Source organism: Dipteris shenzhenensis, chromosome 5, assembly GCF_047967505.1.
Source record: "Dipteris shenzhenensis isolate YYH24624 ecotype China chromosome 5, Dip_SZ_1.0, whole genome shotgun sequence".
Taxonomy (NCBI): Eukaryota; Viridiplantae; Streptophyta; class Polypodiopsida; order Gleicheniales; family Dipteridaceae; genus Dipteris; species Dipteris shenzhenensis.
This window is the reverse complement of record NC_141600.1, coordinates 40,178,281-40,250,369: the sequence shown is the minus strand read 5'-3', so window position 1 is coordinate 40,250,369 and position 72,089 is coordinate 40,178,281. Positions and strand designations below refer to the sequence as shown.

Below are 72,089 nucleotides of genomic sequence, written 5' to 3'. Positions count from 1 at the left end.
AGGAGTTGTATGAAACGGACAATACAGTCTGTATCATTACTCTTCAGCATCAACTTTATAATCTTGATATGAACGAGGGTGATACTTTGCATGACCATCTGACAAAGGTGAAAGTCGTGCGGGACCAGCTCGCAGCAGTTGGTGCAGCAGTTGGTCAGAAGGTGGACTCGAGTTAATTGGCTTTGCTCACACTCCACAAATTGCCACGGAGTTTCAAAAGTTTTGTGACTACGGTCACTGCGGGTCAACGGACTAAGCCACTCACCTTTGAGGAGCTTGGCCCACTACTGCTTCAGGAGGAGGCTCGAGAGAAACTCTTTACGCAAACCAACGAAAAGGCATTAGTGGCCAAAGACAAGCCTGGAAAAGGCAAGTCGAAGGAATTCAAGAAGTCAGAGGACGTAGACCGAAAGAAGAAAATGAAGTGCTTTTATTGTGAAAAGCTTGGCCACTCCACCAAAGAATGCCGAAAGAAGAAGGCGGATCAGAAGCGGAAGAGAGAAACCAGGATCAAAGAAGAGCCTAGGAATGATTCTGCCAATGCGACGACATGATATTTGTTTTTAATCAGTGAACATTGTTTAGCGTATGCAGTCAGTGAAGGAAAAGAGGGTTGGTATGTTGACAGCGGAGCCTCAAAGCATATGTCCAACAGAAAGACTTGGTTCAAAACCATGGAAAGTACACACCCGGATTCCAAAGTTTCTGTCGAGGATAGCCGGACATGTCTTGTGAAGGGCATTGGTAGCATTTCTTTCATTACGACCGCGGGAGAGGAGAAGGATATCGTCAGTTTTCTTTGAGGACGGCAAGGTCACCGTGACATCCAAAGCAAATGGACAGATGGTGGCCCAAGGAGTCGAAGAAAACGGACTGTATCGCCTTAGTGCAATGTTGGTTCATGGAGACAACCTAAAGTCCAAACTTTGGCATGAGCGCTTCGGTCACATCAGCTATGGAACCTTGGCTGAAATGTCAAAGTCGAAGATGGTGGATGGACTTCCACCCATTACAGGCAATGATGGTGTTTGTAGAGCTTGTCTAGAAGGCAAGCAGCACAGGGACAAGTTCCCACAAGAGGCCTCGTTTCGGGCCAGCAAACCACTTAAGTTGGTTCATGCCGACATTTGTGGTGCAATGTCTACATTTGTGGCCCAATGTCTACAGCATCGTGGGCAAGATCCAGGTACTCACTTCTCTTTGTGGATGATTTCAGTAGAATGACCTGGGTGTATTGCTTGGCTAAAAAGTCACAGGCTTTCGAGAAATTCAAGGACCGGAAGGCCAAAGTTGAAAAGGAAACAGGGGAGAATGTCAAGATGTTCCGTACAGACAAGGGGGGAGAATTCACCTCAAATGAGTTCAACACATTTTGTCGCAAGCATGGGATCAAGCGACAACTCACCACTGCACGTACATCTCAGCAGAACGAGGTAGCTGAGAGGAAGCACAGAACCACTACGGAGACAGGACTTGCTATGTTACGAGGAAGGACCCTTTCTAAAGCCTATTGGAGTGAAGCTATCAATACAGCAGTACACATCCTCAACCGGACCAAGACGAAGGCCGTCAAGGACAAGACTCCATATGAGGCATTTTATGGTAAGAAGCCCTCTATCACTCATCTTCGCATTTTTGGTTCTAACGCATGGGTGCATGTGCACAAGGAAGAGAGGACCAAGCTTGATTCCCGGAGCAGAACATGTATCTTTGTTGGGTATAGCGAAGAATCCAAGGCCTATCGACTCTTCGACCCAATAAAGAAGCAGATTCTTATCAGTCGGGATGTCATGTTCGAGGAAAAGGAATCTGAACCCTAGGAGGAGCCTCAGATTGAGGAGGAGATTGTTCAGTCCCTGAACCCACCTCGCCCCAGGTTGACCATCCAAGAGGTGAATAAATCAGAAGCTGATGTTCCACAAGGTACTGAGGAAGAGCATGATGTTCTAGAAGCAGTTCGAGTTCCTCCTCCCACTGAGAAGCAGAAGAAATTGCCCCAATGGTACCTAAAAACATTGAAAGACTCTCGGGTCATCGATATACATGAGAGTAGCAGTTTCGGATCGCATCGGTACCAACGTCTTAAGCAGACCCCATCCGTGAATTTTGCATTGGTGACTCAGCTTGAAGAGCCAAGGTCCTTCGAGGAGGCGAAGGACAATCCAGAATGGCAGGTTGCCATGCAGGCAGAGATGGATGCTATTGTACAATTCCTGGGACTTAGCGGCCAGGCCCTCGCGACGGGAAGTCATTGGCACTAAGTGGGTATACAAACTTAAATTCAAACCGGACGGCAGCTTGGATAAGTACAAAGCAAGATTAGTGGTCAAAGGTTTTGCTCAGACTGAAGGCATGGATTTTGATGAAACTTTTGCTCCCACAGCTCACATGGTTACTATCCGGACAGTGATTACCCTTGCTGCCCAATTCCATTGGCCTATTTTTCAAATGAACGTGAAGTCCGCATTTCTTAATGGAACCCTGGAGGAGGAGGTGTACGTGGAGCAGCCACAGGGCTTTCAAGATCCAGGGTCCCCATTAAAAGTTTGCAGGTTGAAGAAGGCGTTATATGGGCTGAAACAAGCTCCCAGAGCTTGGTACCAAAAGATAGATGTATTCTTTTAGAAGATAGGGCTAAGTCGGAGCCCTTCTGAGGCAAACCTCTACTTGTTCATTGAGAAGGGGTTGCGATTGGTACTCATCGTCTATGTTGATGATCTTATCTTGACAGGTGACCATGTCAAGAAGATTTCCCAGGTCAAGGAGCTACTCATGACTGAGTTTGAGATGACTGACCTTGGGTTATTACACTACTTCCTTGGGATAGAAGTAAAGCAGGCCAAAGATAGGATCTTCGTTTCACAGGAGAAATACTGCAGAGAACATCTGGAATCTCTGGGATAGAAGTAAAGCAGGCCAAAGATAGGATCTTCGTTTCACAGGAGAAATACTGCAGAGAACTTCTGAAGAGATTCCAGATGGAGGATTGCAGAACAACAGTAACTCCCATGGAGGTTGGACTCAAGCTAAGTGTTCACGACACATCTCAGCTGGTCGATACTCCTTTGTACCGTCGATTGGTAGGAAGCTTGCTTTACCTTACCAATACTCGACTTGATATTTGTTATACAGTTGGGCTATTAGGCGAGTTCTCTGCTTCTCCCAGGGAGAGTCATTGGGATGCAGGTTTACGGGTGCTGAGGTATCTAAAGGGTACTTGCACCTACGGGATCACCTACACCAAAGGCATCGAACTAGGTGTCTGTGATAGTGATTGGGCGGGTGATGCTGACACCAGAAGATCAAGAACATGGTATTGCTTCTTACTTGCATCTGGTGCCATCTCTTGGCTGAGTAAGAAGCAACCCACAGTGGCCCTTTCATCTACCGAGGCAGAGTACAGAGCCGCATGTACAGTTGCTTGTGAGACACTGTGGTTGAGGTGGATTGTGGAGGACATGGACGTAAGTCAGGAGGACGCAACAATGCTGATGTGCGACAATCAGAGTTGCATAGCCATTGCCAAGAATCCAGTGTTCCATGCGCGGACCAAGCACATGGAAGTTCATTACCACTTTGTTCGAGAGCTCATCATCGACGATGTGATCGAGCTCATGTACTGCCCGACCGCCGACAACTTGTCCGACCTCTTCACAAAGGCACTCCCTCGAGAACAGATGGAGCACCTCATCAGACGTATGGGGATTGGCCCACAGTTGTGACATTGAGGGGGGGTGTCAGAATCTCACTGTGCCCACCTGTGAGCCCCCGATTTGAGGGGACAAGGAGCAGTGAGAGGTAGGAGGGTTGGGGAGAGACTCAGGCCAGCATCAGAGGGAGGAGCGCATGGCTAAGATAGGCGACCAGCACACGGGCTGGTCGCAGCCTGCAACAGCAGGTATGAGGGGGCTCTAGGCCTCACATGGAGGCACCTGCAGCAGCGCAGACTGGCCGCCCAGGGCACCCTTATATAGGGGCCTGTGGCTGGCCAAGTCGGCCCAACCAGGGCCAACCCTGGTCGGTTTATAGGGCCCTATGGTCAGCCACCAGGCAGGGTAACCGACCCTGCTGGTTGGTCATCTGAAGGGGCCTGGGCAGAGCCTATAAAAGGTCCACTCCTACATTCAGCCCAGCATCCAGTGCAGTACAGAAAGCCCTTCTCCAAGGCTGTGTTTAGCACTCAGATCTGGGATAGTTTTTGAGAGAGAGTTCATCAGTTTTCTCCAGCACCCTGCTGAGATTTGTATTGCTCCCTTGGAGCCATTTACTGCCCACCATCCGGTGGATGAATATACTTTCTCTCTCCATCTATATTTGCTGTTATATCTGAGTGTGTTTTTACTTGCATCTGTGATCATCTATCTAAGTTGAGTATGTAAGAGTTGGAGAGATCTTGTGTGGAGGATTGAGTGATTCATTCCCTCCTCATTTCTAATGTGCTCATCCCTTCTTCAGGGGTCAGTGAATTGACAGTTAATTTCAGGTTCCTGATAGTGTGTCCCTGCAACAGTAGTGGCAAACAGTATAGGCTGACATGCATGCAGCCAGGCAACAGCCCGTGGTCTGCCAGCAGTGCCCCCCATGCCTCGGGGACCAACAGCAGGCAGCAGATTGGTAATAGCATGCTGCCACATTCAGCTGAGACTAATGAAGCTGGGCAGCCAGTACAGGCAGTTGGGGGTCGTGCGACGTGGAGGCAGCCTGACATGCCATGTCAGCACACGACCATGTAGCTGATGATTTGGTGCCAGGAAGGACCTCAGTCTGCCCCAAAAGTTGCCTGGGACAAACCGGCAGTCTGTCCCAAAGTCGACAAATGTGTTCAAAGAGTCCAAGCTTGACAAATGTGTTCAAGGACTCAAGTTCAAGCTCAAGCTCAAGCATACATTTAAGTGGTACATGCAGAGTTTCATTGTTCCATGCAGAACTTAGAGGAAGCATTTGAGCTCGGCCAAAAAGTGAGTTGATGCACAAGTGGTGCGGATGTAATGTAGTCAAGAGGTGTCATGAAGTGCCCAACTTTGCATCTAGACAGGCAGCAACGAGAAGTCAAAGAAAACATATCTAGAGATTAGAGGATGATGACATGGTGGCCCATAGAGAAAATAGAGGCTTGGCAAGGAGCATCTTTGTGACCATGGCGTATGGCAACTCTTGGAGGGGTACATGACCACTTGAGGAAGGTCAAGGTGGTGAGGGATCAACTAGCATCGGTTGGTTAGAATGTGGAGTCGTGCCAATTGGCCTTGATGGTATTGAGGAGGCTACCTCGGAGTTTCAAAAGCTTCGCTACGACTGTGACAGTGGGACAGAGGACCAAACCTCTGACTTTTGAGGAGTTGGGTGCATTACTGCTCCAAGAAGAAGGTAGGGAGAAGCTCTATAACGACGACGACGAAGACAAGGTGTTGCTGGCAAAGCCCATGAAGGATGACTTTGGAGATGACGCGGACACTTCCAAGAAGAGGAAGCAAAAGAAGTGTTTCTATTGTGACATGCCAGGCCATTTTGCGAAGGATTGTAGAAAGAAGGAGGATCAAAAGAACAAAAAGGAGTCCGACTCAGATTCAGATGGTGATACAAAAGCCAAAGCTAATGTGGTAATTGAAGAACTGTTCTTGGTGACATGTCCATGTTATTGAGGTAAGATATGCCGACCTAGAAACCACAATGATGATGTCTGACATTGAGAGGTGGGCCGACGGGAAGTCAGAGACCTTTGTGAAGGTGAAGAACAGCATGGAGTGCTTGGAATCTTCCAGGTGCGTGGCTGTTGGTATTGACACGAGGGTGGATTTGATGGAATGCCCTAGGTTTTCATGTTTAGATGGTTGCTATAATTCAAAAGGGGACAGTATAGGATTGCACAGGTTATTGGTATGTGCCTCAATGAGGTGCATGGTTTGCTTTCAGAGCAAGCACACACTTAATATGACGATCTGGTATGTACTTGATGTTCTTAATTTAAGCCTTTATAGTATGTTGTGGAGAGAATTTGCTCTTCATTGGTCTCAGGTAATACGAGATTGAAAGGAATGGGCCTTCTTTGAAGGCAGAAGGGGAAGTGTGGGTGCTTCTTCAAATCTCGGACGCAGATTGTTGGAAGTTGATGGACAAGGTGTACTGAAGCCAGAACAGTACTTGCTTGAGAGCTCAGTGAGAGTTTGTGGTCTAGGTTATGTGGAAATATTCTTGGGATTTCATTTATAGAGATGGTTCTTTTGTTGCAGACCTTGCCAAAGGAAGGACGGGTTGAAACAGACCTTGAAAGCATGTGCCTAGAAGACTTTAGGTTGTTAACTCATTATGAGGGGGACAATTGGAAGATTGTGGAGTTTGGATTGCTCGAGTTTGAAGGTGGGGTCTTGACTGAAGGTGGTGGTCCCAACAGGTGCTACCGTGGATGGACCTTTGTACCAGGATGGTTTGCTTGTGCAGGTTCGGACCTGGAGGAGCACGAGCCATTGGTTGAAAGGCCAAGAAGTGGAATCGAAACTGGATTGTGCCAGAGGGTTTCATCATGGGAGCTGTTGGGGCAACGCCATCGACGTGTTGGCATCGGGCCGAGATGTGTCGGTGAGAGGGGGTGTTGGAAAGGTCTCCTCCCCATCTGTAAGCCCCCAAATGAGGAGAGCGTGGGGGAGAGAGACCTAGGGCAAAACATGCCCAAAGAAGAGAGAGGGTGGTGCCACATGGGCAGCACCTCACAAAAGGAAAAGACTGCAATAGATGGTGCCATGTACAAAGCCCAGACGAGGTTTGGTGGCTACACTCTTACACACTAGCACCTAGTGCATATGGGATAAGTCCCATGATGACACGTGGCACTCACACATGACACACATAGACTAGTACTAGATCACCTAGTACTACACCTTCACTTCACACCAACACATTCTTTGACTGATATTTCCAACACCCCAGACCGATCCTCCCTCCACTGCAATATTGCAAAGAGCAAGTCCAACTATCCAACACCTCCCGTGTGATAGTGACTTCTCAGTCAACTTATGACTGGCAAGGGCAAACCATCACTTGCCATCCCTCCTTACTTTGAACTGGGTGGTCAATACGATCAACCAAAGTAAAAGACAATACATTCATTTTTGGGGGACAACCAGGGCAAAGTACCTCTTATTGACTCCAAATACATTCAGTTTAGAGGGACAACTCAAGGCTGAGAACCTTTATTTGACTCAACACAAACACACAGTATCATTGTTGATCATCTACCACCTTAGAGAGAGATAGATCATGTAATATAGTAGATAAAGCTTGCTCCTCAGGTCCAGTACATGTGGCGTATATATTCTCGAGCTTGTCCAGTGTCTCCTTGGCTGAAGTAGTGAGATCAAGATGATGAAGTAGTTTGTTAACCAGCCTCAAACCAATAAGCGCTAGTGCCTTGTCACTCTTCCTCATCCCAAGCTGAGACTTGCGCGGATTGATCTTCACCACGAGAGCGAGGCGCCATGTAAACGGAGGTAACAAATTCGCAGCACCAGATGAAGAACGAGCAAGTATGGTGGCTGGTCTAGAACTCCCAAAATGCAATAGTAGACTCCACGTGTGCAAGTGGGCAGATATAGGTGGCTGTAGGTGCTCCAAATACAGACCCTAATCAAAACACAGCAAAAATATGCTCCGAAATGTAGAACTGAACCAGAAATGAAGCTCTTGTGGTCGTAGTAACTGCTTGAAGTGTTGCAGCAGGTCCAAAATATGCAAGGTGGCTCAGCAGGACAGCTCCGAAGTGTTGTAACAGGTCACCAAGGTGAAAAATGGCTGCTGTGGGTGTGCTGGAGTGCTGGAAATAGCTTGAAAGTAGCTTTGTTGAAGGTGGCCATACAGCAGGAGCTCAGAAACCCTAGATTCGGTGATGAAGTGCTTTGAAAGAGACTTGAAGGTCCGCACGTGCAGGTGCAATGATCCGACCAGCAAGGAAGGAGACTGTGAAGGGCGCCTAGAGCTCCAAAAGGTCTTGAATCAAGGTGGCAATGGAATCGGGCTGTGTCAAACGGCTGAGGGAAGGAGGCAGCTAGAGGCAGAAATGAGCAGGCTGCATAGGAGAGGCGGCTCAGCAGAGTTAGGGTTTAGGGTTTGTTGGAGAAGCTGATGACGTGGCAGGGTGGGCTAGGCAGGACTGACCTGCTCTGATACCATGTTAGAAACATGGTGAAGGAAGAGAAAGAAAGAAAGAAAGATATATTAACATCCACAGGAGACCTCGCGGGTCTATGGGACAAAAAACACACACCAAAATCATCAACATCAGTTAGAGATTGAGAGTCTTTGGGGGAGTATATCAACTCAGCCCGAGTTTATTTAGATGCATAACTATTTTATCTTAGAAAAAAACGGCTTGTGCAACATCAGTTTAAGACTGAGAGTCTTTGGGTTTAGATTTGAAATCACGGATCAAGGCTTGTCCATCCCTATATATTGCCCATTTTCCATCTTTGCGTGCATCCTTTACTTTAGTAAGTTCAACATTCCTTTGTTTGAGCTGATTCGGGGTAAGCTCCTCAGATCTCCATACCCGTGTGCCTTTCAATTTGTTTGTCTGTCGGAGAATCTTGACTCTACCTGCCCTCTCTGTGAACTCAACTTGTACTTGTGTTCCCTTCTGAGAGATCCAACTGGTATCTCCTTCTTGAGACTTGTGATCTTCTCTTCTACTGTGTATCCCTCCGTAAAATTATCTGCAGGACATCCCATACAACCCTTTGGCAGCCCCCCTATGCGTAATCTCTTCTTGTTTTTTGCTATGGCTTCCTGCTCTTTTACCTCCGTATATAAATCTGCTTTGTTGATTTTGTTGTTGGCTAGAATAGCCATCTCTTTCTTGGCTGAGCTGAGCTGAGTGGTGATCATCTTTTCAACCGTGGAGACAAGTGTTTGTGCTGGTGGAGATGAGCTGCATTTTTGTAAAACTTCAGCAATGATTTCCTGCTTACCTTCATTGTTTTCCAGTTCCTTCACTTTCTTCCCGAGAGCTGCTACTATATGCCTGAGCTCTCTTACTTCCTGTGTTAGGTAGTAGATCTGCTCCTGCGGGTCTGGTCCAGGCCTTCACTTGAAATGCAATGCATAAGGGCTGGGTGTCGCTGCTACATCGGAATAGGAAGGCTTGCTGAGGGGCGTTGTTGCAAATGTCTTGGTCTTCGGAAATTCCATGGTGCTTGCTTTAAATGTAGGAGCTCTTTAGCTTGAATTAACCCCGAGAGCCAAGGCCTCAGCTTGGTTTGGGGGTGGTTCTCCCACGAACTGCTGCTGCTGTTGAGGGTTGGAACGAGTTGGAGCGGAGGTGGAGCAGGTTGGGGCGGAGGTAGAGTGGAGGACTAGCAGGGGTGGAGCGGAGGACTAGTGGGGGAGCGGAGGACTAGTGGGGGTAAAGCAGGGCTGGAGCGGAGGGCGAGTGGTGGACTAGCGGGGCTGAAGCGGAGGCGCACGTGCGAGAGAGAGAGAGAGAGAGAGAGAGAGAGAGAGAGAGGGTGTGAGGAAATGATGCTCAAATGAAGACATGAAGAAGGCTTTCATTCATTCATAAGTTTGACAAGACAAGTGAAGTACAAGCCTTTATATAGGCTAGACACACACACTAGCACCTAGTGCATATGGGATAAGTACCATGATGACAAGTGGCACTCACACATGACTCACACACATAGACTAGTACTAGATCACCTAGTACTACACACCATCACTTCACCAACACACTCTTTGACTATGATATCTCCAACAAGATGCCCAAAGAAGAGAGAGAGAGGGGGCTGCCACATGGGCAGCACCTCACAAAAGGAAAAGACGGCAACAGATGGCGCCATGTACAAAGCCCAGAAGAGGTTTGGAAGGAGGCAGATCTGGAGCAGCAGGAAGGGGACAGGAGCACCTGGGATGTGCCGGCCTATGGGTAGGAAAAAAGTATACAGGAGGGCCTGGCAGCAGCAAAGGGAGGGGCTGCAAAAGGGCAGCACCCTGCCCTTGTAAAAGGCCGTGGAGCTGGCTGGTCAGCCAGATCTGGTCTGCCATATGGCCCAGCCCACAGCCCTATATATAGGGGGGAGTGGAGGGGGCCAGCCACTCAGCTGGCACAGAAAACAAGGGGACTGGGCCCCACTTTAATGCAGAGGGCACACAGCCCAATAAATAGGGCTTGGTGGGGGTGGTTTTGGGACAGACTGAGTCGGCCAGCAGACCTGCTCCAGTCGGTCATTTCAGAAGGCGTTTGGGCCTATAAAAGGGATGCCTAGTGCCTCATTTATTGCATCCAGCAGCCAGCAGGTTTTGGGAGCAGAAGGAGCAGCATCACCCTCACCTTTGGACCTACAACCAAGAGGCAAAGCAAGGGAAGAGTTGCTGCAGACTGAGCTCTTCTAGGGCTGGAGCCTTGGCTGTCTTCTAGGGCAGCAAGGTGCTGAGGTCAAAGGACGGAGAGTCTACATACGCCCGAGGTGGAGCACGTGGGCTCAAGTTCTAGAGATATTCAGTAGATAGTAGAAGTATGTGGTGGTAAGTTCAAAGGATCACGCTCTGGTGGGACTTTGGATCTCTCTCTTTGTATTGTGTCCATAGTTTTGGATGGAAATATATCTTTTGGTAGCTTCTAATTAGACCAACAGAGGGTACGCTTTGGATGGAAATATATCTTTTGGTAGCTTCTAATTAGACCAACAGAGGGTACGCACAGCGGAATACTGATAGAATAACCCAGGAGATCACATAGTGTGTGTGAGGAGTGGAATCACAAACTTCTTTAACTTATGTGCATCACATAGATGTGCAGACTCATCAATAGACAATAATTCAGCCAGATATCGAAGCTACCAAAACAATATATTTCCATCCAAAACTAAGGACACAACAAAAGAGAGAGAGATCCAGAGTCCCACCAGAGCGCGGTCCTTTGATCTTACCACAAGTTACTTCTACTATCTGCCGGATATCTCTAGACTCGAGCCCGCGTGCTCCACCTCGAGCTTATGTGGACTCTGTCCTGAATGATCCTCTTCACCTTACTGCCTGCGAATCAGCCTAGGTGGGCAGCATCTTGCTGAGCTAGGTCTGTAGCTCTTCAGCCTCTATGTCCTCATAGGTTGCTGCTCTGCTGCTCCTTCTGCTCCCTGAAGTGCTGCTCCTGAGAATAATATGTGAGGGCTGAATGGCCCCTTTATATGGGCCCAAAGGCCCCATTGACATAGCCGACTGGCAGCCCCTTAGTGGCCGACCAGTCTGCTCCAAAAACCGACCCCACAAGCCCTTTAACTTGGCTGTAGACAGTTTCTCTTGGGCTGTGTGCCCCCTGCCTTTAAGTGGCCCAGCCCCCCCTTTCTTTGTGTGCCAGCCCCCTCCCACTCCCCTCTATGCATGGGGCTGTGGGCTGGCCTATGTGGGCGACCAGCTTCCTGGCCCTATATAAGGGCAGGGTGCTGCTCACTGCAGCCCCTCCCTTCCCTGCAACTCCTGTGCTGCTGCCAGGCCGTTTTCAGGACCTTCTTGCAGGTCGTATCCCTGCCCATGGATCCTGCCATGCTGCCGTACTGCTTGTGTCCCTGGCTGTAGACACCCACCATGTGTTGCGCCTCTGCCAGACTCTTGTGCTGCCCCGCCACCTGCTGTAGGGCACACATCTGCCCACAGTCCCTGCCTCCTGGGTTCCGTGGCTTTGTGCTGCCCACTTGACAGCCATCATGCTGTCCGTGTGGCAGCCCCTTCTTTTCACTCTTTTCTCTGGGCAAATGCCCTAGGTCTCCCTCCCCCATGCTCTCCTCATATGGGGGCTTACAGATGGGGAGGTGACCTTTCCAACACCCCCTCTCACCAACACATCTAGGCCCAATACCAACACGTTGATGATGATGCTCCAGTAAGTCCCTGGTTGTAGTCCTTTGAATATTACGATGTCAAAATCTTTTCTTGGTTTTTCATCCAGTGGCTTCTGCTCCACCAAGTCCGGTTCCGCTTTCAGGCCTGCCCTCTTCTAGCCCACCCAGCCCACATGGCTTGGCCCTTCATGCAGCCCTACCCAGCCCATATAACTGGGCATATCGTGCTGCTGAAGTGCAGATACTAGATCTTTATTTTCTTCTTAGATCTACTCATGCTTAGATTTGCTCATGTGGCACCTATGTATTGTGCCCACAGGACACGTCTCTCAAGCCCAAGCCTATGGTAGGTGTTGTGCCTCTTTCTCCTCCTCACTTGGGGGCTCACAACTGGGATAGTGACCAATCTAACCCCAACAATCTAGTAGTCCAGGTGTCTGCATCGGATCAAATATGCTTGATCTTGGAAGATCCTCCTCCATGGCAAGGAATAGTCCAAGAATCAAAATGCATGCATTTGTCTAACCTATAATGGGTAAAGTGTTGGACATTGTTTATTGAATGTGTAGGATCTAGAAGAGTGCAAAAAGGCTCAAATTTTAAGGGGCAAGTGCCCAAAAAGCAAGTTCCACAAGAGCAAAAGCACCACGAAAGTGGCGCCCCCAATTTAAAAAGGGCCCACCAGAGTCCCTCTGATATCTGCATTGGTGACGTGGTAGTGAAAACGTCCCTCCCCCACATTGAGACAGAGAATAGTTTCCATTATTGACAATAGCACTAAACATAATACCAAACCCTAGATGATCCAACATGTTTTTGATGAACTCCCAAGAAACACAATCATACGCCTTGTAAAGGTGAAAGCCAGAGACATTTTCCCTTAGAAGCCATGGCATGTTCCACAATTGTAGAAACATTGAGGATGTTCTAAAAAACGTCCCATGGACCCATTCTGCTCCGTAAACACCATCTTACTACATATTTCTCTAATTCCAAGAGTTAATGCTTTAGCCATTATCTTGTATGAAATGTTAAGCATGGTGATAGGCTACCAATTTCCTACCACAAGCCTATTTTGTTGCTTGGGAAAGAGCTTAACCGAATTGGCATTCACATCTTTAGAAAGGGCACCTATAGAGCATGCATGATTCAGCATATTCACCAAATCATCCTTGGGCATATGCCAAAAGTGTGTATAGAATTCAACAGGCAAACCATCAAGTCTTCGAGACTTTCGGCTTCATGTTCATTAGAGCCTCTCATAATTCCTCATGTAAAAGGTCTGTTATGGTTGTGTAAAAGGTATGTTATGGTTGCCCTTTGAGCAAAGGGATACCTTGGCATTCACTGACTGTAGCCTCTCATCACATTGCCTTCCCCAAGCCGCATCACAACAAGGATTTGAATCCGTAATGACACTTAACTTGGACTGAAAAACATTAGCAACGTGCTAGATCTTAGTATCTAGATTGACATGCATGTCTTGAATCCTGCTTTCTCTGAATAGCTTCAAAGAAAATGCGAGAAGGATGACCAACCAAAACTATTTGCTTTGCTAGAAAACGGAGGTGGAGGCTTATTGCTAAGCCAAAACTCCCTACAGCGGAAGATTCCATCAAATCTCACTTCTTTCCTTAATGTGTACACAAGTGCATAGAGAGATGGATACAGACGTGGATCTTTGAACAATGCAACAGTAGAGTAGGACAGCAGATCATGGATTATAGGTTGCTCCAAACAAATGGACAAAACCTGATCCAAAAGAACGTGTTCAGTGTACCACCATCTAGCAGACAGGGTTCTGCCAAGATGTGGACATTTGACCACCCAAAACTGTCATCTACCTCCTGCTGGCACTTTCAATCTTCGCAGCCTACGTGCTCTTCTAGAGCTTCAGTGGACTGCGTAGTGATGCCCTGCAAATAGTCCTCCTTGCTGCTCCGGTGAATAGCCAGATGTGAGGCACTGTTTACTCCAGTTTCTTGATTCCCTTGACCCTGCAGTGTACTGCTCTTCACCATGTAGAATGATCTACAGGCTGAACTGCCCATTGCATGGTCTCCTTTGCTGCTCCAGATTGATGTGTGATCTGAGGCTTACTAACAGTGGTTGCTAGCCTTCTGCTGCTCCAAGGCAGCGTGCCGTGAGGCTCAGTCAGTGAATGAGAATAGGGCCCTTTTTATAGGGCTGGAGGCCCCCAAATATGGTCAACCCAGTTAGCAGACTGGCTTGACCAGTCTGCCGACCTGTTTCTATCGCAGATGTGCTGCTTGATTGCCACGTGGTAGTCGCACTTTGGCCCAGCCTTTCCTGGCCCTGCTGACTGTCTGGACCGGTCCTGTCTGCCCCGAACTGCTCCTACAGTATCCCAACTGCTTCTGTCTCCTGTGCAGGTATCTGCTTTCTGCAGATCTGCTCCGGGTGCTGTCATGCACCCATACAGCCTCCGAACAGCCCTGCTGCACTCTGCAGGACCTACATCTGCCGTCCTGCTCTGACTGTGCTGTACTGCATCTATACAGCCTTCTTTTTCTTGCTATACATGCTGCCCATGTGGCATCCCTGCTCACCAGCTCCGATCTACCCCTATGGCAGTCTCTATCTTTGCCTACATGGCATCTATTCTATGCTGCTGGTCTACCTCCTCCATGTCCTCATTTGGGGGCTCATAGGTTGGGAGGTGACCTTGACAATCCACCCTTGCCTCTTCTATTCTCTCCAATTTCCAGAACTTCAAACCTTCCTCGATCTTCACTAAACCTTTAGCAAGGGTGAGATCACTCTGGTAATGCCACATTGCCTTGTACAACCTTCCATTAGCACACCCTCCCTCTTCCTCCTTGTTATGGCCTCTACCTTGCCTTGTTTAGCATGCTGATAAATAGCACGGGTTCCATATCCCACCTTTTAATAGCAGGATTAGCAAATGGAACCCATTCTCCTTCCGGGAGCCTCTACTATGAGCAACATCTTTGAGTCTCTTGCCAACGCTCCCGTGGAAGCTATCGAGAGCACATTTACACTCGCAACTTTATTTCTCTTTCAACAATCGCTTTGCATGGTTGGCATTCAATTGATTTTCGTATTTTGGACCATTTCCCCTTGGCTGCTCCTTCCTCTCTTCAATATATTCTTTATCGGCATGGTTCTTACCCTTGGGATGCTTTTCTAGTCTCCATCCGGTTCTTTTTTTGCCGAAAAAACAGTGCTGATTATATTACTTCGAAAACAAGATACATGAGGTCAGCTTTGCAACTGACGGGGCTGCGTTCACAAATCGGACGCAGCCCAAAAAGGAAACAAAAAGTAAAGCTCTCTCTCACGGAGGGATTAGGCGAGTGTGAATGAACAGCCAGAGAGGTGGTGAGTAGCGCCACTGAAGGCCCTGCGAAGTATGCTCGAAGAAGAGGCCCTGTGTGTCCCAATCACGGAGGAAACGTCTCCGCTTCTTTCGGCCAGCCCGGAGTCTCCATGTATCTGGTCCCACTGGCCTCTGAGGGTGTGTATAATCTCACTCCAGATGTTAGTCATGACTTGGGCAGTCGAAAGGGAGGTGCCACCGAGGATCTGCGCGCAGCGCGAGGTCCAAATGTGCCATCCTGCGATGCTGCTAATAATCTCCCAGACTGGCTGCCTCTCCTGAGATCCTGTGCCAGCCTCTGCCAGGTGCGACGGAATGCTCTCGAGCGGCCCCCACGTCCCCTGTGTGATAAGGAACGTGGGGTCCTGCGGACATGCCTCGAACAAGTGATGAAAACCAGGTGCGGTGCTGCACCAGCAGAACGTGTCCCAAGTGATCAAACCTAACTCCGGTGTTGCGCGAGTAAGGATCCCGAAGGTCCACCTCCACACTTCCTGGGCGCGAGTGCAGCTCCACAGGTAGTGACAGCTTCTCGAGACTCAGTGGTCCGAGGGTGACGTGCACCTGCGGTGGCGTTGCGCCGCCAAACGTTTCAGATTGATTGTGATCCTCAATCCCCCTCTGTCTTGGCCCCTCTCCCACGATGTCAGAGCCTGGACCCCTCAGAAACTCCGAGCCTTCTACGGGATGACTACTTCAGAGATCTCGAGTTGGCTCGAGAAAGCGTTTGTTCATGGCACTAAAGGCCTTACGCCTTTGCTAAAGGTGTTGAAGAACGGGCAGGACGACCCCGCCTCCCCCTCCAAACCCTCTCATAAGCGTCAGCGCCTCCATTCCGAAATGTCAGCTTCTTCATCGTCATCTGCCGCGAGCAGACAGTTGTTCGCAGCCTACCAGTCCTCACCATGAGCTTACACCTTGTCTCCTGGAATGTGAACGAGTTTCATTCTTCTGGCACCCGTGGTCCTAGGAAGCTCATCTTGAGACAGGAACTTCAGCCAGCAGTGATTGGTCGCTTGGATATACTTCTGCTCCAGGAGCACAAGCTTTCTGTGGCTCATTCCCGTAGCTGCGGGAAGATTCTCCCTGGATGCTCACACTTATTGGGAGCCCTCGATCGGCGCACAGGGGAGGAGTGGCGGTGTCTGTACTTCCGTGTGCGAGCAGTTAGCCCAGGGAGTTTTTGGTCATGGTACGTTGATCCCAGGCCGTGCCCTTTGGGTAGGCCTAGAGTTGGAGGGTTCCAAAATAGGAATCCTCAATATCTATGCTCCCACAGACCTCCGATGCAGAGCCACCTTCTGGAGGACACTCACTGGGATTCTCCCAGACATGGATTCCTGGATTGTTGGAGGTGACTTCAACAATCTTGAGACCCTGGAGGACCAGCAAGGGCAGAGGATCAGAGTTTACAGGTATGGCTCAAGCAGAGCAGTCCGCTTGGGACTCCTTTATCTTCGCGACAGGAGGTAGGGACAGCGGGAGAGACCCGTCCTTCCGCCGTTGGCACGGGAGCTTGGACTTCTCGTGGGGCTTCCGCAGGGAAGGAGGCAGACTCCTGGAGAGACTGGATAGATTTTATGTCAGTGATTGGGCCATCAGCAGAGGCGGTCAGGCATGTATAGTGCCAGGGACGACACTTTTCGACCACGCGCCTGTGCTTTTATCATTAGACTCGACAGCTCAGTCCCTTCCTCCCTGTTCGTGCCGGATTCTCGACTCCATCTTCTTGAGGGAGGGCGTGCGCAGTAGTATCGGTAGCCTTTGGGACAGAGATTGGGGCGAGTGCGTGGATCTGGTTGATTCGGTGGCACAGGCTTTGCAGGAGTCCAGCCAGATTTGTCAGCTCGTAGCCCTTCAGGTTCGACAGGAGTGGTGGGGCAGAGAGAGCTCTTCGTAGGGACCTCGCTTCCATTCAGCGACTCCAGCAGGCAGCCCCGGGCTCGAAGGAGCTTCGGATCCAGGCCCTTCGAGCCAGAGTTCTTCTTGAGGAGACTCTCCAGCGCCGTTCAGAGTTTTCCTATCACGCCTCCCTCTCATTCTGGGCTCGGAAGGGCGACTGGATGTGCAGGGAGTTCTTCAGGACGCATGGCCAGAGAGCAGCAGGTGATCAGCTACGGAGTCTTAGGACAGCGGAGGGGCACATTGTTACTGATTCGGGTGAGGTCTTGGGGTTGGCTACCGACTTCTACAAGACTCTTTTCCAACAGGAGCAGCTTGTCCCTCGCACTCGACGTTCCCGCGAGGAGGTGTGGAGACATATTCCAGCCCTGGTTCAGCCCAGCATGCAGGCGACGGCACCGTTCACTACTGACGAGATGTTGGAGGCCTTGATGGCCATCGATGGGCAGAAATGCCCTGGCGAGGATGGGCTATCTCGCGCTTTCTTCACCTCCTTCTGGGATCAGATCCATCAGCCCCTCCTAGCAGCCCTCCAAAGGATTTTCAGCAGCGGATATATGCCAGAGAGCCTCTCCTCGGGATTGATTTGCCTCATCTGGAAGGGAGGAGATCGACAGGAGATGCGTCAGTGGCGCTCGATCACTCTCCTCACCACTGCCTACGAAATCCTTGCCAAGATGATCAGCGTTAGAGTTCGGCCTCTACTTCCTGACCTCATTCATGACACTCAGACAGGCTTTGTCCAGGATCGCAGTATCCTGGATAATGTCTTCACCTTCTCAGAGGCGGCGGAGTGGGCTCAGCACAGTGGGTCACATTTAGCCATCCTACTTCTCGACTTTGAGAAGGCCTACGATCGAGTGGACTGGTCCTTCCTGGAGGGTACTCTGGAGCGACTAGGGTTCCCAGCAGGATGGATTTAGGGTATTTCAGCATTATACAGGACAGCTTCCAGCAGGGTCATCATCGGCGGCAGGATGGGAGAGCGATTTCGTTTGGAGAGATCAGTGCGTCAGGGTTGCCCCCTTGCTCCTTACCTGTTTCTCTTCTTCGTCGAGGCCATGACATACTACCTTCGGGCGAGGTCGACCGGGATCCGAGGTGTTCGCCTTCCCATCAGGTGGGACACAGCTCCTGGATTCGGGGTATGCAGATGACACAGCACTTTATGTCCAAGATGATGAGATGATGCTAGAGAGGGTGAGGATGGCCCTAGAGGTCTTCTGTTCGGCAACCGGTGCGAAAATCAACTGGAACAAATCAGTTGGTTTTCTCACAAACCCCGGGGCGTGCTCACAGTGGGGGAGGTTTTTGGGTTTCAGGTGGATCCCACGGGAACAGACAGCTAGATATCTCGGCTTTCAGGTTGGCCTGGATATCACGCCAGCTCAGCAATTTCTCCCGGTGCTAGATTCCATTCGACGGAAGCTGGCTTTCTGGAGCACTGCTAAGCTCTCTCTTGCAGGTCGTGCTCTGGTAGTCAACCAGGTTCTCCTAGCCACGGCATGGTATATGGCTTGGGGGTCATCGATCCAGAGCTTCAGAGTAAGGCCCTACTGGGCAAGTTAGTTATCTGCGGTTTGACCTCGGGGGGGCAAACGTGGAAGATGTTACTTCAGCAGGGGGTCAATTCTTGTGTCCTGTGCCGAGGAGTGGCTACCGTCCCTCAGGTGGATCTTCACTTCTGTCCTGCTCCCTACTCGTTCGTAGCCTTCTCATGGTTTGGAGGCAGCTCCGCCTCAGTCTCATACAGTCCCCGATCGCCAGCCGCTCATCTAGAACGGTCAGGTCAGAGATGTCGAGGGCCTTCAGCTAGGGGAGAGATCACACATCAGGTGGGATGGCTGGATGCGAGGGCCAGCCCGGTCCCTTCGAGTTTGGAGGGACACATACAGACACTTGGAGACCGCTGCTCTAGCAGTCGCAGCTAGAGGTACGCGTGGAGCTCAGGCGAGACGCACGGAGATAGACGGAACGATTCCAGCTGGTTGGTTGGTTCCACCCGAGGTTGGTTCCACCCGAGATTCAGATCCTCATGCCTGGTGATGACCGTTGGCTGGGACAGTTCACCCCCCGTGGCATACCACTGGTGGTTGCAGGTCGGATGGACGACACCTTTGTTTCCTTTTTCGCGGTTATGGGGGACGGTCGACTCAGGAGAGAGGATGTGCTCATCGACCCCCTACTCCCATGGCAGAGGGTTCAGGTCGTAGGCCTCGTGGGGAAGGTTTGGCAGACCGATCCCAGTATAGAGCAGGATCAGCTGCAGTTATGGCGACTCTGGCTCTGGGAGGGGCGGGCCTTGTCAGAGCTTGATTGGGACCTAGGAGAGTGGAGATGGCTAGAGATTGTGACAGATCAGGGGTCGACCTCTTTCTTCGCCTACAGCACGACATTGGGCAGGAGAGTTCTCAGGAGGATGCAGAGCCACCCTCCCACCCAACGGCCCAGTTGGTATGCTCAGGGTATCTCCAGGCTATTTTTGCAGGCCTTCTGGAAGGCCTTGTGGGAGAGCTGGCGGCCGCGGAAGATCTCCTACTTCCTTTGGCTTCTCGCCCACAAAGGTCTTCCAGTGGGGAGCTGGTTGCGGCAGGTTGGTCAGGATGGACGTTGTCAGATCTGTCATGAGGATGAGGAGTCACCATCTTTGTTGACTTGGCATCCACATCGTTTATGGAAACCCCCCTGTTTCCGATAGTTTGCCATCCTCCATTATCATGTCTCTTGCAAGCTTAGTATCTTGCTACAAATCTTAGAGTTTTAACACACCTGATCAACATCAATATCAACACCCTTTTGGGAAGAATTGCGTGATTTGCATCAACCACTGATACTTCTGACTTTCTATAGAGCTTTTTTAGCCTCCTTATCAACAATGTATCAACATCTCTATCCCTCCTTAACGGCTGCGGTTCATTCTCTAAAATTGTTATTCCCTTGTAAATGTAGCATGTATAGAAAATGGGTCAAAGACTAGCTCTTGAACATCACCAAATAGCTATTGTGAAGCTCTTGGTCTTGATCCAAACTACCCAAGCTTGTTTGACCCCATGAGGAGTCCTTGGAGACGGAGGAATACAACAATTTATTGACAAACTTACTAGATCAAGTGTGAAAATACCACTTAGATAGGGCACACGTGGTGAAGAAACTCATTAATGCTCAAGAGTGGATTCATCGAAAAGACCACATTAGCCCTAGAAGAGATAAAGAACAACCAACAGTTAACACTAGCTTGTAACAATGTAAAATATTATTCATGAGAGAACTTTGAGAACCTTGAGGAAAAGAGAGCAAAACTTGTTTGCATATGATTTTTGCCTAATGTTAATAATCCTTGCTCCAAAGATATGATAGTAGTTGGTGGAGCACCTTTTTTGTCATCCTCCTTTTATTTAAACGTCAAAGTCTTGTGACTGTATTGAAATCAAACCTCTTCTAATTGGTTGATAGGATGGATTGTGTAAGAAAATATGAAAGTGTCTTTGTAGTATGTCTGACTTTGATGATGCTTGTAGCATGCCACTTTTTTGAGGCATCTAGGATTGCCAAAATGTCATATAGATGGTAAGTGTGCATCGAACTTTTTATTTTCAAAGAGCTCACTTCTTGCCATTTGGATTTGCATTATCGGGATTTTCATTCGGAAATTCAAGGCCACAAAATTATAGCATTGACACTTGCAGAAACCGATCTTGGAATAAGCTATCCCTTGTCCTTAGAGAAAAATGTAACTTGCAAAAAAAGAGTGGGGAACTATTGAGTAACTAACTAATGTTTAGTAATGAGATGAGCAAGGACCCTATAATGGAGATGGGTATGGCAACAACCTCGAAATAATGCCATTCTTCGATGGTGTGGACTCTTGGTGGAACAAACCAGCCATGTGGAAAATTCATTTAAGGAGACTCAAGGAGTGCTCCCTCCTTGCTCTCGCTAACTTCTATCTCCATCCTCAACATCTCTTCATCCTTTGAGCCTAAAACCTCAAGCATGTTATAGTGGATGGAGATGGCATCCTTCAGTACTCTCATCTCAACATATACTTCCTTGATGCCAATGTTCTTTACAAATATGTTGCATCTTTTGCAATACATGAGAAATATCTACTATATCTGCTACAACTACTACTCTACCTCGTGTTGGTGGGTATCCCCGTATCACGAATTCTGGTTATGTTATGCTAGGCATCTATTAGTAGATGTAAACCCCCTTGCCCAAATGCATTTCTACAAGTACTTTGTTTTTCGTCTTGTAATTTGTTGGCTCTATTAAGCATATTCTACCATCGCCTTCTCGAACTAGAACACCACATTATTTAGCATTTTAGTTCTCAAAGTGGATTGACAATGCCGTATATGTTTGTATGAATGCATGCGTTTGTTAGTCTAGTTCTCACCATGGGATCCATTGTTCGAAAAGGCCTAATCTAGATTTGGGTCCCAGACCCACATGCTCCAAATTCTAAGATCCTTTGATTCATTCATTCTAAGCTTCTAGTTCTAGACCTACTTGTGTTGGGGTAGGATAGATTTTCTCCAAGATTTGGGATTACTTACTCCGGAGTGTGGTTTCATACGGATTCACTTTCTCTAGGTTTCGGATTTTGAGGTCACTAATTTTGGATGCACTCAATCTAGATTTTGGGTTTTGTATCTTGAAAAGGAGTACCTTTGTAAATGTTTAATTTGGAATTTCTCTTTACATCATAGATGCTATTGAGAATAATTTCTTTCTTGCAAGTTCAAGAATTCTATCACTCTCATGGTTTCATTTGGATTTGTTAATGGGACATGTGGTTAATCACTTGGCATTGTTAGGAGGTCTCTGTGTATACCACAGACATCCACCCACCCACCCACTGAGCCACCTATCCATGGGGACAAGTGGTTAATCACTTGACCTTATGAGGAGGTCTCTATGTATACTTGCCCCCCCAAAACCATATAATGCAAGCCGTGCACGGACTCTTCCTTAAGTTTTGGTACAACTTCACGTAGTATTTTTCACAACTGCTCACTCTAGCCTTTGCACTTCATCTAGGTGGACAAGTGTATGATGTATTGCTGTTCATCTTAAACCTGTTCGTGCTCTCGATAGGGAGCTCTGGGTATGGAGTGGAGACACTTTGGCTTGGGGTTATGATTGGTTGCAGTTGTTTTCGTGTGTTGATATGACGGAACTAATGATCTAATGTTTCATACTATGTGTGTTGATAACTACCTCGAGCAGTAGTACATGGTGAAAGTTCAAATCTAAGATGAATAAATAACAGTAGACTGCCATTATGGCCATTAGAAGTTGTCTCTGTTGGGTTGCAAACTATTACTGGGCTTTACATTGATCATAGCGTTGCCTAAGCTAATGATTTTGCTGTGCCTCCACGATAGTCCTTCTCCATCCAAGGAATGATAGTCCTTCTCCCTTCAATGGCCTTATTAATAATCTATATTGTCAACTTAAGAGCATGGTCACCCCCCCTTGGATATTTTGCTCGAAGAGCGTGAATTTTTCTTGACAATCGTTTATTTATTTGTTATGGTGGGTGCAGACTACCCCATACTGTGTTTCTCATACATTGGTTGTGTACTAATCTAGTCAAATTGGTTTTACTACACAAAAATTAAATTGTGGTGTACATAAGAACTACACTTGTGACCTAACTTTTTTTGAAGTATCTAAGACAAAGGTCCTATTAATCAAGTCAAGCTTTGGGAACCCAAAAAATTCTTAAATATCTATAGACCTTTCTAAAATGCCAATGCAAAAGATTTGATTCCAATTCAACTTGTTCTGCCTCTATTATTTGGCTTGCTTTTCCTTCTCCTCTGGACCTGCCCTGGTATATGCTTTCATTGGGTGGGTGGCCTCTTGTCCCATGAAAATCAGAACTACACTTATAGTGTATTTTTTCTTCCATGATTTTATGTTAGAGGCTGCTCGTAATCTAACTCTTTATATCCCTAATTCCCCATTGCTTCCTCGACTCCATAACACTCTTGCTGCTAATACTATTGAAGCAATCCTCTTGCCATCAAAAAACAAGGATCTGAAGAGACTTTCAAGTACTCCTACCATGAAGAGCTTCACCAGGAAGATTCCTTTGTTTTGTGGTTTGGAGGACTTTGGCGAGACTTCAAAAACACTTGAATTCAATAATGATGATGAACATGTAAGATTCATCACCAAAAAAGCTAATGATTTATCTTTGCTTATTAATAGACAAAAAATAAATGCTAAAAGATTCATTCATTTCTTTTTATCAATAAACTTTTTGATTTTATATCACTTGAAAAGGTCTTTGTGGAAGTCTTTGAAAGGTTTGATATTTAAAAAACATATTCTACTTTCAATATTGGGTTTAAATGGAAATTTCTTAGAAACTTGGCTGCCACTTTCTATAAATCATTAGACACAATTTGTGATTTCTCCACTGACTCCCTCTCATGCATATGTGCCACTCAGAAAGATGTAGGGCTTTTACATAAGACTTTAACAACTTTGGTACCCATGTCCTATCTACGGTCCTATTGATTTACAGACACTCTTCCTGCAAGATTTCATGAGAAAAGGTCTTAACCATATCCCTCTTATCCCGGTGAACCCTTACCCAGTCATTAAAAAGTTAAATCTACGATGGGCCAAACTTTGTAGTCAAATGCACATCAATGTTACATCATATCATGAGAATTTTATTAAGTTGATTGTTGTCAGGTAATTTAATCCTCTTGTTCCAAACCATAGGTTCAATTAGAAACCTTGGTTACATGATAAAAATGTAGTGGATGAAGTGGATTACCTTACCATCTTTATATTTCTGGTCTAGATAAATCCTCTCAAACCTCGACATTCATTTGCAAAAAGCTAATGAGATCAGTAGCCAAGCAAATAATTTATTTCCCTGAATTCTCACGCTCTAGTCACAGAAAAAGAGATGGCAAAATATGTTTAACTATGTTCGTTTGCCTATGACATTACGTAGCCATATAATCTCACGTTCTCTTATCTTATGGGTATGTATAAAGTGCATAAAAATGCATTTAGATGGCTTACTAATGCGCATTAATTGTATATTTACTAATTTTATTGACCTTATTACCAAACTGCTCATAGCCCTTAACAGTGGCATCCAAGAACATAGTGAAAGCATCCATAAAATATTTGGGTTTTACCCGTATCCGCACTAATTCATATTGGATTATCCATAGCCAATATGATTTTTTGAGTGATCCACCATAAAAATGTTTTCAATTTATACCTTTCACATTATGTCATGCTATGAAGCCATACCTCACCAAGGTAGTAATAGACTTATACATTCTCTGCTCAATTCTCTCTCTCTCTCTCACACACACACACACACACACACACACACACACACACACACACACACACACACACACACACACACACACATACACACATGGTTGGCAATTCTTGTCAAGAATTGATGTACAATATGAAGGATAGTTATCCTTTTTCTATTTTTTGGCTTAATAGTTTTTTGTTGTATTTTGGAAACTAAGCCAAGGTGAGTTTTTTAAACATCCAAGCATAGGGTAGAGCAATGCAAAGAGTTATATCGTTATTATGGAGGCCCGTTTGATCACATGAAAAAGGATATTAATAGAGTATTTTATTTACAATGGTATTCCCATGTAATAAATTTTTTTGAGAAAAATATCATAGGGAAATTGGGTTCTCTTTGGAAGTCCAATACCCAACTTGATGAAGCCTTGTGGTTTCGTGGGAATAAGAGGAGACGTATTGCCTAAGGACAAATCACCAGATCATATCTCACTATCTATAGCAACACCATTGCATGAGTTTTGTCAGTTTTGGAACGTCGAGAATGACTATGAGCTATTCACCATTTTTAGAATCTATCCCCTCTCCTTAGTTGCAACATTGAAGGTCCGTACACTCTCCTTATGTAGCATCACATTCTCGCTATCTATAGGCCTTACCATCTGCATTGAAGGTCCATGATCAAAAGGTTTCTCAAGGTAGGTTTCCGAACTATGTTGTACACTGCACTCAGCTTCTCTATGTACTCATGGCCGTAAGGATTAATTAAATTAATAGTCTTTTATTTACAATGGTATTCCCATGTAATAAAGTTTTTTGAGAAAAATATAATAGGGAAATTGGGTCTCTTTGGAAGTTCAATACCCAACTTGATGAAACGTTGTGGTTTCGTGGGAATATGAGGAGACGTATTGCCTAAGGACAAATCACCACATCATACCTCGCTATCTATAGCAAGGCCATTGCACGCATTTTCTTAGTGTTGGAACGTCGAGAATGGCTGTGTACTATTCACCAATCTCAGAGTCCATCCACTCTCCTTACTTGTTGCAACATTGAAGGTCCATACACTCTCCTCATGCAGCATTGCATTCTCGCTATCTACAGGCCTTACAATCTACATTGAAGGTTCGTGATCAAAAGGTTTCTCAAGGTAGGTTTCCGAAGTGGGTTTTACACTACACTCAGCTTCTCTATGTACTCATGGCCATTATACATCACTTGGGTTCGCTCCTGTTTAGACTCTTAAGATCCGCATGCAGGACGTGATCTTGAAGTGCCCTAGAGGCCATTAATGGTATTCAGATACAAAGACCTTGTGTTATCCTTGGAAGGATAGGATTACCTATGGCATCGTCAATTTCTTGTGCAACATTGCCTAGTACTCATGTTGCATACGTAGCCTAAAGACGCCCTTTTTAGATGCAGACGGATCATTTGCTCATTGCGGAGGCATGTACGACACTTAGTGTACTTCATTCCTACATTGTCTCCTACGTGGCTAAGTGGTCATATATACAAAGGCTGGTAGGGATAGTTCCAGAGGCTTAAATCTTTTAAGCTAACTAAGGTGCATCCTCGACTAAATAAATTAAATTAAGGAAGGCTCTAGTAATACATGGTAGGGAAATACTCCCTCCCCTTCAAGTGACATTCTTGAGGTGGCTTACCTTCGAGATTTGAAGTTACACCAATACACTTTCTATACTTGGCATTCCATATGATCTAGAAGAACGTTTGGTGATTGTTTGGTACCTCTCGACATACATAAATATGAAACAATACTATTCTCTTGTCGGCCATTCTCTTATTTATTTTCATGGGCGTTGATAATATGAAAAATAGTATTCTAAGAAAAATGTGTGGGTAGGGATTACAAAATCTTTCCAATCCATGTGTTTTTTCGTGGATTAATCTTTTAACTTACTTTAAACATTGATAACAAGTCCAACAATGCTATGACACCTGCCTGTCCTTATTTCTTTAAGCTATGATCTGATCTTAACTTAAACTTTTTGGATGGTGGTAGGTATCAGTGTTGTTGGTTGAGGTTTTGTACACACACACACACACACACACACACACACACACACACACATTTTTCCCGACTTATAGTCCTTCACATACACACATAGATGCACACACAATTGGTTTTCTATAAATCTTCATTGGTAAGACCTGGGAGATCTCTCCAAACACATAATCTAACTCTTGATGTTGATACTCATATAATGGAATTACCCACATCTACTATTACTAGTTATTATGATGGCCCTTGATGATTCCTTCCACACACTCTTTTATCCAACTTGCACTCCCTCACATACACACATAGGCACACAAGAAAGGTTTTTTTCAGGACAACTTCATTGGCGAGACTTGGGAATTCATTGCAAACTCATTATGTACCTCTTGATATTATCCATCTCTAATATTCATTTTGAAAGTACACATGTGTGCCAATCCGACTGGTTATGATGTCCTTTGATAATTACGAATCTTTATATATTTCTTTTGAATGTCTTTTTGGAATTGGGAGTTAAATCTAATACACGTGTAAATTTTTCCCTACACAAAACCCCACCCCCCCTTATCGCCCCTCCCTTGCCCCCTGCTTATTTTTATCTAATTACAGTTCTACAATACATCATGCAACCCCATGGATTTATTAATGGAACCTATATGGTTCTACCGTGGCTAATTGTCTCGTTGGTTTGAGAGTCAGTGGACAAGGTGCAGGACTTGTACGAGCTTCGTCTATCATGAACTTACAATGAGTCATAGTAAATTGGGTGGTAGTAAGACACACGAGATATGACAACAGGAGGGAGAGAAGGTGGAAAAATGGGGATTGTCGCAATTGAGCTTGTGGGAGCTTCCAAAGAATATGTAGGAGCCAAGAAAACCAATGCTACGTATCAAAAAAATGCATAGTAATAGGGCTACAGTATCAGTGGAACTACCTTTTCAGGAGGCCATCGCAGATATACATAATAGTGTAGGAAGAGTGGTCGTGAGATCTACAAAGAAGAGAAGAGATAGTCCTATGTTCCATCACAACGCACGTGAGTTCTTTTTAAGGTAGGCAGCACCACCGTCTCAATTAAATTCCACCACATGTATTGCCTTATGAGTCAATGAGGAGTCCTTACCCATATCTAGTCTATCCACATAGATCTCTTAAAATAGGACTGAACCATCATTGCTCAAACTTCCTTGGCTTCTAGCATGTATGTCACCGATCGGACAGAACCCTCTTCCTCTATGCTCATCACTAGTCAAAGGTTCTTGCTTCCAGCGACTTGCCGTCCCTTCAGAAGTTTTGCTGGCTGTGGCTGATGCTCCATTGCACTTGTTTGTTAGTATATAGCAGCCTCGATCCTTAAGCTACAGCTTCTCTATGCTGGGCTACAGTCCAAGGCTGTAGTCCATCACGCGGACAACCACCGGTGCTACGCAAGGTATTGATAAAGAGCTGTTTCGTAGTAGTTTAGTTAGAGCTAAATTAGACTTATAAACTTAGATATGTGATCGGTTCTCGTAACCCCCCCCCTTTACCTTAACCTAGTCTGTATTGCATAGGGTTTTAGTCTTGGATATATAATATGCTGTCATAGGCTTAGGGTCTTTAAATATGTATGTTATCCCCCCCTCCCATAATTATTGCAACTTACCTAGCTGCCATGGCTTTTAACCCTTTGTATTAACCCATAAGTTATATCCTTATACATAATTGTTCAATCATTTATTATTTTCCTTTTTGTTTGAAGATGCCTATGGGTACTCCTTTAGATACTTCTTTTAAAGATACACGGGTTTTGATCATGTAGGTCTATATTTATGTTTACAAACAATAAATTTATACACACTTTTGCTTACACACTTTAAATTTTTTTAGTTTACATTAGTACATCGGCTAGTTTTCCCTATATAGATAAAGGTGCACAATTTGGTAAGTTATAATAGATAGCACCTTGAAAATTATGGAGAACTCTCTCACAAGTGTATGCCTTATTTTTAGGACACATCTAACACATGTGCCCCTTGCAAGACTGCTCGGACGTCTGTTAATATGGATCCTACCTTTATTGCTTTTGTCAATAAAAAACTGAAGGTAGCAAGAAAAGATGGATTAATACTGCATCATGCCAGAACACGATCCTATCTTCCTCGGAAAACCAAGATGTTAAACTGAGATTCCACTAGTCTCAGGATTCTCAATAAAGTTGATGTGTCATGCCTCCTCTATGGAAGGCCATTTGATTGTTGTGCTTCTAAACAATTGTCCCTTCTAGTACGTCCTAATTGCAAAGTTTTTTTATCATTGTTTGTATGCCTCCTCTATGGCAGGCTAGGTCTTAATTTTTTCCATTCCAACGCTTCCTTCATGGTAGGTTAAATAAATTGATTTCATGCCTCCTATATGATTAAATGTATGTCTGTTAAATAATTATCATTACTAATGGCTCCCACAAAAAAGGCATGCACACCCTCTGCCTAAAATTCGCACCAGGCTATAACACGATCTATTGAGTAGTGGCTTGTATGGTTTGGTGTCGTAATTTTTGCATATAAAAGCTAACACCTTGTATGCCTTTTCCATGGTATGCTTGGTCGCTGTCCTATGTTACAGTTGTCCTTTCTCATGACATTCTGTGCCTCCTACTTGAGAGGCTAGGCAAGTGATTTTCAAAAGTATTGTCCTTACTAATGCTTCTTATTTGGAAGGATAGTTTTTCTGCCGTAAACATTTCCTTTTGCCCCCATTACCTTTCTAATATCCAACCACAAACATTAGGGGAGAAATGGGGTCTCAAAAGGGCCTCATAAGCAATGGATTAAGAAATAGATTAAGTTAATTAGAATTGAGACCACTATGGTAACCCATGGACTAACTACCCCCTAGCATTAACTAAACTAATATGGGAACCTTTATTTTGAATTTAGGAAACCTTAGCCTTTGGATGGATGTGGATGGTGGATGGATCAAGGGCTCAAAATGGTAGGCGGTTGAAGGGAGGCACCTTTTGTGGGCTCCAAACTGGAAAATTTTGACTTTAGGGGGGGTATTTAAGAGGGAAAAGGCGCCTTTAGTTGTGGACCATTGGATCCTAGGTAGATCTATGGTGGAGATGGATTAGACAATGAAGGGTGGAGATTGAGGTGCATTTTGGAGGGTGGAGATGCATTTGCTTGAATGGATAGCTAGGATTGAAGCGCATAATCAATGGCCCATATTGAAGCCTCTTTTTGTTGCATCTCTGCCCTTGGATCTCCTCCAAATCAAATGGATGGCTTGGATTTAGGTGCCTTTTTGGTGTATCTCCTCCCTTGGATCTTTTTCAAATCAATGGCTACAATTGAGGCACCTTTTGCTTTAATGTCCTCCCTTAGATCTCCTATAAATCAATGGCTAATATTGTGGCTCTTCCTTATTTAATCTCCTCCATTGAATCTATTGCTTGATTATATTTGATCCCTCTAATCCTTTAATGGTGTCCCTTGGATCTACCCCTTGATCTAATGGTTGGGAGTGCTCTATGTAAAATTTGAATGTATCCCTTGGATTAGAGATTAGATCAAGGGCTAGGAGTAAAGACCATGGATCCAAACTCTAGGTTAGAGGTCTCCCCACCCTTAAATGCTTTTGTCAACCTCAACATGGCATTGCCCTACAAAAAGGAGCACTCCCATTAGTACACCTCAAATCCCACACTAACCTGTTGAAATTAGGAAACACTAATTGGGGGCTCTTTGGAGACCCAATTCTCCCCTAATGTCTTGATAGGTCTCTTTCTACTAAGTAAAGCAATAACAAGCCGAGGTGTGCAGGCATTACCTATCTACCCTTTTAAACTTTGTTGTCTTAACAATTATTGTTCTCTGGATGGTGGCAAGTAAGTAGACCTCGACCGTGGAGTATTGGACACCTAAAAGATTCAACTTTGATTTTCTGATGTACTTACAAGTGTTACATACTTTTGGAATATAATATAGTGATCACTTATAATTTTGTAAGATCTTTGAGTGCCATGTTCTTGGGGTATTTTTGTTTACACACACACACACACACACACACACACACACACACACACACACACACACACACACACACACACACACACACACATGCAAACCCTGTTAACCCTTGGCTGAGTTAACCATATGCCTCATTGACTCTAACTTTTTGCCAAGCTTGTGCAGGATTGCTGGAACAAGGTCCTCTCACAAATTGGCTTTGGAAACGACATTTGCCCTCCACTTGCTCCAAGGATCCAAATAGTTCTTGCTTGTTTCCCAGATAACGGGTTTCTTGCCAAGATTTTTAAATTTGAAGAAGAGGCAATGAAGAACGACACTCCCTCGGTGCTTTGTATTGCATCCATCAACGATTGGCTTCAATTACTTTTGATGTCCTGCAAGGACCCTCATGTTGCAATGACATCCTTGGACAACCTACTATGACAACTCAACGACATTAACTTGTTTGATGATCAAGATATTGCATCTTATCACAAATCTCTCCCCACCATTGTCAACAAGCTTCTTCTAGTCAACAACCTCCCTGTGATTCCTCTGCCAGAACAAATTTCATGTGTTCCCCACAACCCTCTAGTGGATGTTGATGGCTTGGATGAGCTGACAAAGAAGCCCTTGCTAATCTCACCCAAGCATTTATTGCTACTGATTCCTCTCCTAGTAATCCTCTCTCAGAATTCTCCTCTTTTATTCCTCTTCTTCCTCTTCGACAACTCGAGCTTGATTCAATTAGTTTATACCATAAGCTCTAGGGTTTCGAAACTCTCAATCATAGGGTACCTTTTACTATGGAGTCCCTTACCACTCTCTGTAGCCTATCTTCTGAAGCAGTAGACCAATGCAAAATTGTTACTTGGCACAGGAAGTAGTTCCCCTCCGACTGTTGATCTAAACTGCACCCTCTCTCTTTTCTCTCTAAACTCCTTTGATCAAACCAAATGTGCTAGCCACAATGCGTACTTTCGTACCAAGGCCATTCCTACCGATAAATCAGGTTAAAAATATCTGAAAACCTTATGGAATATTCATCGCCCTTACATCAAGTGCCATTGCTCCACTAGAAAAGGTTCTGGCTGTTCCTTTTCCATTATGTGGCTCGATCAAGTATTGTGGCTTATGATCAGTAATCTCCAAAATCTATTTAAGCTAGAATCCCCCAAAGCCAATTCTATGCCTTCATTGCTTGGATTGCTTCTCTCCCACTTGAAGCATGAACAAGCCTTATTTCCTATTTTATATTTCATGAACAATTGCTTGTGGCAGCCCGTAACCTTGCTCATCTAGCTCCTAACTCTCTCTTCTACCCAAAATAAGTCATACCCCTGTGGCCCTAGTGATCAAAAGTATCTTAACACCACCCCTTCTTTCTGATTCTAGCAAAAGCTGCTTTAGAAAAGCCAAATACCTATCCTCTCATGGCTCCACCTCCTCTAGCTTGGCAAAACGTCCCATGCATGGCTCCCAACGGTACAATGACATCAATGACACTGCCAAACATATTACCTTCGGATGATGTACAGGTACGCAACCTATCTACCCTGGTCAATGGTCTGCACTTTCTATGTACTGAAAGACTTATTACAAAGAGATTTTTTCATGTTGTTTTTTGCTCAAAAGCCTTTGAGTTCATTAAGCCTAAGAAAATCTTGTATGAGCTCATAGACTGTTTTGAACCCAACAAATTGAGTTAGTTTAATGATTTTGGATTTGCTTGGTCTTATACCCCTAACATTGCCAAGTGGTTACACCACCCCTTTGACAGTTTTTCCGCATCATATGATGTGTCCCACACTTGCACTTGCATGAATTACAAGCGCTTTACTCCCTTTCTATTAAAAAAATAAAAAATAAAAAAGATTTTCTCAACAAATTACATGTTCTTACCACAGACATTGATATCTATCACCACCTTAAATTGAAAAGGACTCAACCACATCTCGCCCTTACCACCAAATCCTTTCATTGTGGTAGAAGAATTGTTCCAAGATTTGTATTGTACTCAAAATCACACCCCTTGGTCTCCACAAAGACCAAATCCGGACACTCTACGTATCAAAAATTGACAAAAAATGTCCGAATTGGGCTTCCTCTCTCCTATGGTTTAAAGATGAATGCATCTTGAGTGAGATGGACTTTCTTTCCTATCATCTCTTTATTACTGGCCTTGACAAGTCTCCTCAAACTCCCACATTCATATGCAATAAGCTATGTCATAGGTTGGCTAGTGAGAGGTTGTTTGGAAAGGAGTTTGAACTTACCCCCTTGATGAACAAGAAATTAGCACTTCCATTATTGAAAAACTCGACGCATTTAACTTAGGACCTACGACCATCACCGCTCTCCCCTTTCTTATGTACCTAAAAATGTCATAAGAATTCTTTTCGTTGGCTCACCAATGCACATTCTTGCATTTTTTCTCAAATTACTATTGTTTTAAATTCTACATTTAGTAACTTATTCTCAAAATCAAGAATATATCTTTTTCGTTTCGTAAAGATGCCCTAGTATTTTGAGGAAAAAGAATCAATTCTTTTTGGTTGATCGATAACTCGACCTTGTTTCTCATCAATCTTCCCCGGCTATTAACCTCCATGCACACATTTGATGTTACGACATGTTATGAAGCCATACCACATAGTGGTAATGATAGCCTTATGGAAGCACTTGCCTATTTAGTAGACGCACTAAAAAGTAATGGATATAAGGGCTTTACTTGGCAAAGATGATCTCTCATCCTCACTAGGACCAATAACCCTCCCTTCTCTTTTGATCTCTTAACCATTATATCTTGACCAATGCATTTGTCAAAGTTGGGAATTACATTGCCAAACAAACCTTGGGGATACCAATGGGATATTCATGTTCCCCTTCCTGGTGCAATATTTACCTTCTCCAATTTGAGATTGCGTTTGTTAGAAGATTAACAAGACTGAAAAGATGGGACATCGCGGAGGCTTTCCTTTTTTCATTCCGTTATATCGATGACCTTAACTTTTGTAACAACCCCTTCATCATCTAGTGCCTTGACCTGCATCAACCTCAATCACACGACAATGCATTGTGGTACACTCCTTCCAATTAGTTAGACCTTTCATTAGTCTTTATTCTTCGTCTATTGCCTGGAAAAAGGATGAATTAGCAATTCCAAACATCTCCTTTATTCACCTTCATAGCAATAGACCCTCAAATAACTCCTACAAAATCTGCATCTCCCAAATTATACTTATCATTTATTCTACTTGAGATCCATTCCTTGCATGGCTAGACATTTCAAAACTCATTCATCTATTTTGTGCCAATGGCTTTCATTGACATAAGATCCAAAGACTTATTTTAAACTTCATTGCTACCAACAATTTTCATGGTGCCCGAAACAATACTTCCCCACTCTTATCTATGTTTGGTGCAGGGCAGGATACCACATGATGGGTATCCTGCCCCCATCATGTCGTATCCTCCTAGGGTCAGGGAGGGTACACACACACACACACACACACACACACACACACACACACACACACATTTTTTGACTTATAGTCCCTCACATACACACATACACACATATGCGCACATAATTGGTTCTCTATAAGTCTTCATTGGTAAGACTCGAGAGATCTCTCCAAACACATAATGTAACTCTTGATGTTGATACTCGTTATTATGATGGCCTTTGATGATTCCTTCTACAAACTCTTTTATCCAACTTGCACTCCCTTTCATACACACATAGGCATACAAGAAAGGTTTTTTTAAGGACAACTTCATTGGCAAGAATCGGGAATTCATTGCAAACTCATTATGTACCTCTTCATATTATCTGTCTCTAATATTCATTCTAAAAGTACAAACGTGTGCCAATTTGACTGTTTATAATGTCCTTTGATAATTCTGAATCTTTATATTTCTTCTAAATTTCTTTTCAAAATTACGAGTTAAATCTATTACACGTGTGAATTTTTCCCTACACAAACCCAACCCCCCCGCTCCCTACTTATTTTTCTCTAATTACGGTTCTACAATACATCATGCGACCCCATGGATTTATTAATGGAACCTATATGGCTAATTGGCTCATTGGTTTGAGTCCTATTTTAAGAGATCTATGTGGATAGACTAGATATGGGTAAGGATTCCTCATTGACTGATAAGGCATTACATGTGGTGGACTTTAATTGAGAGGGTGGTGCTGCCTACCTTAAAAAGAACTCACACACCTTGCGATGGAACATAGGACTATCTCTGCTCTTCTTCGCGGATCTCACGACCACTCTTCCTACACTATTACGTATATCTGCCATGGCCTCCTCACAGGTAGTTCCGCTGATACTATAGCCCTATTAGCGTCGGTTTTCTCAGCTCCAACGTATTCTTTGGAAGCTCCCACAAGCCCAATTGCTACGATCCCCGTTTCTCCACCTTCTCGCCCTCCTGCTGCTGTCATATCCCGTTGTGTGTCTTACTACCACCCGATTTACTATGACTCATTGTAAGTTCCTGATAAACGAAGCTCGTATGAGTCCTGCGCCTTGTCCACTGACTCTGAACCATCGCGGATAGAACTTCCCTGGCTTCTAGCATGTATCTCACCAGTCCGACCGAACCTTCTTCCTCTATGATCATCACCAATCAAAGGTTCTTGCTTCGAGCGACCTGCCGTCCCTTCAGAAGTTCTGCTGGGCGATGCTGCGTTGCACTTGTTCTTAGTATATAGTAGCCTTGGCCGTTAAGCTACAGCTTCTCTACGATCGATTGCAGTCCATCGCGCGGACGACCACCACCGGCGCTACGTAAGAAGTGGTTGGTAAAGAGCCGTTTCGTAGTAGTTTAGTTGGAGCTTTAGGCTTATAAACTTAGATAGGTGATCGGTTCTCATAACCCCCCCCCTCCCCCCCCTTGACCTTAATCTACTCTCGATTGCATAGGCTTTTAGTCTTGGATATATAGTATGCTGTCATAGGCTTAGGGTCTATGAATACATATGTTCCCCCCCCCCGCCCCCCTAAATATTGCAACTTACCTGCCATGGTTTATAACCCTTTGTATTAACCCATAAGTTATATCCCTTATACGTAATTGTCTGATCATTTATTGTTTTCCTTATTGTTAGGTGTCTATGGGTACTCCTTTAGATACTTCTTTTAAAGATAAATGGATGTTGATCACATAGGTCTATATTTACGTTTACAAATGTATAAATTTATACACACACTTTTGCTTACACTTTGAATTTTTTCAGTTTACATTACTACATTGGCTAGTTTTCCCTATATAGATAAAGGTGCATGCTTTGGTAAGTTATAATAGATAGCACCTTGAAAATTATGGAGAACTCTCTAACAAGTGTATGTCTTGTTTTAGGGATTCATCTAACACGTGTGCCCTCGCAAGATTGCTCGGATGTCCGTTAATATGGATCCTACCTTTATTGCTTTTGTCAATAAAAAATTGAAGGTAGCAAGAAAAGATGGATTAATACTGCATCATGCTAGAACACGAACCTATCTTCCTCGAAAAATCAAGAAGATGTTAAACTGAGATTCCACTAGTCTCAAGATCCTCACTAAAGTTGATGTGTCATGCCTCCTCTATGGAAGGCCATTTGATTGTTGCTTCTAAACAATTGTCTCTTCTAGTACGTCCTAATTGCAAAGTTTTTTAATCATTGTTTTTACGCCTCCTCTATGGCAGGCTAGGTCTTAATTTTTTCCATTCCAATGCCTCCTACATGGTAGTCTAAATAAATTCATTTTCACACCTCCTGTATGGTAGGCTAATTAATGTATGTCTATTAAATAATTATCATTACTAATGGCTCCCACAAAAAAGGCATGCACACCCTCTGCCTAAAATTCGCACTAGGCTATAACACGATCGACTGAGGAGTGGCTTGTATGGTCGGGTGTCTCTTTTTTTGCATGCAAAAACTAACCCCTTGTATGCCTAGTCGCTGTCCTATGTTACATTTGTCCTTTCTCATGACATTCTCTGCCTCCTATGGAAGGCTAGGCAAGTGATTTTCAAAAGTATTGTCCTTACTAATGCTTCTTATTTGGAAGGATAGTTTTTCTACCCTAAACATTTCCTTTTGCCCCCCTTACCTTTTTAACATCCAACCATGAATCTTGATAGGTCTATTTCTCCTAGGTAAAGCGATAACAAGCTGAGGTGTGCAGGCATTACCTGTTTACCCTGTTAAAACTTTGTTGTCCTAACAACTGGTTTTCTCTAGATGGTGGTAGGTAAGTAGACCCCGACTGTGGAGTATTGAACACTTGAAAGATTCAACATTGATTTCTTGATGTACTTATTGCAAGTGTTACATACTTTTGGATTATAATACAGTGATCATTTGTTATAATTTTTTAAGATCTTCGAGTGCCATGTTCTTGGGGTATTTTTGTCTACACACACACACACACACACACACACACACACACACGTGCATGTGCGTGCATGCATGCACATAGAGACATCTCTCTCTCTCTCTCTCTCTCTCTCTCTCTCTCTCTCTCTCTCTCTCTCTTTGTGTGTGTCTCTCTCTGCTCAAGAGTAAAGTTTGAACTTTATACTTAAGACTTTTGTGCTAGTTTCTAGAGTCTATATAATTAAATCAACATTCAAGTTTAAACAATGGAAAATCAAAGTATGAAATGTAGACCATAGATTGTGTGGAGTATGAACCAATCATCAATCAACAAACTGCTAACTCATGATTGATAATTGAGTCATAAATCATAGCTCATAAATGATGACAAGTTGTAGAATACAAGCTATCAAATGATTACAATATGTAATGTATCTACAATCATGTTATATTTCATGCAACTTAGAATTAATAATATTCTTTACAAAGACTCATCTCTAGACCCAAGTGCTTACAACTCTAGGTCCATGCTAGCACCCTCAGTAGAGGCAACACTATGATTTGATACTACATGTTGTTCTTTGAATAGGAAGAGGATATTTTCTCAAATTTCTTAGCAAAGTTAATTGTGAAATTTGTAATGATTGCATTCAAGACTTGAATTGACACTCCAATCTGCACAACAACTTGCTTAGTGGGGGTAGCTTTTTCTCCTTGTCAAAATTTTCTCTCCCTCAATTCATCATGATGTTTCTAGTGTAGTTAAATGTGCTCATAATCCTCATGATTGGCCATGGGAGTATAAGAAGGGAAGTTCCTATGATGAAAAGACCTCATAGAATGATTAATAGAAGTGCAAGGGGCCATAACAAAACACAAGGAAAGTTGAGAGTAAATGTGATTTAAGTGGTGTCAAAAACCTTTCAACTATTAATGGTTGCAAAGAATGATTAATGGAAGTGCAAGGGGCATAACAAAACCTAAGGAAAGTTTGAGAGTAAATGTGATTTAATTGGTGTCAACAAACTTTCAAGTATTGATGGTTGGAAAGAACGTTCTTTCTAGATGGCAAATCATGCAAGGATCATTGGTTGTGGTATTACAAGGTTTTGTTCCAAATGCAAGGACCCTTTGCAATAGGAATTGCTTGTGGTGTACAAGTTTGTGTGATGATGAATTTTTGAAGGCTAAATTGAAGCACTGCTAAATGGTGCACTTGTCGAGAGGTTGTGTTTCTCATATGCCAAGATTCACTTGCGTTGACTTCCACTCATTAGTACCAGAGCCATCTGAAGCGCTATACTTCTTGAGGAGACATAGATTGGCATCGACATAGTCCAAGATATTCAAATATCCATGCTTAACTTGTGATAGGTCACAAAATCTAGAATCTCAGTCAATGGGGCTCTAATGTCAAGGCTTAATAGAGTAAAATCATTTCTTGCAAGTTGCGATGATGTTTATTTTCTCTTGTGTTTGTTTGCACAAATGCCCCACTTCTTTGGGCATATCCTTTCAAAGATGTGTAGTTTCACGAAGAACTAACCTTTGTAAGAAGGGGGGTACATGGTCTCGACTTTGTTGCCATCTCCCTCTCCCTGTCCCTGTCCCTATCCCTCTCTCCCTCTCCCTCTCCCTCTCCCTCTCCCTCTCCCTCTCCATCTCCATCTCCCTCTCCCCCTCCCTCTCCATCAAGCTCCCCCTCCATCTCCATCAAGCTCCCTCTTCATCCCCCTCCTCCATCTCTCTCCATCTCTCTCGGGCCTCTTCATCAAGATCTCCCTCCATCTCCCTCTCCTTCTCCATCAAGCTCCCCCTCCATTTCCATCTCCCTCCTCCTCTCCCTCTCCCTCTCCATCAAGCTCCCCCTACATCTCCCTCTCCCTCTCCCTCTCCATCAAGCTTCTCTCCATCTCCCTTGGGCCTCTCCATCGTCTCCATCAAGCTCCCTCTCCATCTCTCTCTCTCTCCCTCTCCATCAAGCTCCTCTCCATCTGCCTTGGGGCTCTCCATCACACTCCCTTTCCATCTCCCTCTTCCTCCCTCTCCATCAAGCTCCTCTCCATCTCCATCTCTCTCCTTCTCCATCTCCATCTCCATCTCTCTCCCTTTCTCGAAGCATCAAGATTCAAACCTCTTCTTCCTTCTCCCTCCTCATATCTCTCTCTCTCTCTCTCTCTCTCTCTCTCTCTCTCTCTCTCTCTCTCTCTCTCTCTCTCCCCCGCTGCCTGCAATGCCACCAAATATTCATGAAGCCTTTTCCTGGCATTGTGCTTACTTTGAGAGAGTGAAAGAGAAGTCCAATGTTTGCAAGTGGAGTTGCAAGTATTGCCCCAAGGTCCAAACTAGTAGTGTGACCCGCCTTCTTATCCATTTGTGTAAGTTGGGTGGGCAATGCGAACCATGCACGGGAATTCTCGATGACATTTTTCAAGATTGTTGTCAAAAGTACTTACCCTTGAAGCGAAGGAAGAAGACCTTTATGGCACGAGAGGAGATGGTGTGCCGGACATTTCCTCATCTGAAGCAGAGGATGAGGACTCTTAATCCATCTTTGTTACCTCCATTGGGGCTGCTATGTCCTCCAATATGGCATCAAAGAGAATGAAGACAATTGATGCACCAAGGAGGAGGTAAGCCAATCTTGCCCAAGCCACGGGTGGCCTCTCCAATCCATTGTCATTCTTGAAGGAGCGGCAAAGACAAGCTGAAATAGAGATTTGCCCGCACCATCATTGAGTGCAATCTCTCTTTCCATATGCTTCAATGTGAATGGTGATGAAGAATGGTGAAAGCCATAGCCTTGGTTGGTCCATGTGAAGGGTGGGATGGAGTTAGATACAACGACATGCGTACCAAGAAGCTAGATGAAGAGAGGGAGAGAATCAACAAGTCTCTCGAGCTCGTGCATGCCGGGTGGGCCAAGTATGGATGCTTCATTCTCTCCGATGGATGGTGTGATAGAAAAAAGAGAGGCATCATCAACATTCTTGTCTCTTGCCCTCTTGGCACATACTTCTTGTGGGCTATGGATGCGGGAGAGAAGGGAAGAAAAACCACCGCCTCCTTTATCTACGTCACATTCGAGATGCTACACTTGAGGTAAGTTGAGACTCGAGAGTCATGTAGCAGCTACCTTCTTTATATTTATGATCTCCATAAGCAAACCTACTTCTTCTTCTAGAATCTTACAAGCTGAAACTTGTCATGTAGGTCGGTCCCCCAAATGTGGTGCAAGACGTAATGGACAATGCCTCCAATTATAGGTCCATGGGTCGCATTCTTGAAGGGGAGTTTCCCTCAATACTGTGGAATCCATGTGCTAGTCATTGCCTTGAACTTCTCATGGAGGACATTGATAAATTGCCATGGGTAAAGACCATTGTGAGTGATGCTCCATTGTGAGCTTCATCAACTCCAAAAACAAGCTTCTTGCCATCGTTCATATCTACTCTGACTTGGAGCTCAAGAAGCCATCAAAGACATGATTTTCTGCCATGTGGCTACTTCTTGAACGGCTTTGTGATGTTCAAAACAAGCTCCAAAATACGGTCATGTCCGACGAATATAAAGAATGCTTGAAGGAGAGTCGAATGCAACTCAACAAGATGCTAAAGACATTCAACTGCCTTGCTTGAGAGAGTCTTTTTGGCAAGGGGTGAAGGCCATTGTCATTGCCATTACACCCTTGTACAAGGTATTACGCATGTTGGACATGGAGGGGGCTACTTTGGGGCTTCTCCATCACTTCATGAAAGAAGCCATTGCAGAGATTAGCGCCTCCACCGTTCTACATACGGATATTAGTCCATCATGGTAACTTATAAACCTACAATCCTAATATCAAATCTTGTTTCTTTAATTTTGAATGTTAATTAATAATCTCTCGAGTCTAGACTCTAACTTATCGTTATTCTTTGGACATTAGTGATACCTTAGAAACCATACCAAAGCATAGTTTTATTACCCTTATGCATCCCATTTTCAAGGCCCCCTCTCTCTTTACGGACCCATAAAGAGATTAGCGCCTACACTGTTCTAGATACATATATTAACCAGTCCATCATGGTAACTTATAAACCTACAATCCTAATATCGAATCTTGTTTCTTTGATTTTGAATGTTAATTAATAATCTCTCGAGTCTAGACTCTAACTTATCATTATTCTTTAGACATTAGTGATATCTTGGATACCACACCAAAGCATGATTTTGCTACCCTCATGCATCCCGCTTTCAAGGCCCCCTCCATTAGGGGAGAGTTGGGGTCTCAAAAGGGCCTCCAATTAGTTTTTCCTAATTTCAAGGGATTAGAGAGTGACTTGAGGTGTACCAATGAGAGTGCTAGAAGGTGTGGGGCAATGGTATTTTGAGGTGGAGGGTGGACAGGCCTACAGAGAGCCCCTATTGGTTGCTCCCCTTACACTAGGGACCACCCAAACCATCCCCCCCCTCTTAACCCATGTTTGACCCTCCTACTAGATGCACCTCCCCCACATGGGCCCAAAACTGAATTCAATGGGATGGTAGGGCCCAAATGGCAAATTTTGCTTCTCCCCTCCCTCTTTCTAGGGCTCTGCCCCCCATTGTTCTGGTTTAGCCTGCCAAATCACTCAAATTTGAACCAAATCCCACACATTTTTCCTCTTCCCCCTCTTTCTCTACTCCCTCCTTCTTTGGCCTGCTTGCTGCAGCTCCTCTCTCTCTCTCTCTCTCTCTCTCTCTCTCTCTCTCTCTCTCTCTCTCTCTCGCTCTCTCTCTCTCGCCTCTCCCTCTCCTGTGCCTTTGTTGGAGCTGCTCTGTCCCTCTCCTTCTCCCCCTCCTGTGCCTCTGTTACTGTTGCTCTATCCCTCTCCTTCTCCCTCCTGTGCGTCTGTTGCTGCTGCTTTGTCCCTCTCCTTCTCCCTCTTTTGTGCCTCTATTGGAGCTACTCTGTTCCTCTCCTTCTCCCTCTCTTGTGCCTCTGTTGCTGCTGCTCTGTCCCTCTCCTCCTCCCTCTTTTGTGCCTCTATTGGAGCTGCATTGCCTTGTGTAGGAGTCCCATTCTTGCTGTTGCAACCTTTGCAAGCATGGTGGGGAGAAAGGCTACCATGCAATGTTGTGACCTCTTGTGTCTTCCACAACACCAGAAATGCATTGGATGAGTGGATCCCTTGCATCTACAGCTTAAATGATTGGATAGTGATGAAAGGATCGGCCAAAGGTCCACATAAACTTCCCAAGAGCAAGAGAGGTGACTTCTTGCATGAGTGGAAGGGGTGCATCTTGAAGTTCAAGTTTGGGAAGAAAGGATGGCTCGCAAAAGTGCAACATGTTTACATGGGAAAAGATATGCAGCTTCCTCCATCATTCAATCAATCTAGGATACCATCACACTGTGAGCCTTTCTATCTATGTACCTTTTTCACCTGTAAGTGTAATGAGTCCATTTGGAAATTTTGTGTTTGGTTTCTAAGAGCTCTTATTTATGGTGGCAGATGTTTTCCCTTCGAACCTCGAGGAGTGGGAACCAGTTGAATCATTCATAGGCAAGTTCATTGCGATTCATGAGGATTTAGGTAAGCAGATGCATGCCAGGGAGAAGTTGGCCTTCTTGCAAATGAAGAATGTGTATTGGTATAATGCAACATACATCACTCCAATGGCATCATCAAGTTATGGCCGTCTGCAAACCATTGCACCACCACAACTTCAAGACATGGATTACAGCAATGTGGACTCGAGGACATTGCAATTGTATAAGGACAAGATTGCAAAGGATGTGGGCATGGCCATGAAGTTTACATTTGGATCCAAGTGGGCAAGGTTATCTTGGTTTATGCCTCTACACATTTTTGCTTCTTTATTTCAAAATATACATATGCATAGAACAAAAACTATATGGTCCTGCAAGCGTGTAGATGAAAATGCTCTTGAAGATCTACGTGGGATGAATTGGGAAACCAGGTCAGGCGAACAAAAGGGTGATGTGCTTCAATGTCATGCATGTAAAGACAATGTGGTTATTAGATACCATTTGTCATGCCAAATGTTGTATTTAGCTTTTCAATACAGGTGCTGGAAGAAAACGAATGGCCGGTGTCTTCCCCTAGACTCTAATGATGAAGACAATACGGGGGTAACATGTTTTTAAACGCACTGATAGACGCGCTTTTTTTTAAAAAAATTTTTACAGAATACTGTGTATGTTGTGTATGCTATATAGTTACAAGAATCCCATATCCACATTCTGTAATTCAATTCTTACAGCCAACTGCTTTTTAATTACAATTCCAAATAAAATATTACAACTCCAAAACGCAATAAAATTGAAAGCTCAAAAAGTGCTTGTATATACATATAGCACGAAGCTAAGCCACGTCATGTGGCTTCAAGTACAAAAAATAAGGAAGCTAAGCCATGTCATGTGGCTTCAAGTACAAAAAATAAGAGGAGTCTATATACAAGAGGCACGAAGCCAAGCCAGTGGCTTTAAGTACAAAAAAGAATAGTAGCACTACTTCTACGACTAATCCTCGCTGCCTTCCACGCTCCCTTCTGCGCTCCCTTCTGCGCCTCCTTCCTCGTCTTCCTCGTCGTCTTGTGCATGGGCCTGTAAACAAGGGACAACATATATCAATGTATGAAAAATCAAATCTTTACTTATAATTTTGGCATTATTTAATTACTTTCAAATACCTGGGGGGCCTGTCCAGTAGCTCGGGTATACTGCTCCTCAGTAATCAACCCGTCATCATAGAAGTGCCTCCATGTATCTCCTCTACGATGGTGGTGGTGGTAGGCTGTCTCCACTATAGTAGGGTATCTGCCCACGATCTCAAGCTGCATGACTGCGATACACTTTGTGGAGGGATTAGTACAAAGAAACAACCAACCTCCTAATAAACTACATAAGCAATATAATTTGAGATCGATACTTATAAATTGGGCCTCCCATGATTCAACACCCCCTGCTCCAAAATGCGCGCTTCCATATTCCTCCATCTGGATCCTCCGTGCCTCCACGTGCTGCAGACTGGGGTCCTCCCTCGCTGACTTCATTGCCTTCTTCCACTCACGCCTGTGAGCGGTGTGGGGTGGGCCCCTTTTAGGTTGACCTGCCTCAAGCCTGGCAAGCTCCGCTAGTGCCTGCCTCTTAAGCGAAGATCTTTTATTGCTAAGTATCGTAACAATCTTTGACTTCCCCCATTTATGTGTGAGCTGGCGATTGGGGGGGTTAGGATACCTAGAGCGAACAGTAGCGAGGGTCTCATCAGCCAACCTCTTTGGGTGGTCTTTATAGTGGATAAAGCAATCTTTGTAATTGTTAGCAATTACAGACCGCATGAAGGCATTAGGGAAAAAGGGAACTCATTTTGGGGCCCTGTAAGAAATTCACTATTTTTTGATTTATTTCTCTCCTAAAAGACCTCAAAAATAGTAAAATACGAAAACGTGGCTCAGAATTGTCAGTAAGGACTACAGAACTGTCAATTCAAAAAGGAATAAGATAATCTTTTGTCTGACTAACACGATTTTGTATTAAATATCCTCTTAGATTTTTTTTTGTTTACCAAAGATTCCGCATCTCTTTGGCCGACGTATGCAGGTCTTTCATAAAGAGTCCATCACTGAACTTAGTGATTGCAAGTTTTCAAAATATTCACATGGATATCACTACACTTCCACGATTCATGTTACAAAATGACTATGAGATTGAAAAACAAACTTCGCAACCTGAGAAGCACAAAAAATGGCCGATACTAGTGAGTCACTATCTGAGAAGAAGCGATTACACCATCTTCACATCGACTTAGAAGAACAATATGCTCCAGCACAAAAAAGACGAAAGGATACGGTGCTGAATGCTCAACAGCGGGAAAATATGAGAAGAGAAGGGCTTTAACATATTGACTTATGGTGCGATGGAAGCATATATCCAAAATGTCAAGTAAAAAACTCTACACCTCCATTTGTCAATCCCACCACATTATTGAGGTTTGCCGGCGATGGACAAAATGGACTTCTTGGTTATATTTCAGCGCAGTCTGCATTTGCAAAAACGTATAAAATGATGTACCTACAAGAAAAGGGGGCCAAGATGGAGGAGATAGCCATTCGTGCAAAATTGGAGCAATAGTTGCAGAATGAAATTGAGGAGCATTCAAAGAGTAAAAAAGAGTTGACAAGAGCAAGAAAGAAGAGAACCGTGCTTGGAGACAGACTACGTAGCAGGAAGATTAAAAACATTGCAAATTTGAAGGCTGGGACTGGTGGACGCAAGCGACGAATTCAGGAAGCAAGGTTAGATTGAAATTTATCATTTTGTATACTCAAAAAGGCTCTCTTCCAGACTATATCTATTTCGTTGATTGTCGCAAAATAAGAATGGAGGTGCTGAATAATATAGTCATATTGTGTTGTTACTATAGGAAATTATTGGAGCCTGCAAAAGAAAATATGGACCCGAACCTTCTTCCTGTTAAACAAATGAAAGGATTGCTGCTTTCTTGCGGTGTAGCAAAAGGTTTGATTGAGGAAAAAAAATACAAAACAGTCAAATGCAATGTTGTAGAGGACTTTGTATCCAATAATCAAGTTGATGGCATTATAATCCAAGAGGCTCTTGATGTTAGTGGAGTTAGCAGGAAGGGATATAGTTCGATTTTCCATGCGATATCCTCAACTTTGAAAGATCAAAGGATTAAACGAGTTTTACTACCAAATCCAGCAACTGTGTGGAGGATAAGAGGTCATTTGAATGAAAGTATAGATGAATTTATTGGGCAATATATCCATATTGAAGAAATATTTCCTGGTGTTAAAGGAACCACTGTGTATGATCCTTGGAACAATATATTTTTAGATCTGCAACAACTTCAAAAAAGAATGGTCGAGTTTTATGGAATAACATTTGAGGAGTGCAAAGGCATTTTGAAATTTGTTATCAAACTGGATGAGTGTGAGGTTGTAAAGGAAGAAAATGGAAAGAGTTACTATTACATTGATGAATGGAGCGATTGATACATCATTGACTGAAGCGAGTTCGAAGTATTTTAGTGTGCAGTCAGAGAAACACATATGGTGGTTAGGCTCATTCCAGGTATGATCATGGGTTGTTTTATACTTGATTTTGGTCATTGTTTTCAAATCTGATATAGTAATACTTTTGTTTTCTATAATCTCGTAGGTGAAGACCGAAGACCATGAAACACTAGATTGGGTGTTTCACCACACGGAAATACCAAGAATAATCAAAAGACAAGTGCAAGGCGAGAATCTCCATGTTGCAGGAAAAGGTGATTTTCAAGTAGAGTGGCACATGGCCGGGGATCTTAAAACACTTAAGTGCATGTATAACATTAGTAAAGGAGGCAACTCAAAGTCTCCTTGTCTTTACTGCAAAGAATCAGCTCAAGTAATGGATTCAAAATGGTGGAAGAGAGCACCTAAGAGAGATAAAGTTGACCCTGACTTCAAGGCCATTCTGGACATTCCACTATGTAATGTTCACATCTGCACATTGCATGGTCTATGTCGAATTATTGAGAAATTGGTATTTTTATATATTGGATTTGCTTGGAAACTCCGTCCCGAAAAAAATAGAAAGGATGCTCTTCAAGCATTGGAAAAAGTGTTATCCGATGTAGGTCTGCATGGAGGAGATGTTCAAATCACAAAGGATTTTAAAAAGTCTACCAATGGCAAGGAGGTACCAATCAAGCCCTCTATTGGTGGTGTTAAGGCAAGAAGATTCTTGTCTCGACCCAAACACAGTAAGGAAGTAAGGCAAGGTAGAGCAGTTTCAAAGATTAATTATGGATTGTGGAAGCAAGTCCATAATGCTGTGAAAGATCATGAGGCAGATGGGGAAGCACAAAATAGGAAGGCAGAGGTGTGGAGGTCTCTTGATCAACTCTTCATGTTCTGTGACAAAGTAACATGGACAAAGAGTGATTACAAGAACTTTGAGGAGGCAATTAAACATTTTGGAAAGTCAATGAAAGACGCGTGGACAGCCTGCAATATAACTCACTACATGGTAAGGTTATGTCTTTTTCTTTTACTTAAGTGTGATCTTCTTTTTTTTTATTACTTACTATGCAACACTATATTAGAGAATTTGGGAAAATCCCAATTCCCACGAAATAAAATATAGTCACTTCAAAAGTAAATTTTGATATTTTTTATTGAAACATTAGCTCCATTGAGGACCCAAGTTTCAGTTATGTTGGGGGAGACTAGACCATGCACAATACTTTCCCAATTCCTAGAACCCAAGCAACAAGCTTCCGTATGTTGCTATGGCAAAAGGCCTTAATAGATGTTAACATGGTCCCATGGCCAAAACATTTGTTGATTTGCTAGTGAAAGAAAGATGTTTGTTGTTTCATATACATCAAAACCACAAACAAAAGCCAATTTATAGATGTTGCGTTAGGAAGATTCATTGGAGTAAATTAAATTGCAGTATTGATATATGCAATAGGATTGTTATAGAGCTTTGACATCCATCATATAAATGTGTGTTCAAAAACAAAATTAAACTTGCAACAACTGTCAGTTTATATGTTGATAAATTGCACTATTGACATATGCAATAGGATTATGGTAGAGCTTTGACATCCATCATATAAATGTGGTGTTCAAAAACACCGTTCCATCACAATAGAGCTCGTGAAACTCTCCATCACAATAGAGCTCATGAAACTCAGAGACATGGTCTTGATAAAAACCTTTTTTTTAATTTCTTTCTCATGCTAAATATAATCAAAGCCATTGACACATAGCCAAATTTGCAACTAAATTTTGCATCACATCGTTTAACATAATCATTAACAATTCCATATACTAGTATTCATACTCACAAAGTAGCTCATCTCCGAAGGAGATATCCTTTATGGTTTGCACAGTAATGTAGCCATGGGCACTCAAATCTCCTTGTGACTTTTGAGCCCAAGGTGGTAGCTTAGGGATGTATACAAATATAACATTTGTTCTTTCTTTATAATACATTGAGCTATTTATATATCCAGCAATGTTTCCATACAATACATCTCCCACAATACATTTCACATCTGTCAATGGCTCAATGAATGGATCTTCAAACATTCCATAAGTCTTCATCCTTGGGAAAAACTTGAGGAGAGATCTCCAAGTATCATAATCATACTTTGGACCATTATATACCATCAAATCTTGTTTCTTCTTGATGCTCGTATGTACAAAAAGACCATATCCTGCCCCAGGTATTGTTGATTTCTTTACTTCATAATGGATGCCATTCATTTCAAACACGTGCTCAATGGGTATGGGCAATTCATGTTTCCATAAACCATTGGATGCAGGATCAAAATTTGTAATAAGATAGCTCTTCAACTTTTTAGGACAATCTGCAACACCTATCATATGTTTAAAATCAAAGAATCATTCTTTTAGTGGAGGAATACAAACTCACATCACAAAGCACAAAGCATTTTTGCCAGAAGGTACTAACTCAATGTCTATTAATTCTTTCACAAAACAAATTGAAACATAATGTTTTGCAAATCGAATCTAACCAAATAGTGTCCAAATATAAATCAAAATGTAGGTACAAATGTTTTAGCTGAGCATTTGTGTCTGTAACTCTAATTAACAAGATCACCCAGATTCACTAAGGGTTATCTATGCAATAAAATTGAATCAAGTTGGCTAAGAATGCCCTTGCAGCATCAGTAGTGATTCCCCTTTCCTTGCATCCAAGAACCATAGCAAAGCGTTTTGCCTCACTATCTTTCAACGGCCCCATTTTGGCAATTTTTCCTAGCATGCATTCTTCCTCTTCATTCAATGTAACATGTTGAGCATGCACCATACTTCTTGTAGTAGGACAAGTCCCTCTCACTCTAGTTTTGGTTATAGGTGAAGCAATACCTTTCTCTGTGTCTTTTTTTGAACTACGAGTAGACATATGAGATTCGACATTCATCCTTTCGAGCACTTCTTTGTTTTTTTCTTTGAATTCAAGGATCACTGGTTGAAAATAATAGAACATATCATGCCCTTCGATAATCGGAGCTTGACCAAATCTGTTAGAAGAGATGGCACTACGCACATCTACTGCATCATCTAGCATTTGTAGGTACGGCAATAACTCATGAAGCAAAATAGAATCACCACAATCTATATCAAATTTTGTAGGGAAAATGCAATTTTCTGCTGGATTAACACAACCCGTGTAAGGCGAAACGTCAATGAACACTGTTCTTGCTGGTTTGCATTCCTCTTTGAAACAACACCACACTCTCATTAATGGTTTAAACTCCGCTTCCACATTCATCCTATCTGGTCGAATGATTCTACTCTTTGTATGCTTGTGGCATGCCATCGCACCCCAAACCATGAAGAAATGTAACTTTCTATTAACATGATGCTCCAAAGTGTCCAGCATGTGTTGCACCATGCCCTTTTCTCCTCCAGTGGACCAAATGCCAACATGGCAGTGATCGAGTAACCATTGTAGAAACTCTAAACACCCAGGACGGAGAACAAGCCAATGCTTCCCATTGTGCAAGCTCACATGTTTGTTTGACTTCGAAAAACAACGTTCGAGCAATAACCCTTTCAAATCTATTACCACTGCTAGTCTTATTTTTGTTATCACCTCTTTTGACATTATTTCTGAGGGTGACATTATGTCTTCTCCTTTATCTTCTAAGATTTCTTCTTGTACCTTGGCTTCATACAATGACATTGCATCTTCTCCTTTACCTTCTAAGCTTGCATCCACATTTGTCAATGGAACATTAACTCCAGACATTGCATCCTCAACATTTTCAATCAACCATGTTGAGCTTGGAACTTGCATGCTAATGTTCAAATTAGGCACATAATGAATCATTGGATCACGTGTCACATATATAGGCAATGCTTCTAGCAATGTGAAATTGAGATGGCCAAGATCTGTTGATAAACAAGGAAATGAAATTCATAAGTAGAAACAAACTGAAGATTGAGTTGGAAAACCAAATTGTCAAACTTTAGGTTGTGTGCTCTCAATGAAATTTGTTTGAGTGAAAGCAGTCATGTTTTTCTTTTTCAAAACAAAATTGGATTACTAAAAAAAAGAAAGCATATGCATAGTATACCCCTAAAGTTATTGAATCTATACCCTTTCAAGTTATTTTAATCCCCAAAACTACATATCCTTACAATGCCAAAAACCTTTGCATAATAGATAGAGTGGAGTCCAACATTGTCTAGCATTGCCCAAGTGTTCCCACTAAGAAAAGATTTGGCCAAGTGGCCAAAACATAATTGAGCATTCATATGAAGTGAATAAGGATAGAAACAACAATTTACACTAATTCATTCATCGCGAAACATATTCAAGAATACATATGTTCATGTTTGAATTATGGCAATGAAATAGAAGAAATTTCCAAGTAATATTAAAAGATCCTTGGAACAAAATTAATACATCATATGGAGAATATAGCAAGATAACATATGGAAAACATGAACACCATATAAAAGGACAATTTCAAGGACCTGTTGCTTCCTCTTCTGTTTCCCAAAACTTTGAAGCGTGTTTTTGTAAATGCTCACGCTGCTCTTCATTGAAGGGTTGAAGCTCTTTTTGTCCTGGTATGGTATCAATTTCTTTATCCCCTCCACCTTCAGTTATATCATCTTCTTTTGGTACCCCCTCTATTGCCAATATTGGTTCTTGCAAGCCAGCCCATTGTCGAATTTCATGATTACTGTAAGCATACGTGCAACAAATACTTTCCACCTTTGCTAACTCCTCATAAGTCTCAACAACTAAAACAACAGGCCTCTTACAATAAAGAGACTCTATTGCAGCAAGCCCCTCAGAGAACAAGTCCAATACATACTCATCTTCTCGGCAGAAACCCATGATCATGTCTTTCATGATACTTGAACGTTTTCTTTTCAAGGACAATTCAATGTCAAATTCATCATCATCATCCTCGTCATCATCATCCTCATCACCTGATTCTTCTCCACCACTTGATTTTTCATATTTTTCATCTGCAACATATATTGATGGCTTACATTGTGCATTGATATAGCGCTCAATATCGTTGAAATGCTTTTCCTTGCTTACCAGTACACAGGCAATTAAGCCATCCATAGATCCAGTGACAAATATATCTGCAGTTTCAAAATTAAGGCAACCAAAGTGTATTTTATATTGTCCGCATGTCTTATTTAATGCATTCTTCAAACATGATACATGATCCATGGTCAAGAACACTACAAGAAGGAATTGCACTGGGGGAGAAGCGATTGTCATCAAGCTTTTCAACAAACACTCAAAGCGATCCTCGTTCCAATTTCTACTTCTGCTTGGTCCATACATTACGTCCAAAAAAGCAACCCCTATTGCCATTGGCTCTTGGTACACATTATGTATAAATTCCATTCCCTCCATGTTTGAACTGACTGTGTAGAACCTCCAAGGCCAGGTGGAATTCGGTCCATGACTTGAACCTTCACTTTGTTCCATAATCCACCTTAGATACCCCTTTGCAGCATCAGGCAATGGTGGAGTTTCCTTGCCCTGTTGAAGCTTCAGTTTTAACCATGAATCAGAGCAACCACGAATCCGATGATACAATTCTGGAGTAATTTTAAAATGTAATCTGCACTCATCCCAATTTTTTAACATTCTTGTAGTGCAGCATCTCTCTTGATCTGCATAGCTCGTCCTTCAATATCAAGAATCATGGCATCAGTCTTTGTTTTAGTTATGACTACTCTACCTTCCTTAATGTCATTTTGAATTTGACCAATTTGATCATCACTCAATCCACGCAAGCATCTAAACATTGAGACTGTGGGTTGCCTACGGCATTTTCCATCTTGTGAATATTTGCCTGCAATGTAATCCTCAAGGATGGAGATCCAACCATCATAAATGGCATCGCTTGTAATTATCATATGTACATCCTTCGTGGCAAAGCTATTGCCCAATGTTACCTTGCCAGTGTCAATGAAAGCCTACAAGATATATGAATCCATTAGAATGCAATAATTAAGAAAACATTCTTGTAAAAAATGATTCATAATTAAAATATGTACTTACATCCCAATTCTCACGATCTGGATGTCCTTTTGCAAGCCCTTGTTGTGCTTTCTTGGGTTTGTTAAAGAGAATCCATTGTCCCCTCACCTGCTTAAGTATATCAATGTATGGAGATTGTCTCAAGATATTTTGAGACTCTAGGTTTGCCATCTTTGATATCTCCACACAAAAGCGTGCGGGACAATTCACTACAATCCTCGCCTGACGGGTGCGGTAGTAGTTCTTTCTTTGGGCCGTGCTGTTATCATCATTAGATGTGAATATTTTAGCAGCATATATTGAATGTTGTCCAGATAGTATCCAATAGTGGCACTTGGTTAAATCCTTTTTATCTACCCTTTCTAGGGGTTGCTTTGTTTCAGGATTGAAAGGCATTAAATCTGCTACAGCAGCAGGAGGCCTAGAGTTATAACCGAAGTCTGCAGCAAGCTTCTCCACATGCTCTTTGTTCAACCCTCTATATACATAGCTTGGAGGAGCTTTTTGACATCTTGCAACTGGAATTGGAAATGTTGCATGCAACCCGAATGGGTAGTATTTTTCATATTCCACCAAGCCTGATGGTTTCTTTTGCCCTTTTTTTCCTATGACCTTTCCACTTGGCTCCAATTCACTACCACTGCTTCTTTCCACAATTGCTAGCATACCCTCTGGAGGTGTTCCTTCCTCTGGTACATCAATTATAGTGAGCTTTCCTTTCTTTGCCCCTTCTCCACTACCACCTGGTGCTTGAACCATAGTCAACTTTCCTTTCCTTGTTCCTTCCCCACTATCTTCCCCACTCTTGCGCTTCTTTAATGTTGCTGAAACTTTGCGATATGATTCAATGATTGTTGTCACTGTGTTAATTTCATTTTCATCAATTGATTCCACACTTATCCAGCCTCTTGAGTGCATGTTGTCATCTACATCAGACTTCATACGAGATGCTTCATAATCACTAGGATCCAAGAGAAATTTCTTATTTTGATTTATAATGATTAACAATCCAATATCTCCCTCTTTTCCAACCACATCTTCTGTGATTTGATGTACCGATCCAACACAAGTATATGTACTTTTGTTAGGTAACAAAACAAATAAGTGAACTCGTGTTAACTGTGCTCCCTCAATACTGTATATGTCAAAGTACCATGGTATGCTTTTTTCTCCAAATCCACTTACAACTTTCTCAACCTTCTTCACATTTGTGTCTTTCCTGTAAAAAATCCAAGCAATATACAAACTATCATCTTTATAATCTTTAATGTTAGACAAAACACATTATCAATAAACATATCTGAAATAGAATCGAGAATTAACAGCAAACATAGTGGTAGATTTGAGAAAGCACCAAGGTCTAGGGAGATTTCTTATGGGCTTCTTTTAGAGCACTGGAAAGGGAGGTTTGGACGTGTGGCAAAATCTTAAGGGCTTCTTTCAAAGCAGCAAAGTTTGGGGAGATTAGCCTTGTGGCCAGATCTTGTGGGCTTCTTTCAAAGCACTAGGTCTGGAGAGATTTGGTCGTGCGGCCAAATCTTGCTAGCTTCTTTCAAATCGGTCAAATCTTTCTAGCTTCTTTTAAATCACCTGGGTCTAAGGAGATTTGGTCATGTGGCCAAATCTTGCTAGCTTCTTTTAATCACGAGGGTTTATGGAGATTTGGCCGTGTGGCCAAATCTTTTCAAAGCAGCAGGGTTTGGGGAGATTTGGCCGTGCAGCCAAATCTTTTCAAAGCACTAAGGTTTGGGGAGATTTGGTTGTGCGGCCCAATCTTGCTAAATTCTTTCTAATTAGGAGGGTCTAGGGAGATTTGGCCATGCGGCCAAATCTTTTGAAAGCAGCAAGGTTTGGGGAGTTTTGGCTATGGTGCCAAATCTTCCTAGCTTGTTTCTAATCACGAGTGTCTAGGGAGATTTGGCCATGTGGCCAAATCTTTTTAAAGCAGCAAAGTTTAGGGAGATTTAGCTGTGGTGCCAAATCTTCCTAGCTTCTTTCAAATCACCAAGGTCTAGGGAGATTTGGCTGTGTGGCCAAATCTTTTTAAAGTAGCAAGGTTTAGGGACATTTAGTTGTGGTGCCAAATCGTCCTAGCTTGTTTCTAATCACGAGTGTCTAGGGAGATTTGGTCGTGTGGCCAAATCTTTTTAAAGCAGCAAGGTTTAGGGATATTTAGCTGTGGTGCCAAATCTTCCTAGCATCTTTCAAATCACCAAGGTCTAAGGAGATTTGGCCGTGTGGCCAAATCTTTTTAAAGCAGCAAGGTTTAGGGAGATTTAGCTATGGTGCCAAATCTTCCTAGCTTCTTTCAAATCACCAAGGTCTAGGGAGATTTGGCCGTGTGGCCAAATCTTTTTAAAGCAGCAAGGTTTAGGGAGATTTAGCTGTGGTGCCAAATCTTCCTAGCTTCTTTCAAATCACCAAGGTCTAGGGAGATTTGGCCGTGTGGCCAAATCTTTTTAAAGCAGTAAGGTTTAGGGAGATTTAGCTGTGGTGCCAAATCTTCCTAGCTTCTTTCAAATCACCAAGGTCTAGGGAGATTCGGCCGTGTGGCCAAATCTTTTTAAAGTAGCAAGGTTTAGGGAGAATTAGCTGTGGTGCTAAATCTTCCTAGCTTCTTTCAAATCATGAAGGTCTAGGGAGATTTGGCCGTGTGGCCAAATCTTTTTAAAGCAGCAAGGTTTAGGGACATTTAGTTGTGGTGCCAAATCTTCCTAGCTTGTTTCTAATCACGAGTGTCTAGGGAGATTTGGCCACACTTTTTAAAGCAGCAAGGTTTAGGGAGATTTAGCTGTGGTGCCAAATCTTCCTAGCTTCTTTTAAATCACCAAGGTCTAGGGAGATTTCACCATGCAGCCAAATCTTGTATGTTTTGAAAGAAGCTAGGAAGATTTGGCCATGCGGCCAAATCTCCCCATTTAAAATTCAAAATTCAAATCTTAAGATTCAAATTTTGAATCTGAAAATTCAAAATTCAAAATTCAAAATCTTAGATTCAAAATTTAAAATTCAAAATTAAGATTTTGAATCTTAGATACAAAATTCAAATTTCAAATTTCAAGATCTGAAAGTCAAATCATACACTAAAGACCCTACTTTCAAATCACACTTTGAGATTCGTACTTTTACAACTCTTGCTTTCAAATCGTGGTGTTTTGAAATGGAAAAGATGGAGAACATGCAAGAATCAGGTACACTTTCTATTTCTTTCGTTTTCTTACTTGGATGATTGAGTAGCCATTGTTGTTCGTGAGCTTGGCTCTTTGGATTTCAAGCAGGCACGGGATTGTGCTTCCGTGAAAAGCCACGGGATTGTGCTTCCATTTGGATGGTCGTAGTTCCAGAAACTTAAAGAAAAAGTTTCATCCGCTAGTAGGGTGGCCGCTCGTGGAAGTAGAGATGCCAATGATGGAAGGAGAAGAAAAGCCACGATCCGTGCACTTAGAGGAATAGCTTCTCTAACGATGGAAGGGGTGAGGGGCGTAGCAGTGGAAGGGAGGGAGGGGAGCGCAGCAGCCGTGTGGAGAAGGAGATAGCCGTGTGGAGAAGGAGACGATGACGAGGAGGAGTGTGGAGAAGGAGATGAGGAGGAGGCGCTGCAGCCGAAGGCAAGGACGCAGTAGTGGAAGGGAGGGAGGGGAGCGCAGGAGCCGTGTGGAGCTGTGTGGAGAAGGAGACGACGACGACGAGGAGCGTGGAGAAGGAGACGATGAGGAGGAGGCACTGCAGCCGAAGGCAAGGAGGGGAGTGCAGGAGCCGTGTGGAGAAGGAGACGACGACGAGGAGGAGGAGCGTGCAGAAGGGGACGACGAAGAGGAGCCGCTGCAGCCGAAGGCAAGGACGCAGCAGAGGGAGGGAGGGGAGCGCAGCAGCCGTGTGGAGCCGTGAGAAGGCGGGAGGAGGAGACGACGACGATGAGGAGGAGAAGGCGACCAAATAGCACCCTCATGATGAGGATGTGGATGAGAGAAAAGGAAGGGTGAATCCCCCAAAAAAGCATGCACCCCCCAAATAGCATGAAGAGCAAAAAAAAAAAAAAAAAAAAAAGACCTCTTTCTAATCCAAATATTGAGTGTGGAACCTATGGAATGTTTACTTGGTATTGGAATTTTAAAATCTACATAGTTAAGTGCACATTGTTAGGACAAATCTGGGATGGGGAACCTCCCGGGACCTCTCATTTTGACATAGTTTTGAAGTTTTTTGCTTGCAATTAGCTAACCAAGGGTGGAGGAGTGTTTTCTAAGAACTACCCCATCTAAGACATTGTCCTAAGGCTCTCAAACCACCCTAGTTACACATTTGAGATCTAGGAAGGGAGAGAACAAGGTGAGCCTAGCACTTCATCCCCATGAAGATGAATTCAATTCCTTCTCATAGTTTTACTTTTTATGCTTGGTTTAAAAGGTTTGTTTAGCTTTGCCTTTTAAAGTTTTGGTTTTTTTAATAGTTTTAGATTTTTAGGTTTGCTTTTAAAGTAAAAGTATGATTTTAAAGTGTAATAGCGTGAATCATGAAAAGCATGTACGATGGTTTTGAAAGTAGGATCTCTAGATACTAATTTCAAAATTTGAAACTTGAAACTTGAAATTTGAATTTTCAAATTTCAAATTTGAATTTTAAAATTTAAAATTTAAATTTTGAATTTTGAACTTTAAATTTTAAATTTTAAAATTAAATTTAACTTTTGAATGTTTGAAGATTTGGCCATGTGGCCAAATCTTCCTACTGGTTTGAAAGAAGCTAGCAACATTTGGCAGCATGCCAAAATTTTCCCCAACCCTGGTGCTTTGAAAGATTCGGCCACACGGCCAAATCTCCCAGAACCTGGTGATTTGAAAGAAGCATGCAAGATTTGGTTGCGTGGCCAAAATTCCCCATACCCTAGTGCTTTGAAAGAAGCCTACAAGATTTGGCCACATGACCAAATCTCCCCAAGTTTGAAAGAATGCCACAACCAAATCTTCTCAGTGCTTTGAAAGAAGTCACCAAGTCTCGAATGATTTCGCCATGCATCCAAATCTTGCCAGCTTCTTTGAAAGCACCAAGGCCTGAGTAGATTTGGCCATGTGGCCAAATCTTTTTGCTTCTTTCAAAGCACTAGTGTCTTAGAGATTTGGCCATGTGGCCAACTCTTGTTGGCTCCTTTCAAAGCACCAGGGTATGGGGAGATTTGACCATGTGGCCGAATCTTGTGGGCTTCTTTGAAAGCACCAAGGTATGTGGAGATTTGGCTTCTTTCAAACCACCAAGGTCTAAGTAGATTTGGTTGCGTGGATAAATCTTGATGGTTTCTTGAAAGCACCAGTGTCTCCAGAGATTTGGTTGTGTAGACAAATCTTGCTATCTCCCTTTCAAAGCACCATGGTCTGTGAAGATTTGGCCATGTAGCCAGATTTTGCTGGCTAAAATTCAAAGCACCAAGGTTTAGGAAGATTTGGTCATGTAGTGAAATCTTGTAAAGCATTTTCATCGTAAGTCACACCATCAGATATCAATATTGAACTATAACAAATGTTATGTATGCAGGTGCCACATTGAAAGTGGGGGTTAAAGTCAACTTGCTTGTCAGTGGAAAGATTGTTGCCATTGGGACAATATTCTCTACATCACATGATGACATGTGCCAAGGTGTGCCCTTGGGAGAAAACAATGTATCAGTGGCGATCGATATCTGTATGGATGAAAGTGCACTTCTTCCATTTCCTACAATGGATGCATTCTTAGTCTATGAGGCTTTGGGTAGTGTTGTTCGTTGGAAAGCACGATCAATGAGTTGTGTGGACAATGTCAATGGAGCTATTTTACCAATGAATGATATAACATCAGATACCATTGATGTTGAACCTCTATGTGAATATGATGAGTTTTCCATTCGAGAATCATGGAAGGACAAGAAAGTTTTAATATGGGATGAGCAGAAAACCAAGAGCATTGCTGAGGGTGTTGTTTTGTATGTCTACCCATTTGAACCTATAAACTTTGAGATGCTTGGTGAAGGTAATCTGGGTGTGGGAATTGAAAAGTATCATAGTGATGTATCAGGCATCGATACCATCCACTTAATAAAATGGCCCATTGCACAAATAACCTTTTTAGATGGAACTTCATTAAGAATCGATGACACCATGAATTTTCCAAGTGGTTCTAGGCAAAAGCACATGGAAGATGAGGACCCAAATGAAAAATCCACAAAAAAGAGGCGTTACTGCATGATAAAGAGGAAAGCTAAAAAACATGGCATGCCATTAGCATCATCTAGACTCACTAGGGATGTAGTCACAAAAGTATCTATGATTGATTGTTGTAAAAAAAATTGTTGTCAATTTGCCGCGATCATCAAATGATATCCAAATTACGCATAGAGTATTGGGGCCAAAGTTTGGAGGCTCGCACCAATTATGTATATGACACTCTTGGGGTTGCTTGTCGAAAAGATGACAATGGGCAGTTCAAATATGTCTTTTCATTGAATGGTATTCAAGTTTGTTGTAGAGCATGGTATGAAATGCATGGTATTCCAAAAACAACATTTTATCGATACAGGGAGCAATTTGAAATTGGTATACGAAGGTGCATGCATGGTAATAAAGGAATCGTGCGGAGAGGTTGGGACCACACAGAACTGGGTAGAGCCATAATCCAAGATTTTGTGGATAACAATTCTGAGCGTATGCCACACAAAAGTAGAACACTTCAGGATGGATCAAGGGAAACACAGCTGGTGATACCGGATGTATACAAGCAGGTTGATATTCTCTATGAGGTTAACATGCAATTAAAGCATAGTTTGGGTTGTAAGGAGATGTCAACTTCCACATTCAACCGTATATGGAACTCTGAATTCAAGCATGTAACTTTGTCAAAAATAAGTGAATTCTCTAAGTGTGCTTTATGTAGTGCAATCAAGGCTCAGCTTGTAGCGACAAAATGCCAAAATGAACGTAATAAGTTGATGGAAGATAGAAGAAAGCACATGTTACAACAAAAAAGTTGTAGAAATGTGTACTACACTTGGCGCAGATTTTCTGAAATGTATCCTCAGACATACTTGTGCATTATCCATGATAAGATGGACCAAAAGAAGACAGCCATCCCTAGATTACGCAATCGTTCAAAGGACACAGACAAATCCTTTCAGCTCCCAGTGGCTTTGACTGGCATGATAACACATGGACATGGTCAAGGACGTTATGGTCACTTTTCTTTATCCTTGTGGCCATCGGATCCTAACTTCACAATCGGTTCATTGGCTTTGTGTTTGAGAAATCTTGAAAGATTTGATAACCATGCACTTGGAGATTTGGTACATGATGGGATGCCAAGGTTTGATAATGCTCTGCTAAATGCACTAACCTCAAGAGAAGCATTGGATTCTCACTATGTTTCTAATGAAAAGCAACAACTTCATCTTGGAGCAGTGGGTGGAACATTCAAAGACCTTGGACTTGGAAGTTCCCATCAAGAAAATCCTTATAAGAAGCTACCCGAACACCTATTGTTGCAGTTGGATAATTGTGGTTCTGAAAACAAGAATAGGTACTTGTTTGCTTACCTATCATTACTTGTTGCTCGAGGGATTTTCAAGTCAATTCAATTGGGATTCTTGATGGTTGGGCATACACATGAGGATATGATGCAATGTTCAGCAGGTTTTCAGAGAGGTTAAGAACTAGCCAAACATTGACATTTGCACATCTCATGGATACTTTTAGACAATGTGAGGAGTCTTCTCCAACGCCATTTTTGGTAACGGAAGTCCCTGATTTCAAGAGCTATGTTGATGGATGCCTATGCGATGGGCAAGATGCTTTAGTGGGACACTCAAAGCCTCTCCAATTTCGGTTCTTTATGCGAAATGAAGTTCCTATCATGCAATATAAAGTGCATCCACGATCATTAGATTGGCAACCAAGTGAAGGTGGCATTGAGTTGTGGAAGAGACATCCGGATGGTCATCCAATGCTACCAAGTGGAGAGCCACCTTGTGTACCCATGTTCGAGTATGTGAAGGATCACTCACATGTGATAGTTGGTATCAAGGAGTATGTACACTTTTGGGAAAAATGGGCACACCTACAAGGTCCAGAAGCATCTTTCACAAAGTTTTACAAGCCGGTAGTGAAGTACTGGAAGAACATGATTGATGAGCTTCATAAACCAAACAATAGTGTAGAGGGCATGTACGAGAGATTTTGGCCAAAGACGCAACATATTGATTGTGTGCAAGTAGTTGATAATGAAAACGATGAGTTTCAAGGAATTGAAGAGTTGAATGATCACTATTGTGGACCTCAAAGGAAAAAGCCAAAACAATCATTTGATCCAATGATTGATGTACAAAAAGGACACTTTCTTTTGGTCCGACCAGCAGAAAAAATTTACCCAATTTGGCTAGGCATTGCTCAAACTGATGTACAAAAGGATAATAAATCTAAAAATTTCAAGAAGGTTTTCATACAATATTGGGCACCAATATGCAAAAGACGCAATGCACAAATTGAGGAGGTGTATGCAGATTGTTGGAACAAGATTTGGATGTGCAATAAAGGTGATCCTCCACGTTGGGAATCTGTTGATGCTATTGTATGGTCATGGGTTCCAAAAGGTAACCTCTCAAAGAAGGTTTCCTCAAAGAGTAGCAACCTCCCCATCAAGGTGAAGATACCAACCATTGCATGCAAGCGAGCTTTATCTAGTTTGTCTCATAGTACAGATTCCAACTCTGATGTTGACTCCACAATGGAGTGAAGGGTACTTGAAAAGCTTGACTTTTTTTTCCTTGCACAACGATAATTTAATTGAATACTGACAAATATTTGGAAGGTATGACATTGATCTTTTTTCTTTATCTTTTTTGTTTGTAGACCATTGCTTTGTGGTTGCAAGTTCTGCACACTTGACAAAATATCAAGGACTAGTGTTGTATTCTTACTTTTTCTCCAACTAAACTAAAATGGTGTTTTTGAACACCACCTTTTTTCGAGAAGAGACAAACAATGCTTCGGTGAACTCAAACATATGATGTTTTTTTCTCGGCTAATGCAGAACATTCACACTCCAAACTGTGAGCTTCATATACACGGCCAAATCCAATGAGAAAGTCAATGGAGTGCACTCAATGCATTGTAATTGCAACCCCTCAAAAACTACCATGCATTGGTTGAAACCTCAACATTTGACATTTTATTTATGTTGATGCAAACCATGCACATTTGTGAGATTTGGATGGACTGCCAAATCTATGGGAAAAATGAATGAAAAACATTGAATGTTACATAATTACAACCCCTCAAAAATTCCCAAATTATCAGGATTTTCCCAAATTCTCTAATATGGTGTTATGCATTCTTATGTCTTACAGCATATCATATACAACCACCTTCCCTATTTTGTCAAAAAGTATGGATGCCCAACTATTTGGTCTACCCAAGGCATGGAGAAGTCTCACTACATGGCACGTAATGCATTTTTTAGACACACACAACACTATGGAGGGAGTCAGAAGGCGAATAGTCTGAAGGAATTCTTCCAATGGTTTTACCGAGGCATACTACAGAGGCTGCATGCTAAAAGAAAAGTTGCTAGCTCCAAAATCAAGCTTGCTTTTCTTCTAGCCCAAAAGCAAAGACGAAGACAAGCTCTAGACAATTCAATTGCAGCAGAGAGACATAGACAATGGAGGGAATCGAAGATATTTAGAAACCATAAATGGACAAGTAAACATGAATAGGACTCATTTGTAACTTATTGGTGTTATGTCCACATGTTTTCAAACTCATTCAATAGAAATTTTTTTAGTGGAACAAGTGACTCTTGGTGTTATGCATGAAAAGTATTTCAATGTGAAACATATGATCTGAACTTAATACAATTTGTTTACAATTTCAATATATTGTTCATTTAATATTTAACGACACCACTCTATGTAAATGTACAAATCATTTCATCATCAACTTATTAATCATTTATACAAGATCATACCAGATATCAAAGACTTTATACAAATCAGTTCAAATTTAATATAATGTTTGTGCTATATTCGATGACTAAATCCTATTTTTCCCAAGGCCTGCCGATCGGAACTCTCTTTTTGATCTTGATTGGAGTCTTTTTCTTCTTTATTGGCTTGATGTCGACTGTCTCTTTATCCTTTTCTTCAGCTCTCTCCACCTGTTCCTCTTCTTGGACTGTGTGGCCTGATGCAATCATGGGTGGCTCTCGAAACCTTACGAGCTGGTGTTTTCCATAGCCCTCCAGATATTTGGGGTCCTTAACACCACATGCTAATGCATAAGAAGTGTAAGACAAAACGTAAGCGGCCCTAGAGGCCTGCTTATTCACATAATCTCCAAATATATCTATGGTAGACAACCTCTCTATCAAAATGATCTTTTCCTTTTGCCATGAAAGAGCATGTCCACCTAAAGCCCTGGACAAACATTTTAGGAAGTAAACAATGGCTTCTCCATTGTTGCTCAACTGCCTATGGTAAATCAAGATCTTGGCACTGCCTAGATCATGAATATAATGAGCTAGGCCTGACATTTTGCGAAACCCAACCTGCCTTCTTCCACTTGATCTCTGGAGGAATGTGTCATCCTCAATTTGTAGCTGCAACATATCAAATGATTGGAGTGAGACAATACACAACCTACAAAACCAAAGTTAAGCAGAAGTCAAAGTATATGATTTGAAGTACCTTCTCATTTTCATCAGCAACAAGCAGTTCATCTTTCCAAAGATTTATCCCTCTCCCTTCTTGTCCAGCCTCTTCTCTAGGCTTTTCTGTGTATAGTGCTGAGAGATTCATAGCTTCCTGTGTGAGCTGGAAGGCAGCTTCATCTGGCTCTTGGAACTTTTCAGCCTCTTTGAAACAAAATGAAAGGGCCTCTACAGGATCAAACATTGTTTCCAAAGCCAGTAGTGAATGGTCATCCTCTATGCCAACCTCCTTGTCAAGCCTTGAAGCCTGGGCAATTAAGGGAAATGGCATAGTCCTCCCTCAAATCAAACATACACTCTATATCATGGAGGAAAACATAATCCTTTCCACCAATCAACACACCTGGAAGCATGGGCACTGCATAGTTGCTGCTCTGAACATCAAAATCTTCAACTGGCTCTGCTCCCCTCAGAGTTTTTGTCCTCAGTTGAACAAGGTCAAGAGCAGCCACTTGCAGCCCCTCATCCTGAAGGTTGATATCTTCTTCTTGCTCTGCCATTTCTGTGACCAAAGAAACATCCTCCTTTTCAGAAGCTTCAGATGTGTCTTCTTCTTCTATTTCCTGCCCTTGTTCATCCAAAGACTCCTGACTGAAGACAATGTACATAAGAAATGCCATGCTCTCCTCCAGCACTCTGCACTTTCTGGAGTGCAAAGTACAGTTGAATTTATAGTGATCAGGCAGGCTGTCAAATCTTCTGTTCACATGGTACCTCAGCCTGTCATTGGAGACAATATGATTTAGGTGCACAAAAACCTTTTCTCCTCCCACAATTCTTCCTGCCTCTGTCAATTCTTTGAAGGCATCCCAATAGTCTGAAAGAAAATCTTTGTGCTGCTCCAGTACAGAGCTCATTGTGAACTCCATGTTGAAAATATTGTGGTATATATGGAAGTTACTCTGAGCCTTGCATTTGTGAAGAAACTCAAATAGGAGCAAATCTAGAGAACTGTCCTCTTCTGGTTCCATTTGTTTTTTGATGGAAGAATCAGCACTTTGCTCCAGCCTCTTCTTTTTGCCTGTTCAAAAACTTATATACTATGAATTCTATATGCTGACATATGCAATCAGTGAATGCATTGTATATCACCAGATAATTCCTTCATGACATCTCATGACTCACCTGGTGATTGCTGTGGTCTAATAATAGCAGCAGAAAAGTCCAGCTTTCTCTTGAAAGGTGGGGCCTGGGAGCCAGCTGTTCCAAAACAAAAACATTTGTCATCATCAAGGAAGATTTCCACAGGGCTAAAGATAGCAAATTAATGAGGTAGAAGTGAGAAACAAATAATACACAGGAATTTGCAGCAAAATGCGATATGGGCTGTTTAGAGAATTGTAAACCACTCTCCTCGCATTTTGTTGCAAATTCTCAAATTCTGTTCATGTGCATGTCAAATCAAGCACTTGGTTCATCTCAGTGATTCCTGGACACTATGATCTCATATGCAAGAGAAATAATGGAATGAGTGAAACTATTCATGAGGAATGTGTCAACAACAGGAATTTGTAGCAAAATGCGATATGGGTTGTTTAGAGAACTATGAACCACTCTCCTCGCATTTTGTTGCAAATTCTCAAGTTCTGTTCATGTGCATGTCAAATCAAGCACTTGGTTCATCTCAGTGATTCCTGGACACTATGATCTCATATGCAAGAGAAATAATGGAATGAGTGAAACTTTTCATGAGGAAGGAGTCAACAACAGGAATTTGCAGCAAAATGCGATATGGGCTGTTTAGAGAATTATAAACCACTCTCCTCGCATTTTGTTGCAAATTTCTTGTTTCTATTCATATCAACCTACAATCTAATTTCTGGGTGATTTACCAAATTCTTGAACAGTATTAATTGAAAATGTAAGAAGAAGGATGGAGCTGAGTGAAGACATTGGGACATAAAAATATCCAATGGATGGAAGAAATAAATGTTGAAAAACATTGAAACCAAACTAGAATTCTGACCTTTTTTTTCCTTTTCCATGCTGATTGAGTTGCACTGGTAAATCTCCTGCTCTTTCTCTAGCTTGAACTTTGCACTCTAGGTAACGTGGAGATCTGGCAGTACTGTCTTCAGGGCTGGTTGCAGTCTGGATGGAGTGTGCTGGGTAGGAAAGGATCAGAGAGAAGGAAATGGAAGATGCGAGGGTCGTGGCAGGGATGAAAGATTGGAATCCAGGGGAGGGAAAAGTGGTTGTGGTATTGATGATGAAATCATGAATGGCACAACTTCCAAGGAATAAAGTGTACTTTCACACGTGCCAAATTTCAAACTCCAAGAGATCTGGGTCCCATCCACACGTGTGAAAAACGACTAGATTCCACACGTGTGGGATTTAGTGATTCTTTAATTGTATTTGCACTTATTTGTGGTATCCTGTTTTAGACCTCTTGCCCTCCAGTCTCTGCTCTCTTGCCTCCCTACCTCCATACTCTGCAGCATCAGCATCTTGTCCAGCAGCACAGGGTCATCCTCAGCACAGATCACTCCTCAGCAGCACAGCACATCCACAGATAGATTCCAGGTCAGTAACAATGGGTTCTCCCCTTAGTCTCTGCAATCTTCTTGCCTAAAATAGAAAAAATACATCCTATATGGAAATGCATAGACTCAAACCAAGACAGAGAAATCACTGTAGGAATGCAGATCTTCAAGTGTGATATTTGCATGTGATCTTCTTGCATAACCTCCATTCATACTGTATTTGGTTGGAGAAACATAGAAATCACTGTAGGAGTGCACCAGCATGTCATTTAAAAAATTTGCAGCAAAATGCAATGTGGACCTGTTTGAAATTCCAAACTGCTCATATCGCATTTTATTGCAAATTTCTCTATTTGGCTTCTTCCACCCCTATGATTGCCTTTTCTTTGTTAGAACATGTTCTGGTTTTGTGACTTCCATAGCTGTAATCTTCTTGCATAAACTCCATTCATACTGTATTTGGCTGGAGAGACAAAGAAATCACTGTAGGAGTGCACCAGCACGTCATTTCAAAAATTTGCAGCAAAATGCGATGTGGACCTGTTTGAAATTCCAAACTGCTCATATCGCATTTTATTGCAAATTTCTCTATTTGGCTTCTTCCACCCTTGTGATTGCCTTTTCTTTGTTAGAACATGTTCTGGTTTTGTGACTCGCCTTAGTCTCTGCAATCTTCTTGCCTAAAATAGAAAAAATACATCCTGTATGGAAATGCATAGGCTCAAACCAAGACAGAGAAATCACTGTAGGAATGCAGATCTTCAAGTGTGATATTTGCATGTGATCTTCTTGCATAACCTCCATTCATACTGTATTTGGTTGGAGAAACATAGAAATCACTGTAGGAGTGCACCAGCATGTCATTTAAAAAATTTGCAGCAAAATGCGATGTGGACCTGTTTGAAATTCCAAACTGCTCATATCGCATTTTATTGCAAATTTCTCTATTTGGCTTCTTCCACCCCTGTGATTGCCTTTTCTTTGTTAGAACATGTTCTTCATGTCTGTGATCTCTTTCCAATCCTTTGTATGCAGTTTTTCAGAGTGATGGCAAGAACCAAGTCAACTGCAAGGCAAGTTGGCAAAGGACCAGGTCTTGCAGCAACAGCAGCTGGGGCAGGTACCAAGAAGTTTAGTGTGCCTCCAAAGGGAAGAGCTTGACATGGCAGGAAGGGTAAGCCAATGAGCTTGCTCAAGCAAAAGGCCAAAAGATTGAATAAGGGTGCAGGTGTGCTAAGGGAGATAAGGAGGCAACAGAAAGCCATAGGCTTTGCAATACCCAAAGCACCCTTTCAAAGACTGGTGAGAGAAATTTGTGACAGTTGGAACCTTGGGTTCAAGTGGAATAGAATTGCTGTTCTTTCCTTGCAAGAAATGGCAGAGGATTACCTGGAGAAATATTTTGAGGATGCAATGCTTGTAGCAGCCCATGCTCACAGGGTGACTTTGATGACCAAAGACTTCAACACTTTGTCCAGAGTGAGATGGAGGTATGACAAGCTGGTTCATCCTATGGAATGGCAAGACATCAAAATGAGAGATATATTGCTAATTCCACCTACAAGGAAGGTGAAGGTTGATGAGGTAAAGGTTGTTGAGGTAACACACTCAAAGAACACCAGAGGGAAGGTTGCTTATGAGGACTCACTGAAGCAGCAAATAAAAGAAACAAAATCTGTTATAGATGTGGAGACTGGAAAGAAGGAGCTACACATACATAGAAGGTTGAAGGAGCTGGGCCCTGATGTAGTTGTACATATTGAGGATGAAGTTTCAGTCAATGATTTTGATTTAACAAAACAATGCTTAGCAGCATTGGCTAACAAGAATGAGTATTGCTCAGATACTATCATTCTTGCAATGCTCTAGTAAGTGTCTATAAATTTTACATTTTTTGCAAATCAATCCTCCTTGTAACTCCTTTATAACCTACCCTAATTATGTTCTGATCCTATGCAGCATGATGAGAAGCTGGCTTCACCCCTCTGTACAACATACAATCCATATTGTTGATCCAGCCATTTCTTCTAGATTAAGAGATGCAAAGGAGACTCCTATGAGTATTTCCAGCTGGTTCAAACACTGCAATTTTGAAGTAATTGATATTTTGCTACTTCCATACCATAGCAGGTATGTCGGTGACTACTTCTTTTAAGATTCTTCTTTAATATTGGGAACTCTTGTAGCCTTTCATTTTCTTATGCTTTTTTCCTTATGCAGTGACCACTGGAGTTTTGTGTCTATTGACATCCAGCAGAAGCAATGCTTTCTATTCAACTCTCTAAAAAACACACACAGAGAGCTGAAATTGTAAGTGCTGTGTGTGCTTTTTGAACTTAAAACTTCATTATTTTGATACCATACTAACTAAATTATACATATTGCAGTTGTATTAGAAGGCTATTAGATGCATTGGATCATTGTCCTCCAAATGTCTCTCTGTTGGATTCAATAGAGCCAATAAGTCTAGAGGTAAAAAGTCTATTAAATGCTATGTCTTTGAACTTATTGAATAATTTTGTTTTGTGCTGATGCTCACAGTTTCTAACATTTTTTTCTAACTGTACAGACACCACAACAAAATGATTCAAGTAGCTGTGGATGGAGGGTGCTGATCAATGCAAAATATATACTTTCAAGCTACTTTGAAAAGGAACAACCAGATCTAGTAAGGAAAAATACTTTTCATTTAGCTTGAAGATAATTCATAATGATACAAAGTGTTCTAAATTATCCTCTGCCATTGCAGATGAAAGAGGATAGCTTCAGCCCCAACTATGTACATAATTTTAGAGCTCATACAATTTGGAGGTTTTTGAGCTATGCCTCCCCCAAACCTATTGTACCAGCTACTATGGAGCTGGGTGAAAGCTCTAAAGTACAAGAAGGTGTCATACACCTTGATCCCACAGATGAAGCACCTAATGCTGAGGACCAGAAGCCACAGGAGCAATCACAGAGTGCTGAGGAGGAGCAGACACAGGAGCAAAGACCTGCTGCTGATGTTGAGGAGAAGGTGGAGAAGCAGCAAAGAGAGGCTTCTGGGGCAGTGGAGGAGACAGGATGGAGCACGGACAGGATGCAGCAGCAGAGAGAAGATCCTCCAGAAAATGTAGAGCAGCCTCTGGATGAAACTGTACATAAATAGAAAATGGATGTTAGAAATATGTTCTACAGATTCAGCTAAACAATTCTGTACAAAATCTTACTTGATTGAATACAAAACCTTTCTTTATGGAGTCTGTGTTATCTCAATTTTAAAATTTTCTATGTCTTTGCATTTAACTGAGCTCTCTCTTCTTCTGAGTAACTGCAAAAAAGCAATATGAATTAGAGTGGTAAATTAAACTAATAGCAATGCTTAATGAGACTAGGATAAATCAGATGGTGTACCTTTCTGTCCTTGTAGATAAATAAAAAGTCGTTTGAGATAGAACCTTCAGTCTCAAACAGAATGTCACTGCGCAATTGAGCTAGGGAGCAACATTCTCTTAACGAGATATTGGCTACCACATCACCATTCTCAACAACATCAATATCAATAAGTTTATTTTCTGCACCAAAAGACTCTTCATCTTGATCCATTGGGACAAGCTTTGTGCCTAGCATTCGACTGCGCTTGTAATAAAAAGAGAAAATAAAATTTTGTGATGCAACCATGTACTTTAGTTGCATAGAAGGTTGGACCACCTCACAAAACACTGAACTACATGTCTTCTTATCCCAACCTTTATCCAAAAATTGTGGCATGCATGCCGAATTTGTTGCTTTAACTGTGAACATTGTTTTTGAAACCTTTACTGGAAAGGTATTAAACAAGTCTACAAAAACTGTGAGAGGCATGCACAAAGAAATTTTTACTATCCTAGTGGCAATATTGGGCCTCAGAGCTTTCTGTACTTCTGTAAAAAGCTTCGCCCTATATGCCTCTGTAACACTAGAATGTGGGTGAGGCCAATCCACCGAATTCCACGCCGGAAGGTCTTGTTTTATTAATACACCATGTGTGTTAGCTTTGTCCAGCAACTGATAAAAATGATCAGTAAAGAAATACCCGATTGAGCTAGCTCTGTTGCACATCGACCTTGGTATTGTTGTTCTCCTATCGATCCATGCAGAACATCTATAAATCCCAGAATACAATCGATGTTTTGCCATGTCTCATACGATGAAGGATATAAATCTGAAATAAAACAACACAAGAATGTCAATAAGCTAAGAGAGAAAGCTTCATCTTAAAAATCCATACACCTCATGAAGAAAAAAACCACAATAGAAAAATATACAATTAGGCCTGTGTTGCGGAAGATTTTTTGGATAGTCTCGCAAGACAAGTTCTTTATGCATGTACACGTGCTGAATCAAAACTTCTTTCACGGATATCTTCCCTTTGGTGATTTTAAAATCTCATACTCTTCCCTTCCACGATGCCAAGAAAATGTTTTTTGTCTGGGGTCTTTTTCTTTTGCTAGGTTGCATGAGCACCCATGCTCCTTTCAAAACACTAAACCTTTCCCAAGTTCCTTTTGTTTTGACTGTACTTGAATTCTCTACCGACGAAATAGAAGAAGCAGGTCGACGAGGTAAGGATGTTTGGTATAATTCTGCCTTCGTAGCATTATCATCCACAGAGCGTCTTCCACAAGAACGGCCGTGGTTTTGGTTCACCATGGAGATTTTCTGAATCTGTAACAATAGTAAAGTAATGTAACTAAGATAACAATTTGAAGTTTCAAGAAAGAGAAAGTGGGCAAACAGACAGTTGACGAGAAACATCTTACTCTACGCCAAACAGGATCAAGGGAGCAATTTTGGAAAAGAAAGGCTATTGCACAATGAGGCAATGGTGTAGAATGGTAGACCTTTCGCACGAAAGGCGGCACAACATTTGAAAATTCAAAGGAAGGTGGAAGCGGGAAGGATCTTGTCAGATAAAATGTCAGTTTAGATTCTATCTTCTTGTCCAAAGATCTTCTAAGAATAAAAAACCAATCTCCTCATTAATGTAGCACGCTTGTACTTACATAAAGTATTGTTTCTTTTTTCTATTTTCTCTTATTTTCGTGAATTTTCAACGTTACGTTGGCCTTCTATTGATTGGTTGAGAGCTTATTTTTCCAAACCGTAAAAGGCCCCAAAATGAGCTCCCTTTTTTCCTAATGGCCATGATGTCCTTCCCCCGCGCATCCATCAAGATGCCTCTTGTCTGAGTGATGTCATAATAAATCGTACCATCACCCAGAGGCACGTCTAAATCATCTGAATCATCCTCCTCCTCACCGCCACATGGCCCAAAGCACTGTGCCATGCATCCGCCACCGCTCTCCTTGCTACTACGCCTGCTACCCTGTCATGTCGAGCTCGTACGCTGGCCACTCGTAGCTGGGGACTGCACGGGACTACGCTGACCACTCGTAGCTAGAGAACTGAGTCTCGACGGCTGGGGAGTACGTCGACGGCTCGCCGAGACAGAAGGACCTCCTGATGGCATGGGGGAAGGGGCATAAGACGGGATGGTAGAAGGGACATAAGACAGCATGGGGGAAGGGGCATAAGACAGTACGGGGGAAGGGGCATAAGAAGGGGCATAAGACGGCTGTGCTGACTCCGCTAGGGTGATCTCAGGCGGTGTGGGGTGGCTTGGAGTCTGTAGTGCCGACTCCTGGGGAGTGTTAAGGGTACCCGTCATATACCCGTATAACTCCGCAGGACTAGGAGGGTGCCCTAAAAGATTATATAAGTCCTTCCAAATCGATTCCCGCAGATCAGGTGAGCTAGAAGCACTTCCTGGCCACATGTTAAACTGGAAAAAAGGAAACAAATCTATTACTTTGGGAGCTGAGAAGAAAGGGGAAGAAAAAAGAGGCTCTGTCAGAGCACGTCTATAGACCCATCTGATTTGCGCGTCTATAGACGCGTCTAACAGAGCATTTAACAGTGCGTTAATAGTCCGTCTAACAGTGCGTTTAACAGTGCATCTAACAGTGCGTTTAAAAGCACGTCTAACAGTGCGTTTAAAAGTGCATTTAATAGGGCATCTATGTGAGCATCTAGAGATGCATCTGTGTGTGTCTGCAATAAGCCAGACGCGCCTGTAGATGCGCTTTTAGACGCGCCTATAGATGCGCTCCGACAGGCGAGAATACTAAAAAGTCGAAAAGGACGTTGCGCTCGACAAAAGAACGTGACGCTCATACCTAGATCCTGCGTTTCCTGGATGCGAGAAAGTACAAAACTGGAAAGAGTAAGCAAGAACAACTTCAAAAGGACTTACTTGGATAAAGGTATGGAAGGTTCTTTCTTTTTCAAACTTGTTTCTTCTCCTTGTTCGTACTCCTCCTCTCCTTTAGGTTTGGAAGTAAGTGTAGGTACGGTCTCTTTCTCTTGAGTGAAAGCGTGGAACTATGTATGGGAGACTCTCTCTTAAGCTTCGAATCTATGGAACTGCTAATAAAGAAGGAAGGAAGCCGCTCGCGAAGTTTAAGTAATGAAAAGAAAAGCAAAGCGAGCGGCGCGCCGAAAAGCAAGTTTAAAAGCCGCATCTATAGTCGCATCTATTAGCACGTCTATAGGCGCATCTAAATACACAGAGTAGATGCGTCTATAGTCGTGTCTATTAGCGCGTCTATAGGCATGTTTAAATACACAGAGTAGACGCGCATTTAGACGCACCGTTAGACGCGATGTTAGATGCGACTATAGACGCGGCGATAGACGCAACATAGAGTTTAAATTAAGCATTTGAAGAAGAGCAAATTTGGTGGGTTGTTTGTTTGTAGGATGTCTCCATCTTCAACAAGTAGCTCCAGTGAGGATGAATCCCTCCGTATCCACCATCGCGAAATGTGGTTGGAGCAAAAAATCAAATGTCTGTGATTGATATCGAGGAAACATGTATCGTGCACACAGGATTACGCTCAATCATATCTCAAAGTATGGAGAATGGGATGTGACCGTAAACAGGGTAAGGGTTTGTAAGTTAAGGTTGATTGAGATACCTATGGGTGTTCATATGTTTGAGTTATGA

The 72,089-nt window shown here is 42.8% G+C and overlaps 2 pseudogenes; both read left to right on the top strand.

Moving 5' to 3' along the window:
- The first annotated feature begins 39,032 nt into the window (after window positions 1-39,032).
- LOC147902015 (uncharacterized) lies at window positions 39,033-45,164 on the top strand (annotated as a pseudogene).
- On the top strand, window positions 40,070-40,619 carry LOC147902016 (uncharacterized; annotated as a pseudogene).
- Window positions 45,165-72,089: the final 26,925 nt, after the last annotated feature.